At 36.9% G+C, this 68900-nt stretch overlaps 9 protein-coding genes, 1 non-coding gene and 1 pseudogene across 11 annotated transcripts; 4 read left to right on the top strand and 7 right to left on the bottom strand.

Moving 5' to 3' along the window:
- Window positions 1-254: 254 nt before the first annotated feature.
- On the bottom strand, window positions 255-5268 carry LOC103948432 (protein INVOLVED IN DE NOVO 2). The gene is made up of 8 exons (XM_009359465.3): window positions 5088-5268; window positions 3210-4156; window positions 2752-2933; window positions 2336-2425; window positions 1951-2238; window positions 1458-1667; window positions 650-891; window positions 255-548 (listed from the first exon to the last, which is right to left on the bottom strand). The coding sequence occupies exons 2-7, from the start codon at window positions 4126-4128 to the stop codon at window positions 652-654; spliced, it is 1929 nt and encodes a 642-aa protein (XP_009357740.2). The 5' UTR covers window positions 4129-4156; window positions 5088-5268; the 3' UTR covers window positions 255-548; window positions 650-651.
- Window positions 5269-7722: 2454 nt separating this feature from the next.
- On the top strand, window positions 7723-13452 carry LOC103948470 (annotated as a pseudogene).
- LOC125468740 lies at window positions 9810-11393 on the bottom strand. Its single transcript, XM_048565066.1, has 3 exons — window positions 10769-11393; window positions 10537-10653; window positions 9810-10415 (listed from the first exon to the last, which is right to left on the bottom strand). The coding sequence occupies exons 1-3, from the start codon at window positions 10835-10837 to the stop codon at window positions 10089-10091; spliced, it is 513 nt and encodes a 170-aa protein (XP_048421023.1). The 5' UTR covers window positions 10838-11393; the 3' UTR covers window positions 9810-10088.
- Window positions 13453-13814: 362 nt separating the features above from the next.
- Window positions 13815-16224, bottom strand: LOC103948427 (16 kDa phloem protein 1). Its single transcript, XM_048565573.1, has 5 exons — window positions 15962-16224; window positions 15273-15338; window positions 14754-14892; window positions 14332-14467; window positions 13815-14219 (listed from the first exon to the last, which is right to left on the bottom strand). Exons 1-5 carry the CDS (start codon window positions 16026-16028, stop codon window positions 14157-14159), a joined length of 471 nt encoding a protein of 156 aa, XP_048421530.1. The 5' UTR covers window positions 16029-16224; the 3' UTR covers window positions 13815-14156.
- Window positions 16225-17104: 880 nt separating this feature from the next.
- LOC103948428 (serine/arginine-rich SC35-like splicing factor SCL30) lies at window positions 17105-19971 on the bottom strand. The gene is made up of 8 exons (XM_009359459.3): window positions 19815-19971; window positions 19515-19686; window positions 19310-19387; window positions 18222-18386; window positions 18096-18136; window positions 17847-17913; window positions 17572-17748; window positions 17105-17403 (listed from the first exon to the last, which is right to left on the bottom strand). Exons 2-8 carry the CDS (start codon window positions 19676-19678, stop codon window positions 17283-17285), a joined length of 813 nt encoding a protein of 270 aa, XP_009357734.2. The 5' UTR covers window positions 19679-19686; window positions 19815-19971; the 3' UTR covers window positions 17105-17282.
- Window positions 19972-20335: 364 nt separating this feature from the next.
- LOC103948429 (probable dual-specificity RNA methyltransferase RlmN) lies at window positions 20336-23437 on the bottom strand. Of its 2 annotated transcripts, none has more exons than XM_048565094.1 (10): window positions 23154-23437; window positions 22996-23071; window positions 22784-22881; window positions 22484-22585; window positions 22269-22355; window positions 21962-22078; window positions 21694-21797; window positions 21412-21551; window positions 21182-21312; window positions 20336-21061 (listed from the first exon to the last, which is right to left on the bottom strand). In XM_048565094.1, exons 1-10 carry the CDS (start codon window positions 23361-23363, stop codon window positions 20879-20881), a joined length of 1248 nt encoding a protein of 415 aa, XP_048421051.1. In that variant the 5' UTR covers window positions 23364-23437; the 3' UTR covers window positions 20336-20878. The 2 variants fall into 2 exon arrangements, with proteins under 2 accessions (XP_048421051.1, XP_009357736.2); XM_009359461.2 differs by having other exon boundaries at window positions 21182-21318; window positions 23154-23436.
- A 1041-nt stretch (window positions 23438-24478) lies between these two features.
- Window positions 24479-24595, top strand: LOC125469010. The gene has a single exon (XR_007251336.1). It is a non-coding gene; the product is annotated as a U5 spliceosomal RNA (small nuclear RNA).
- A 657-nt stretch (window positions 24596-25252) lies between these two features.
- Window positions 25253-29104, bottom strand: LOC103948430 (receptor-like cytoplasmic kinase 176). The gene is made up of 6 exons (XM_048565095.1): window positions 28616-29104; window positions 27548-27834; window positions 27175-27310; window positions 26900-27042; window positions 26683-26806; window positions 25253-26049 (listed from the first exon to the last, which is right to left on the bottom strand). The coding sequence occupies exons 1-6, from the start codon at window positions 28665-28667 to the stop codon at window positions 25583-25585; spliced, it is 1209 nt and encodes a 402-aa protein (XP_048421052.1). The 5' UTR covers window positions 28668-29104; the 3' UTR covers window positions 25253-25582.
- Window positions 29105-36914: 7810 nt separating this feature from the next.
- On the bottom strand, window positions 36915-39723 carry LOC103948425 (triosephosphate isomerase, cytosolic-like). Its single transcript, XM_018647765.2, has 9 exons — window positions 39564-39723; window positions 39234-39309; window positions 38970-39093; window positions 38671-38755; window positions 38457-38589; window positions 38236-38330; window positions 37779-37857; window positions 37293-37375; window positions 36915-37168 (listed from the first exon to the last, which is right to left on the bottom strand). The coding sequence occupies exons 1-9, from the start codon at window positions 39699-39701 to the stop codon at window positions 37100-37102; spliced, it is 882 nt and encodes a 293-aa protein (XP_018503281.2). The 5' UTR covers window positions 39702-39723; the 3' UTR covers window positions 36915-37099.
- Window positions 39724-52214: 12491 nt separating this feature from the next.
- On the top strand, window positions 52215-55113 carry LOC103948426 (DNA replication complex GINS protein PSF2-like). The gene is made up of 8 exons (XM_009359455.3): window positions 52215-52526; window positions 52637-52711; window positions 52796-52910; window positions 53416-53515; window positions 53595-53625; window positions 53704-53799; window positions 53957-54109; window positions 54298-55113. The coding sequence occupies exons 1-8, from the start codon at window positions 52479-52481 to the stop codon at window positions 54316-54318; spliced, it is 639 nt and encodes a 212-aa protein (XP_009357730.2). The 5' UTR covers window positions 52215-52478; the 3' UTR covers window positions 54319-55113.
- Window positions 55114-60332: 5219 nt separating this feature from the next.
- LOC103948423 lies at window positions 60333-62662 on the top strand. The gene is made up of 3 exons (XM_009359453.2): window positions 60333-60865; window positions 61068-61284; window positions 61606-62662. The coding sequence occupies exons 1-3, from the start codon at window positions 60659-60661 to the stop codon at window positions 62094-62096; spliced, it is 915 nt and encodes a 304-aa protein (XP_009357728.2). The 5' UTR covers window positions 60333-60658; the 3' UTR covers window positions 62097-62662.
- Window positions 62663-68900: the final 6238 nt, after the last annotated feature.

Raw genomic sequence — 68900 nt, forward strand, 5'->3', positions numbered from 1 at the left:
ACGACTGGCTGATAAATTTTTATCGGCTCGTACCCTTTTGCTATTTTCAGCTAGTCATTAACCAAGAAAGAAAACTGATTCAAGTACAATCAGATGGAGAAAACCTTGTCTTGTAAGGTGTATACACTTCTCCGCAAGAAGAGCGAAAAACAAGGTGTATACACCCCATTACAGGCTAGTTTTTCTCGACCCGAAGACTTGAAGTCCATGGGACTAGCATCAAGATTCAGGTAGCAATTGATAGACAAAGGAACTGAAAAGCTTGCAGTACTATTGTACATTGTCAAATACTGATACATCCAAAGTCAGATACCGACAGTTCACTCTCAGCAACAAATTTTTATGGAGGTGAAGTGATGAAATGGTTCTGTTCCCTGAGAGTTTGAATAATAAGTTGGGTACTGTCCACATACAGACCTTTATTTGAAGTGCAAAGTTCACGAACAACGAAAACAAATACATCTAAAGGCAGAGTCCTCCTTCAGGTTAACCACTTATTCAGCAAATCTGTGTTAGGGAGGATGATCCATTAAGCTGGCCAGAGGGAACTGCAGAAACAGAAATGGAAAATACGCAAATCAGTCATCAATTAGACTAATAAATTTATGTCAAATCGTTAGAAAAGCTATTACAAACATCGAATACTGACCTTCAGTATTCCAGCTCCATCCGCCGCTTCTTTGTTTTCCACTGATTCAGAATAAATGTAACACCTTCCTTTAGTGAAGCCCTTCGTCCCTCCTTATAGTTCCACAATTCCGACGTTATGTACCTCCCACTAGGGTTGTATTCATTGATCTCTGTTAAAGCTGATGTTACAGCATTGTACACTTCCTCACCCAGTTCTTTCATCAAATCTTTCAATTTTTCATCCTCAACGGATATAACTTCCTGAACATAAAAACATAAACTAGTGAAAAGGAAGCAAAGGGGACAGCGAGCAAGTGCCAATGATTCACAAGGAAAAGCACTGAGATCCATTAGAATATGATTAAAAGAATTAGACGATTCAATAATAGCATAAGACCCAAATTTATGCGGACATTTTTTTTTATGTGAAATAACGCTGCAAATATCTTTGCTCTCAAGGCAGATTTTTCGACAAAAGTAATTGATATATGCTCACATTGTAATGCATAATGCGTTAAGACAGCGGAGAGTCCATTTCCAACCAGAAATTATAAATGACATCAAAACACAAACCAATTAAGCATGTGAGTGAAGATCATATTTGATGAACATCAGCTACACCACTGGGAAAGGATTTTGCCACCACAATCACAAATTTTGCACAACTAGTTTTTTAAGTAACTCACAGGGATAGCCAAACTACTTCAATCTAAGAAATATTTTAATTATGTCAACAAATTGGATACTTTTTTCGTCAGATGCTTTCTTGTGCTAAGAAAAACAGCAAAATAACCCGAACACAGAGAAATAATGATATAAGAAAGTACCTTATGTTTCCCATCAACCGTAGTAACTTTGAAAGGATGCCATTCTGGGTCCTTGAGGTATTCTTCCCACAAGGAGCACAGCTCCGTTGCTTTCTCTTCTGCTTCTTCCTCATTATACTTTCTCTTCATTGCTTCTTGGAACGGTTTACTGTCAAGCTCACCCATTCTCCTAACACCAATATGTGCACTACTTGATATTTCCTTCAATCCCTGCAGATTAAGAATATTAATAGCTTATCATAAGCATAAGAAACTAAGAACAGAACTTTAAGAAATATCTGATGCACAAAGGGTCATATTCCACATTACAGTACAAAACTGAAGATCCCAATTTCAGTCAAATATCAACCAGTTTTTGCAAACATACAAGTAAGGACACATAATTACATCCTGAATTCTTGTAAGATCATCTGAAATGTCAGACGTCTTTTTTAGTATAAAGAATAGTAACTGAGCAACATTTATATTAAAAATCAAACAGAAAAAAACTTACATTAATCAATTCCCTTCGGGCTTCCTGCAGCTCATCATTGCTCTTGCGCTCCTTTACAATTAAAGTTTGATTTAAAGCTTCTAAGTCGTCTAGTGATTCTTCCTTTTCTCTCAAGCCCTTGATCATGTTGTCCACCTTTTTCAGCACTTCAACATCACCGTCATCTCCCATGCGCCTTACAACATTTAAATTCACTCTTAGTTGCTCAATTTCCAATTCAAGAGTTTGCTTTGTATCCAGTTGCTGTTGCAGTTTAATTATTTTATTGTGGAGCTGTTCCTTTTGCCTCTGGATCAAAATGGTTGTCGCATACATCAAAGATCTTCTCTGAAATCTATAAATAACATTCAGATCATTTTTAAGCACTTAAAACTAGCCAACAAACCTTTTGATCTTCGGCCAGTTTCAATAAATTTGCATTAGCCTTCAGTTGCTCCATAGAAGCCAAGTGAAGTGAACTATTTTTAATGGAATTCTACAAGAACAAACAATATCGCTGTTATCAAGTGTTCGAAACCATCCTTCAAGGCTTCAACAACAGTGACTACAAATAAATGCAACTCATGTTGCAATCGAAACGTAACCAAGACAAAAACATCACACACTGTAAAAAAATTAAACATAAGTGCATGAAGCCCAAATTATTCATGATCCGATTTGATGACACTTGAATAGCATGCTAATTTTTAGTAACATTCAACAAACTAGTTTCCATCCCATTAATATTCATAAATTTTATATAAGAATTGAATCATGAAATCTAAGACAACATGTGCAACAATGAAGCACAAGTTAGTAAACCTTTTCAATCTCCTCAGCAAGCTTCCTACTTTCATCTTCGTTGGCAACCGCACGCTTCTCCATTTCTTCTATGCGGGACTCTAGCTCTTTCTTTTGAGTTTCGAGTTGCAACTTCAGTTTTTCATGGTCGCCAAAAATCCTCTGAAAGTGATCCCGAGCACTTGTTTGTATCTTTTTAATCTCTATCAAAACAAAATGCATGGCATGAATTAAGGTCGCTACAGCATCATACCAGTAGAAAATGATAATGAAATATAATAAACCCAAAATGGTGAAAACCAAGCCACTTTATGCAAATCATACAGCCACTGTACAGCTGCAGAAATAGAATATAAATAGATACTCGGGATTCAACTCTAATGAGGAATCAGAAATGCAAGCCAAAAAAAATATAAACTCATTCTTTCATTTGATAAGTAGCACTCTTCCATTTTTGAATAAATAAAACTAAATCTTACCTTCATTATAAGTCTGAACGATCTTTTCTTTCTCTGTGATTACGCTCTTAATGGAATTTGTAGTTTCACTACATTTCAGCTCCATCTCTTCCAAGTCTTTGTACTTGACCTCAATGATGTTGTTAAGATTAGTTACCAGTCTATCCTGCTTCCTGGCTTCTTCCTCCGTAATTTCAGAAATTGATTTGAGGTCTCCAATCTTGCGGAGGTGTTCTCCGACAATGTTGGAAGCTTTATAGTCATCTGAACGAGCAACCCAGGCATAAAGTCCAGATTTTTGGTCACTATTAGCCTCCCAGTCCTTTTTTCCATGATGGTCTACATCATAAGCCTTCTCAAATGACATGGCATTAACATAACCAGGCCAATCTTTCCTAAACTCTACAACGGCACTTCCTGAGTGACCCCGATAATTCCATAAAGGGTGCACCCTTAAGGGATTGAATCCCCTCCTTTTTAGCTCATCTCTCAGTTTCGATCCACTTTCTCCGACGTATCGCCCATCATTGGCCCGTCTGGTTGGAATATTAACCACAACCCCTGTCCAAGGCCACACCAACTTTTCATCCTGGTCACAATCAATTGGTGGTTCTTCAGCCACAGGTTTAGATGGACCACCTTCAGCTGCTAGATCTTTTTCCAAATATTTCACCACAGCTAAGTGTTTAGCCTTTTCTTCTGTGCTTCTCTTATCTGAAGTACTCTTTCCCACCCCAGAAGCATGTTGGAGAAGTTCCTTGAGAACAAAATCCCGCTTTTTCTTACTCGGGCAGAAAGGGCAAGTGTATCTCCCATCTGAGCTTCTCACACTGTATTTTCCATTCTTCAGCTCTTCATAATATTCTTCTACCTCCTCATCCAGTTCTGTTTCGCTCATATCCGTATCATCTTCAGAGCTATGATCTGCCACGCTCCCCATTTGAACGGTACTTAAAGAGCACTAAACCCTGAAAACGGAAAATACGAAATATCAATGTCACTAGTCATTATTATGTGAATTCGATGATTTTGAATAGTTCATTTTCTGGCAAGATGAACATGTGCAGCCGCGGTTAAAGTGAAAAAGCAAGTGTTTAGTTGCCGCTGTTCAGTTTGGAGAGTTCAGGATACTGTTAATCTAATTTCTTTCGAACTTAACAATATTTGCACTAAAAAACCCAACATAAATGTCCCCAAAACAGTTCATGGAAAAGAAAGGCATATGGGTAAATTTGTTGTTCCCTGAAGCAGAGAATTAAGGGGTTTCAAAATTAACAGCAACTTACAAGTTACAGGTTACAAGCTGAAAGATCGAACCCATAAAAAGAAAGGACATGCATAACCAACATTCAAGATACATGAAGAAATCCCACAAATTAAGGCTTAGGGTTTCACAAGTTTGGCCCTTGTACAGTAGTGAAAGCTCTATATATAGAATTCGGGTTCGGTCTCCGCATCATTCCTCATTTCTCTACTGTAAAATCACTCATAAGACAATTTCCAAAATAAAATCCATTTTTACCTTAAAAGAAACATCTTGCTATATGAAACCGCAATGTACACAAAATTCACACAAAGCCCAAAAAATCATAAAAACTCGAAAAGAAAAATCGTCAAAAATTGAAAGAAAACAGTACATAAATAGTGTCCTAATTGTTATTCCTGCAACCAAACACACACACACACACACAAATTATACAAGCAGATGCCGCAGATCAGTGAAAACACAGAACAAAACGGAGACTGAAGCTCCAAAACTCGAACCCAAACAACCCAGAAACCCAAAATTAACAATGCATGCTGTAAATTCAACATTTCAACCAAACAAGCACGTGCATGTAGCGGAACAAGCAAACCCAACGGCGATCAGCTAAATTGTAGAGAGAGAGAGAGATTGACCTGCGGAAATCGGAGCTCCTGAGCTCCAAAATTAGGGTTTGCAGGGGAAGAAGAATTGGGGGCAGGGCCCTGAGAGATTCGCAGCAGCTCAGTGGTCAGAAGAGGCCATAAAACTTAAAAGCGAAAGAGGACATTGGTAATTGGAGCACTGTGGTGTGCGTGACAAGTGAGAACATCGAGAAGGCGACAAATGTATGAAGTTGGAGACGTCAACGACCCTTTGACTGAATCGGGAGTGATGAGATGAGTTGGTAAAAGTTATGAAAGTTGGCGAAAATTTATGGATTTCCGAGTTAAAATTTATGGATTCGGGGTAAATTTTGATGGGGTCCCGTGGGGACATGTCTTTTCCAATCTGTTAATTTTCCTGACATGTTTAATTAGCTAGCTCAGGTGGATTTCTCTTTAATGTATGTCATCAGAAATGCAATGCTCTCAAAATGGGATTTTTTTATAAATTTTATGTATAATGTTTTATAATATTTGTTTAAAAATTATCGTTAAACTTTAAGGTGTCAGATAGTTTATAACATGTCTCATCTTTTTTTTCATTTCTTTTTTTGGGAACAAAATGAGAGTTCCATTTTAGGCCTTAGCATTTCTCTCTATGGCATTTCATCGTTGTTGTTTTACACAATTTTAGAAATAATTTATTTTGATAAAATTTTAGAAATAATTTAATAAAATTATTTAACCGTCAAATCTAATTTACACAGGTAATCATTCCGAACAGTTCGGTTTTGAAGGTTAAATTTTGGATGTTTCACGGTTATGAATAACCGTTGTGTAAATTTTTCGATTTCAAGTTCGATTATAGTTATTGAGGTATCCATCCCAAACTCATACCTGAAACTGAATCGTTTTCATCTTTTAATAAAAATTTATAAATATTTATTATATGGGGAAGCGAATTATCAGTAATCATATTTTTATTATTATTCATTATGATTTATATGATGCTTATTAATTATTAAATGTATAAATATTTTTATGATAAAGAAGATATTTAATATTATTCATGCATTATATCAGTTGTATTAACATCAGTAGTCTATTTTATTTTATTTTTATCTAAAATCCTCTATTTAATTATATAAATAGATATACAATATATAATTATTGTAAATTTGTAAGTAAAGAATAATATCAATAGACCGTAATACTAAGTGGCGGGAATTCTATGACTTCGGATTTGGATAAACGAGTTTAGATGCAGGGTGGAACGTCCGAGCCCAACCCGCTCTATTGCCATCCATACGTGTATCAGCAATGGAAATGGTGTGGGAAGGATTAAGTGAGCCCCTAATTAGAGCATTGCTAATAGGGGATGCAAAGCCTCTTTCGCATCCCATTTTCATGTCGAATTGAAGTAAATAGTTTTGTTCTAATGACAAAGATGTATGTATAATAAATTGGATTCAAAGTTGATTTACTCATTGTTTGTATATAATTATGATGTGTGTAATTTTATTTTCCGATCAAATGTGATCGTTGCTGTAAAAAAGAGTTCAAGTCATTTATTTTTTTCACAGTGGATGAGAGAGAGCAAGTACTATAGTAAAAAAGATACGTTATGTGCGTTCTAGGTTTGTTGTTTTCTAACTTTGTCAGATACAAGTAACTCGTGATTGACTCACGCGTTTGACATCTTTAGCTGCGTTTCACTTGCAACACATTTTTTCTCTCCTTAATCAATTTATTAAACCATGCACGTGCGAATTTAACGTCTAGTAGTCAATGTTTGGTTTTTTTACATCGACACACGAGATGTGACCTTTACATACTTAAATTTTTGTGTATTGAAACACTTACGTTGTGGGTGGGTGGAGTGCAAATGTTGCTTATAGGTTATTGCTTCTCATATTGGAAGAGTAAATTGTAGCAATGATCCCTGAACTTTAACAAATTGGAGCAATGGTCTCTCAACTAAAAATCTATAACCATTGGTTCCTAAACTCATCAAAACATGTTACTATGGTTATTTTCGTCAACTTCGTCAGAATTCTGTAAATATGAGTTATGTTGGTAGGACCATTGTTACAATTGGGTTAAAGTTGGGGGACCATTGCTCCAATTGGATTAAAGTTGAGAGACCGTTTCTCCAATTGGATTATAGTTGATGGACCATTGATACACATGTGACTCATTTTGACGGAAGTTCTAACAGAGTTGACGAAAAGAATCATAGCTGCACGTTTTGATGAGTTGATAGACCAATGGTAATTGATTTTTAGTTGAGGAACTATTGCTACAATTTACTCCATATTGGAAATATAGAGTGAGTGAGAAATATAACATATGAATGACATAGTAACACATAATATTTATTATAAATGGCGTTTAATTGCAGTTGCGAAAAACAATCATGATGTGGATTCGATTGTCACAAATTCCTCCTAACAACTGAGTATTTAACCTAATAACCCTATCACTCTACTAAAAATATAATATAGAATTAGTCCTTGAATTTACACTTTAGGTTTCGTCCCTCAAATAAAATTCATTAATTAATATCGGTGAATTTAACAAAATGTGCAACATTAGTCCGTTAGTAAAACTTTTAGCTAACGAAAAAGACTAATACTACACATTTTATTAAATTTGATCTCAATTAATGAATTTTTAGTTGAGAGACATGGAAATCAAACTAGAGTGCAAGTCAAGAACCAGTTCTAATGTTCACTAAAAAAATTCAATATTTACTGTTTCAGCTGATCGGTTAGGCGCGCATCAACCCGCTAATAAAATTTAACGCGCCGGATCCGACCCGTTTGCCAGGTCGCCTTCGCATCCCCACCTCTCTCTAGATCTCGTATACTCAGACACGCTCACAGAGACGAGTGAGCTTTCAGGAGCACCAGAAAACCGTGGAGGATCAATTCGGAGCAACGGCGGAGTCTCTAAGCAAGGCGTCGACAATGGTGTTCCGGATCGGCACCGACGCCCACCTCTACGACGATCCCGACGACGTCAGCATTGCTCCTCTTCTCGACAGCAGGTTCGACTCCGAGAAGTGCGAGGCTCTCAAGCGATTGCTCGCTCTCATCGCCCAGGGATTCGAAGTCTCCAATTTCTTCCCTCAGGTCCCTCTCCAACTTCATCACTGTCGAATTCGAATCCGAAAAATTGATATATAATTTGAAAAATCGGAGCAATCAATTTTGTAATTTGAATTTCGTTTCGGTTAAATTGGAATCGCAGGTTGTGAAGAACGTAGCGTCGCAGTCGTTGGAAGTGAAGAAGCTCGTTTAATTGTATTTGTTGCATTATGCTCAAAAGTAAGCTGAATTCAATACTCTTTGAATTCATTTGAATCTTTACTCAAATTTTGAGCTAATTTTTTTGCTGTTGCTTTCGAAATTTTGATGTCTACTTGAATTCAGGCGTCCGAACGAAGCATTGCTATCGATTAATTATTTCCAGAAGGATTTAGGGGATCCAAATCCGTTGGTGAGGGCGTGGGCACTGAGAACAATGGCGGGAATCCGGCTACACGTCATTGCACCTTTGGTTCTTGTTGCGGCAGGAAAATGTGCTAGAGATCCGTCTGTGTATGTTAGAAAATGTGCGGCCAGTGCGCTTCCTAAGCTGCACGATTTGCGCCTGGAAGAGAATACTGTGGGGATTGAAGAGGTTTGATTTTGGTGTTGTATTTGTAGTTCATATCATTAAGATGTTGATGTTCATTTGATTCAATCATATGATCTGCTGGCTATTCTCTTATATAATGGTCTTCTCTTTTCAGATTATTGGAATATTGTTGAATGACTCTTCCCCTTGTGTCGTTGGAGCTGCTGCTGCTGCTTTCTCTTCTGTTTGTCCGAATAATTTGTCACTGATTGGAAGGAATTATAAAAGGTTACGTGAGGTTCTTCCCGATGTGGAAGAATGGGGTAAAATAGTCTTAATTGGAATCCTTTTGCGATATGTAGTTGCAAGACATGGGCTTGTAAAGGAATCCATTATGTTTTCTTTGCATGGAACTTGGAATCATCGATCTGAAAAGGATTGCTCAGATACCAACTCTGCGTTGGATGACAATGGCAACAGTAATGATCTTTATGAGTCTGAATTAACAAATGCTGTATCCCGTTGTTATATTGAAGGACCAGCTGAATATTTATCGCGATTAGTTTGACATCTGGAAAGAATAATGATGATGTGAAGATCCTGCTGCAATGTACATTGCCATTGTTGTGGAGTAATAATAGTGCAGTTGTACTAGCAGCTGCTGGTGTACATTGGATTATGGCGCCGGTGGAGGATTTGAAAAGAATCGTTAAGCCGCTATTGTTCGTCCTAAGATCTTCTAATGCCTCAAAATACGTGGTAGCTAACATTTCCTTACAATTTAATTGGTTTGTATGTAACATTGAAGTACTCTTTCATTTATTGATGCATGCACGTGACTGCTTGAACTCATATATTGTTGAGATTTCATAAAAATTCTTTTGTTTACAGTTGGTAAGATGGTGAGGATTGTTTTATTGATTGACCAGTGTAGGTTAACATTCAAGTGTTGGCCAAAGCAATTCCTTCACTCTTCTCTCCATACTTTGAAGATTTCTTTATATGCTCTTCGGATTCATATCAAATTAAAGCTTTGAAACTGGATATACTGGCTTACATCGCTACAGAGTCATCAATTTCATTTATACTCAAAGAATTTCAGGTTTTTTTTTTTTTCCTGAAGAAATTATATTTTGCCTTTCCTCTTATGACAGAGACTCATGTCTACTAGATTTTTCATACTTTAAGTGCATGTGTGTGGATGGTGTATTTTAAGTTTTTTCAGTCAAATCGTTCATCCTTTAAGAAAGAATAGACGTCTTGCATACATGATTTTGATGGGGTTGGCCTCTAGTAAAATTGGACTATTGGTACAATCCAGCCCCAATCAGATTTGTTGGTTAATATATAGTCTCACATCGAAAATCTTACAAAATAAAATACAACGTAAATTAAGTGGTTCGATTACTAATATCACTGAGGCCTTTTCTGTTAAACAAGCAGTTTACCATCGGACTCTCTGAAATTCCACCTTGGGATATCTGCTGCAGAACCCACATATGCTCTTCTATCCTTCAACCTTCTTTCTTTTCCCAAATTTCTCAAAGCTTCCGATCTGCATCTCTCTTCATTTACCACTGACTGGTTTCCCACTCTACACAACAACTGCTTCTGTTGCCCTAATTGCCACATATGCACTTTCCATTCTCTTGTTTGTTCCCTTTCTTTGTACAACCTCAGTTTCAGCTCTTCGACTTTTCTGTCAAGTTGACCTATCTCTTCCTCTACCATTGCAAGCTCCGAAAACAGCTCCTGAACCTGCCATGAAAAATGTGTTGATACCAACCTGCCATTGTCAGACTGAATTTAGACCGGCATGTTCATGCAAGAATCAACTTGACCGAACCGGCAGATTCACAGTTTGACAACAGAAGAGTACCTGAGCTGGAAGCAAGGACAAAAGACGTGGATGGGACTGAACAGGTCCATGAAGTGCACAATGCAGAAACCTGCCGAGTGTTTGTTCTCCTTCCAACTTCGCCTGCAATTTCTTAACCTGTATAAACGCACAAGAATTTGACTGTGTCAAGCTAATTATGTAACAAATTCCTAACATGTTACACAAAATTCTACGTCGGAAAAGGGCAAAAAACTTATATAACCATCATCACCTCTTCCTCAAGATCAAGTCTTCTCTGCTCCTCCTCGTTTCGTTGCATTAGAAAGTCTTCTAATTTCATTGTTTCCAGAAGCAAAGATCACTACTACTAACAGTTTGGAAGTAAGATTTGAGGGCTGCACGCTGCAGGAATATTGGAAGTTATACTGTTACTGAGGCGCGGAGAGGTGCTTAAAAAGAGAGAGTGAGGTGACGTCGTGGGTGCCATTAATGGTAGGTAGCAAAGCAAGAGGGGGAGGTTGAGATTTGAGAAGATTGAGAGGGAAGGAGGAGGGAAAATCGGGAAATTGAAATTCATGAGAAATGAGAATGTGGTGGTGTAAGAATTTTTTTTCCGCTGACATAATTAGGTATCGAACTTATCACAAATATATAGTGTGTACTGTTTTCGTGATGTATATAAGTCGAGACTTATTTTAGCTTAAAGGAGGCAAATATTACTTGACCGAAAGCTAATTGACAGGGGTGGAATAATCTTTTAAGATTGTGAATCAGTGATTGTATACAGTTGGAATTATTTATCATTATTGTTGTTGTTAGGGAAGTGCATGGCAATCCCATGCTCTCTTTTTTCTACAAATTGAATTTTCATTTAATTTCAACTGCAGGAGGAGGCTGGTGGGGGCGTGAAGTCCATGACAAGAAAAAAAAAATACCAAATTTGGAAAAGCAAAAAAAATCTGCAGAGAATATATTTAACTAGGGCTGGAAAAAAATACCGAAAATTCGAACATAAACCCCCGAAACTGAAGCATACTAAAAATAGAAAAACATCGAAAGTTTTAGTAAGCATACCAAAAATAGAAAAACATCAAAAAATTTAGTATGGTATTCGGTTTCTTTTGACCCCACTTAGTGGAAAAATATTTTGTTGTTGTTATTCAATTTCTTTTGACTGTTTGTTTGGTAATCCCAAACCGAACTAATAATGTTTTTAATATAATTTTATATTTAAAAAATTAATAGTGGCCGTTGGATTCGGATGAGATTGGATCTCAATTGTTCGTCTCTCGACCTCACCCTTTGACGAGTCTGACCTCACTATTTCTCTCTCGACTCCGACGCCATCTCTCTCTCGACCTCACCACTGCAACTTCTCCGGCTATCAAAACGCCGGCGACACCAGACCATTGACCACAACACCACAACTCAGTTCCAATCGCATCGCCAAAATCTTCTACAGTTGGACCGCTGACGAGTGAAGAACTGATGTGCTGCAAATTGATCTGCTTGATATATTGAGGTTAGGTTTCTATGATTTGATGATTTGATTGTTGAATGGTTGCTGCCAAGATTATGGTTGTTGAATTGTTGTTGCTTACTTGCTGCCAACTGTTTTAAATTATGGTCGTTGAATTGTTGTTGCTTGGCGCCAGGATTAGACATCTTGTTTGATTGTGCCATTATGCTTGCCATTGGATTTGCTGCCATTAAACTTCTGGTTGCTTGCTTGCTGACATTAGATTGAAAAACTGAACTTCCTGTTGCTTCTTGTCATTAGCTAGCTGTTGCTTCTTGTTCCAAATTGAAAATTATGCTTGGTGCCAAAAATACAAGATTAGTGAAACATTATGCTTGCCGCAAAAATTATAGTTATTATTAACTTTAATTAATAATATGATATTTATATATGCTAAACTAATGAAAAGAGCTTGAAAACTTTGAGTTTTAATGATAAGGACAAAATAAATGATAAAGTGAATAGTACTTGCATTGATTTTTTAGTGTAAAAATGTGATTTTTCGTTAAAGTTCTCTATTTATATATGTTAAACTGATTGTTCTGATATATCATCATGCATTTTTCGAATGAAAGGGTCTAGTAGCCAATCTAGTATATCCAAGTTCTTAGGTAACCGAAAACAAACAAGCCAAATACCTACACTCCCTCAAGCAGAAGGTTGCAAACTTGCAAAGGATGTTGTGGAAAGGAAATTATGGTACAAATCCAACTCCTAATAAGGTTGCTAAAGATGTTTTTGCTCTTCCTAGTAGGACCGTTGTTAGAGAGAATGCCTTTAGTCTTGGTGGGAGGGTTGTCAATCCTTTTAGAGTTTCCTTAACATCTACAATGATTGAGACTTTAGTGTGTATTAATAATTCACTTAGGGGAATGAATTTTGTTTCTACAAGGAGCCTACAATTGACAATTTCATATTATACAAGAAACTTAAAGGGTTAGAGAAAAGTAAGTAAAGTATTTAATTTCATGTTTTTATTTTTTATTCAATAGATTGAATTTGCTATATAATAATAATAATAATAATAACAACAACAATATACTAATTTGAAATAATATGCGATTTGTTGTTATATGTAGGGGCGTCTAATTTTGAAGGTGAGTATCTGAATCAAAAGAGAAATGGTAGCTCCTCCATCGCCTCCACCACCTCAAATTCAATGACGCCATTCACTACCTCCACGACCAGCCATTTCAAAATCAAGTGGTAGGGGTCAATCATCTAAATGAGTCAAGCTTATACAAGGAGAAGGGGTCGACCATGTACAAGGGAAAGAGGCCTAAAGGGCCAATACTCATCAACTGCTTGAACTTTGAACCAAGAGTTGTCATGACTAAGTTAGTAAATTGATTTCATAACGAACTCTAAGTTGTGCCAATGTTTTGAAGCAAAGTGGCAAAATCTATAAGAAATTACTAAAAAAAAAAGTTGTAGAATTTCGTATGTGAATTGGCAAAAAAAATAAAAAAGAAAAAAATTCAGAAGCCAAGCAAAATTAGGCTGAAAAGCAACTTAAAATTGGGCTGAAGAACTTTTACCGAATTTCTTTAACCCGAAATAATCAGGTCCGATTTTGGTTTTTCCCCTTCCTAAACCATTCGGTTCAATTTTCGGTAAAGCCCATTTAAGTTCGGTTTCCGAACCAAAACCACCTTTCTTATGATTTATATTTTTTTCATTGTGGCCGACACAGTCATTACGTAAGTGGAGAGAAGTTTTATAATTTAAGTTGTAAATTATTTAACACAAGTATCGCACCACTTGCTATGCCTAGGCCGGAGGAGATGCGACAAAGGACTAGGGTCATCGAAAATTTAATTTCAAACATAATTCTATTCATCTACAAACAGATTACAGAGTACAACCAACCAAAAAAAGAGAAATGACATAATACTCGATAAGTTCTGCTTCCAAACCTATGAATTTGAGAGATCACAAGGAGGCTCAAGACCCCACAACAAACAAATACTAAAGTGGAAATAAGCCTAGGCATAGCAACACCAGCCCTTGCTATGCCCCAAAATCCTCTCTAAAGGAGCTTAACTACGGTCATCGTGAGTCCCACGGATCGGGAGTCAGCCCAGATTCAAGCTGAAACTCTACCTTGCTATGCAATCCCATCGGCGGAAGTATTGTTTCTCTATTGATGTGCAGCACTATGCTTCCATCCTCCAAACGTTTGTCCCCCATAATCCTGTTCTACCTGTAAAATGCAGCAAAAAAACCACACACACATCAATCAAACAAGAATTGGTTATGTTGAAAATGTTGTACTAGACTTAAAAGGGAAAAAAAATGAAGCGAAAAGAAGTTACCCTCCGAGTGAAAGTTAGACCAACTTTAATCTCCCCACGATAAGTATTATCAGCGCGAACAACGCTATATTTAAGAGGATGTAACTCTGCAGTTCCATTCTGCACTCCCTGTGCCAATAAATCCTTCACATATATCCTGCAAATTAAGACCAAAATTGATCTTCCATATATATCAGTCATAACGAATTAAGGAGAACATATCTATTTTCGGTAGTAGATAGGTCTTTGTACCACGTTTCATCCATTCATATTATAACACGTGGATTAGTAACATCACGTGACTTAAAAGAATTCGTGTTTAGGCTGAGATTCATTAATATAAAAACAAAAACATACTTGTGTATTGATCACAGTAATCTATTGTAATTAAGAATCTGAGCTCTAAATCAAATTATATCTGAAATAATAATATTTTGACTTACGTTGCTTGGCCGATGTAGTCATCAGAAGTGAAGGTGTCTTTGTCCATGATTTTGAGGGTGATCTTATACTGCTCCCCCGACCCTGGATATTCTGCCCTGAATGTAAATTTCTCGTTCCACTCCGGATTACTTCCTTGTTCTGCATCACCATTCCAAATCAGTACATCTACTCTTTGTTGTTTACGCACAATAGAACACGAAAGTTGAAGTTGCCACAATGATTATCAGATCAAACAGCGTAGAGTATAGGGGAGATTTGCCATCTAATAGTAATCTATCTGCTCTGGTTGTGCCAGAAAAAGTCTACTGTTGGTTAAGTTCGATGCATTACGCAACAAAGCATAGAATGTATTTGCAAATGAGATTTGAATTTGTTGTTACAAGATTATACCAATAATTGTTCTTATTTAGTTGGCTTGCCTTGTTCGTCCAAAAACTCAAGAAACCAGATTTACGAAAAGCACTTTGTTCAAAGATGTTCGGTGCAAGTGGAGGTGAATTAGAAACTTTAGAAGTTACCTCTCGCGACGCTGCTCTTTTTCTCTTGGCCTTTGTATTGCATCACAACATACGGATCCATGCGAGCTGCGAAATCATACTTTGTGTTAGAATACAATCATTCCAGACTCAGAACAACAACAGCAACAACAACCAACAAAAAGAGAAGTAATTTTTCATGCAGAAATTGATGCACATGTCTAGCAGAGCCAAAAAGCACTTCTGTAAGCCACCGGCGTTAGCTTAGTGGTGCGGGCGGGTAGGGTGGCGGGTTGGAGTAGGCCAGATCTCGTAGCAATAACATAAAAAACAACCACTTCTCCTGGTAAATATGTGTACATTTTAACAGTTGCTACCGAAATTTTTGAAGCAATCCGGAAAATTTCGGGTTTCTTGAAACATGTACAAGTTGATTTTAAATTGTTTGAAGTTTTGAACGTTTCACGAATGAGCTGGAGATGAAAATGCAAATTGTGGAGAGCAAAATGGTTGACTAAATTAAAATAAATAAATAAAATAAAAAACAGCATTAAGTATTTGAGCATATTGGGAAGAAAACACAAGAAATCAAAATTTTGAAGAACCCCATCAAGGTTTATGAATGCTTTCAACTAATTACGATCTCAAACAAATGAACAAATCATTGAGGTTTAATTTGAACAACATATTGCTAATAAAAGAAAGAAAAGAAAGAGGAGAGAAAATTATACTGAATAAATCGGTGTCTCCGAGGCCCTTTGCGCTCACAAGATTCACCTCCAGTAACCCAACTGCCATCTTTCTCTCTCTAACTCTCTCTCTCTCTCTCACTTCTGAGAAATGGGAATTTCAATTTCAATGGAATTCTTGTACTAAAGATGAATGCTTTGACGTATTTGTAACGAAGGATTCCAAGTTATATATAATACTAAAAAGAGGGCAGTGGATTCTTGCACGACGGGCGGTCAACTCAAGGCACCTATTAACTCAAACCTCAAGTGGATTATGGATACACATTTGAATTTATGGGGAGAAAACAAATAACATACGCTATGGATTTGGCAAAGCGGGTGCACTTTTTGACTCGGACAACCTTGACATTAAAATAAGGGCTTGGTCTCTCCAACCCAAAACATCGCAAAGAATACAACTACACCATAGTATACTTGATTTTCTCGTTTATACGTAGGTTTAGGGTTATGTTCATGATGCATTTGCTTATGGACATAATTAGTTAAAAGTGGTGGATCTATAAAATATTATTGAAGGAGTCAGTAAGATAGTGCAATTTTTTTTTAACGTAATGTTCAGAGTCTATAGAGGCAATTTGTCGAGCAGTTAGAGGGCATATTTCAATGGCATCTCAAATTTCAAATGGAAGCACCAACGGTCCCAAATCTTCCATTGAGGATTTCTAAGCTCAGGGGTCATATGACCCACCTTGTCTCAAAGTAGATCCGCCCCTAGTCAAAGTGACTTACCGAAATTGTGTTTTGCGCTGAAGATTAAACTGCTAACAATAATTTTACTAAAACTATGAAAGTACAATCAGGTTTCTGCCAAATCAGTAGTCACACAACCATGTGTCTATATCTCTGATGGAGTTGACATGATTCTATACAAGCATGTGTCTGTATCTCTCGTGACGCAACCATGATTCTGTACAACCAGTGCTCGAACAGATATTCTACTTGATAGAACCAACATTGCCATTTTCAGTTTCGCATTCTTCAAATTTCTTGATTACATAAGCATGCTTCTATAAATTGAGCAGCGGATTTGACCAGCATACAAATTAATATTAGGAAACTTTAACGAAAAGCTCACTGTACCATTCACTTTAACGAAAAACCACATTTTTAAGACGCATCAAATGAAACCATAGAACTTTCGCGGTCCAAAGAAACCAAACCGAGGTTTTAATTGTTCCAAATGTTCGCACACAAGTCTACTACTCAAGCACGTCATACTGATCTTACAAACCCGAAAAATTCAAAAATCTTCCAAACATCATTGAACGAAGTTGATGCAGTCACATGACAGCCTTTTTCCTCATCTGCTGCGCGCAGGTGATAACTCAGCAGATCTGGACCTAGATCCAGATGGCGATCTTGATGCTCTATCAGGAGACCTCCAGTGATCTCTTCCGTCCTTGTCTTCGCGCATAGGTTTCCTACAACAGCATAACAAGAACATACGGCCAACATAAAAGATCAGCATTACGTTCGGGTACATGCTAAAAAAAAATCAACCACTTCATAATAACGGCATCATCCAAAAGATAATGCATATTGAGAGACCTGCAGTATAAGCTAGAAAAGTGAAGCAATTGGAAACTCACTTGTCATACCCATCACCGTTTTCATTTGGTCCAGCAACATTGTCATAACCTGGAGAATAGGGTCTGCGATCACCATCTCGCACCGGTGGAAGATCTCGGGGTGATCTTGGGTTGTCTCGCCGCCTTCTGCTTGGTGAAATAGAGTCGCCTCGGCGTCTTGGAGCAGGAGAATAGGACCTGAGAAAGTTATTTGCCAATGTATCCACCTGCATCAGTGGGTGTCCCAAAACTAATATAAAATGAAATCAGGGAAATTCGTCACCTTCAAAGCTTACCTTGAGCGGTACCGACTTCTAGAACCTGATGGATAGCGTGGAGAGCGTGAACGAGAACGTGAACCTCCTGTGACATATCAGATACAGAATGGTGATTAGTGTTTAACAGAAATGGCATCGCATATTTAACAAAACATTTCTCAGCTGATTTGATTATTCACTTCAGCAATGAATAGGAACCCCAGATTTCCTATGGTCAGAAACAGCAAACCGTAATGAATATAACTTGTACTGTCAGAAGAAACATACCATAATAAGATGATCGTCTTCCACCATGATCTGATGGCTCTCTGAAAAAAAGTAAAACAGGCAATTGGTATTCCAAACATACAGAACCAATTTAATAAGAGAGAGAGAGAGAATAGCAGAAACTACCTAACCCTAGTCCTTTGGCGCATCTCCTCCGGCCTTTTCCTTGTCTCTGCAGCAACAACCACAGATATCTCCCTCCCAGCAAAAATCTTCCCATTCATATGATACTGAGCCTCTGCGGCCTCATAAGAATCCACAAACTGAATAAATGCAAATCCTCGAGGTTCCCTACATAGAAGTTCAAAAAAGCTTAGTACAGTACATAGCAGCAGAAATCAAGAGTGAGCAAAGACGGAAGTATAAAGCAGTGACTTTTCAAATTCAGCATAGTACATTACCACCACAATGTCATTACTCAATATACCTTTCTTCACATATCTTACATCAGCTCTGAAGCACTTCCACCTAAGTGGATGCTGATTTTACGTAAAGCAGGTTAAATCGAAGCTTAGTGGCTGACCTTTTCTTTATAGTCAAGTATGAAAGGCAACTTCAAAACATGCAAGTAACTTGGAAATTCTTCTCATTCTTTAAGAAGCACTTGAAATCAACGTTGGCCACAAATTCTTCACATTCTTGTGATTATAAGAAGCACTTGAAATCAACGTTGTCCTCACCAAACTTCTATTGGATTGTTGTAATTATATAATTTCGCTTCATAAAAAAGAAGATTCTTCATTTGAACATTACTCCTAACTCGCTTGGAGTACCACTATGTTAGGCAACGATAAACAGTAGGCCTTCATCAAATGTGAGGCTTGGACTTGTTTTAACTTCAAAGTTCAAACTTCAAACCAACACAACCCCTGACAAACCAGTTCAAAAATTCACTATGAAAGTGGAAAATAAATATTTAAAAAAAATAGTTTACGAAATTCCACATACATTGCACATTCTAAGGAAGGATGCCAACAACGTAGGAAGTACAGAATCTGAAAGAACTAAAATTTCAAATAGCGTGCTTATCAACCAAGTTTCACTTGCATGAACTATAAGCACAAAAAGTAAATTCATCCATTTGAAGCTTTTATATGATATAGGCAGTGCTCATTCACTTGTCAAACATAGCAAGCTCAGGTTTATTTTCCAAGATTATCACCTACGAAACCATTATCGACACACGAACAAGCATTGACAAAACTAAAGCTCACCCAGTGTAGTAGTCCTTGGGAATGTAGACATCCCGAACTTCCCCATATCTTTCAAAGGGAGCTCTCAGCTCTTCAGCTCTGCAAAATTAAACAAAACCCCAATTTCAGAAAACAGAACAGTGAAAACCACCAAAAATATATATATATATATATATATATATATATATATCAAACACAAAAAATCCAAACTTTTCGTTCACAGGACCTGCAATCCAGAGGAATGTTCCGGACCAAAAGACTTCCATTATTCTGCTCCTTGCGCCTTCTTGGGGGGCTCCTTCCTCGCCCACCTCCTCCTCCTCCTCCTCCTCCGCCACCGCCGTAGCTCCTCCTCGGAGGACTATAGTACTGCGGGCTGTACCTTCTCATATCCAACACTACAAAAGTACCCAACTCGATTGGTTTCAAGATCACATAGCACGAAGAAGAAACAACCGTTGGAATTAGGGTTTTGTCAATTTTTCTGATCGGGTGAAGACTTTGAAGATTCAAGAGAAGAAATTACCTGTAAGTTTCCTAAAGACGGTGAATCGTACGAACAACGAGAGAGCTTCGAAGAAATTGTACTTTTTGGATCTGAAATTTCTGAAGAGAGAGACTGTTTCAAACAATCGAATCGCAACCCTGATTTTAAGAGCCGGCTCGCAGCTTCCACTCTTTGGTTCGGACACTCCATCTGATGACGTACTTTGATGGGCCGTTGGGCCGGGTTTTCCCTGACCAGTTTTTTCGGGCCTTTGTTTCCTTTCGTATAATCACTTACATTCACATATTAAATTTTAAGATAGTGATATTCATATACTTATTTTTACATTTCACACATCCTTTTAAATTTTTCACCGTCGGATTAAATGAATTGAAGAAGAACAATAGACATATATTACTATGCGAAGGCAAGTGATTGTTTATTTCTTCACAAATCGTAAGATGTAGTTCACGGGGTATACTTGAAACTGTTCTATTTTTTTTTCGCTTTCTAGTGTTCTACACTCATTTTCCACTCGTAAATCTTCACTAAGTTTTCAATTATTTGAAGATGTCTTTGATGGTATTTAACTGGAATGGTTCGTCCATCGTCAATGCATGTTCAATTTACATAGGCGCTCCTCAACATCACAAGAGTAAAGATTTTTAATCCTTTGGCGCTCCTCCTACTTCTCAAAAAGTGGCCCTTCAAGGTTCTAGATTTCTTTCTCAAATGAAAAAAAAAAAATCACCAAATTATGCAATTTTATGATGAGCAATGAAAAACCATTAAAGCCATGAGAAGGAGGAGGAAGTGCTATAATTTTGTGCCTTCGCGAGCCGTAGATAACCAGCATCACTGCGTTATCAGAGACGCGGAACATTTCTCCCCAACCCTCCGAATCTGTACAGGAGAAAGTTGGTTTCCGCACCAACACACTCTATAGGGAAAATATCGCTCTACCAGTAGCAAAAGTAGATGATGCAGACCACCTCCAACTTCGAACAACACTTTTAACAAGTTTCTTAGAGATGAAGGGACAAGAACACGCACTGTGTGGCGTACAGCCCACCGCACAGAGGAGCAAACAGTTGACAACGACGTCAACATGCAACTGCAACTGGAGCATCTTCATCAGTTTGTAAGTTATCAGAGTCAACGGGCAAAGGACTCTTCTGGAACTTGTTTCTTAGCTGACCACAAGCTGCATCTGCATCCAAGCCCCTTGTTTGACGTGTGCTGACCGTTACTTTATTGTTCTCCAGAGCAGCTGCAAATGCTTGTACCTGCCAAATGAAATTGTCAGAAACCACAACAAATCAGGTGAATCAAAAACCGATTTAAACTAACAAAAAAGCAAATATTGGAGTAAAGAGGTGTTTATGTTTAAAAACAAAATTACATACCGCTTTCTTGGATGGACGTTTATACTCAGAGCCTTCTATTGGATTAAATGGTATCAGGTTCACATGAGAACCTCGTCCCCACTCATGGAGTAGCTCTGCAAGTTCTACTGCATGGTCTACCGCATCATTGACTCCAGCTACTCAAAATAAAAATCATTGTCAGGTTGTTAAAGTAGGCACACTGGGATCAAAACAGACAAACATAAATTTCCTAAATCTTATTCCAGTACCTAAGAGTGCATACTCAAAGGAAACCCGTCTACCGGTTTCAGTGAAATAGTCCCTGCAATCCCTCATCAGTGCACTCAGAGGGTATGCTTTTGCACTTGGCACAATTGTTTCCCTCAGCTTCTGGTTAGGAGCATGCAGGCTGATGCACAATAGTATGAGAAAAGTTTAGCACTGGTTTAACTTCAGAACTCTACCCTTTCTTTTTCTTTTTCTGAACAAGCAGTTCAACCAAAATGCCCCAATAAATACGAATAAGTCATTCCCGTTTAAAAATAATATACCTGACAGCCAATGTCGACTGAAGTTTGTGGGATGCCAGCTTTTTAATTGTATTTGGAACCCCCACTGTAGAAATTGTGATCATTCTTTGCCCAATTTGAATATCCTGTAGAAAATAAAGTACCACATAAATAAGCTTTCACTTAGATCATAATGTTAACAATTTTTGCATATTTATAATCATGTCACAAAGTCAAGTTCTTGATTCTATATATAAAACATGGAAATGAAGCCGCTACAAAAAATCACAAGATACAGTTGAAAAGGCACCTTGTTTAAACACTGATGCGCTTCAAGAACCGCCTTCAGGTTCATCATCGGTTCACCCATTCCCATGAACACCACATTAGTCACCCTATGGTTGAAGATTTCCTCAACAGCCAAAACCTGGACAATAGAAGGTATCCTGAATTACAATGCATATTGAGTTTACTTATGTATTAGCATACAACAATGGTAACCCTTACATAAAATTTCAATTATGCCTTTGCACAAATGAGATAAACAAGCGAGCATGCAAACAGCCCTTACTCATAACGGATTTTGAAAATAAGAGCATGGAAAAGACAGTTGATACCTGCTCAATAATTTCATGCCTCTTGAGGTTTCTTGAAAATCCTCCTTTTCCCGTGGCACAAAAAGAGCAACGAAGAGGGCATCCCACCTGTTTCACCCAAATTAATAAGAAATTCTATACGAACTGCACTGCAGTGAACCATGCACAAAACCAATACTCAAACATAACTGCAGGGAAATTTTATTTCAATGGCTAAATCTCATCTCAGAAATCACCTGTGATGAGACACACGCTGTAAGGCGCATCACACCTTTCTCATCTTTAACTGGTATGCCAACAGTTTCAATCAATCTGTTATCCTCCAACTTTATCAACAACTGCAAGAATCAAGGGCACAACTTTTAACCGCTAACCCACAAATTATCTACTGGCAATCAAACGGCCCCCTTTTAAAAACAATCATGATCCATGGGAACCATTCAACTTCGAATCGAGTTATAAAAAGATATCCCAACAAAAAATATTCCATAAAAAAAGTCTCAGAATTATCCAGTAACCATCTTCCAAGAAATTACCTTGACAGTGCCATCAGCAGCAGTGACGCTCTGGTAAATGGGTGACCTCCCAACTTTCCATCCAGCTTCCTCAAGCTCATTTCTGAATGCCAGAGGCACTGCAACACAAAACCCCACAGTAATTTAGCATTGCCCCCACAAAACACAAAAAACCCAGAAAAGAAAAAAAAAAATCTTTTTTTAGAGAGAGAGAGATGGAGAGAGAAAGTTACCCTGATTGAAATCCTGAATATCTTTAATCTTTCTTTTGTAAATAAGATGATGGAGCTGCTTCCCTCTGTAGCCTTGCTGTAGATAAATTTTCAGAAACAGAAATTCTGTAACTTTCAATTCTGCGCAAACAAACTGGGAGCATTTTGTGCTTGTTTACCTGACTGAAGTCGATTGCGAGCTGCTGGAGCTCCGGTTCCGACAAGCCTAGGAGGACTTGGGGGTCGGCCCGTTTCGCTAGGGAGGGAGCGGTGGTGGTGGTGGTGGACAGGTTCATGCTCGCCGCTGCCATGGCACGAGTGCGGGCCGCGCGTGCGAGAGGAACGGCGCAGACGCGCTGAATTAGCGATGTTGATGAGGCTGTCATCATTGTGCTGTATTGGGTTTTTGGCTTCGCGCGAGATGAAGAAGATGAAGCAGAGGAAGAAAGAGCGTGGTGTGGCTAAAACCTCAGCGGTTTACTGATATTGGACTTGATATGGGCTTTAGGCCCAACTTGGATCAAGCCCATAAATTGGGGCTCGACCCCCAACCATGGTAAGAGAAATATTAAAGGTACTCACTTAAAAGTGGAACAATGTCACTTCATGTTTTTTGCATAGTATTTTATAATGTTGACAAAAGAGTTGATGTTAAATTATGAGGTGGTAGAGAAGAGTCTCACTCTAAGAGAATCCTCTTAGCATTTCTTAACATGGTAGAGGGTGGCAACGGATCATGATCGAGTTTACGTATTTATGTTTCATGTCAATTGATTAATACGTGAATGATATAAGAATTAATAAAATAATATACTATTATTCATCATATGTAAGAAAATTTGTTTTTTTAGTATCATAATATTAGTTGAAGAATGTTAGTCGTGTTTTAATTATGTATTGTATACACTATACACCTTGATTCTTGAACATAACTATGAGAATGATTGTTGAGATCTTAAGAAATTGACAATCACAAGCGATTAGTCTCAGTATTTATATTGTTTCTAACTTAACCACCTATACTTATCATTTATATAAGTATCTTCAATTTCTTTACTTTATTTTATAAGTGATACTGAGAGACGGAGAATTGAATTTGAGACTTTAGGTGCATTAGTAAAAGCCCTTAGCCAACAGAGCTACAAGTCCTTTGCAATTGTGGAGCTTCAATTAGTAAGTCAAAGTAAAAGGAACAAATGGAGAGCAACATTTTGAAGTGTAGATGTAAAGAATGGCAAATCCTATACCATATGGAAGCTTGGTTAGGTGCTCAAGTTGGATTGAGTCCTTCATGATCGATGCTGAAAAATCCACAATAAAGTTGTGGAGGAATGGCACAAAATAAAGGGCAAGCTACCTATTGTGGGTTTTTTATGCCGACTGCTGAAAAACTGAAATTGTTGAGTCATAAGCGGTAGGCGAGTCCCACATCGACTAGACCAAAAAGAGCGAGCTAGCGTTGGCACTATAAAGCAAGGCAACCTAGACCAATGAAAAAGCATGGAGCCATGCGTTGAGCAAAAAATGAATTATTCTATCGCCTTTTACTAAAGAATATCGTATGCTTGTCGTTTTAAGTGGCATGCGTTTATTTTTGGAGGGCGCACCTTTGTGGGTGCCCCTAACAATTCCAGTTCATAATGTGTTACCCTGCAGTGTATGCTAAACTATATGAAGTTTGAATCCTATGAAGAGAGTACAGAGGTTCAGAGTGTTCCATGAAACAATTTAATGGTTATGTTGGGTTAAAACCTCGATGTTCCTCATATTCCAGGCAGACACAAAAAATGCTTGAGAGAAAAGGAGCCAAGAAGAGGGCCATCTCTGAGATTTTGGGGGTCCTGTACAAAATTTATAAAAGCGCCCCTCCTTAAGATAATCTTAAAAAATGTAAGACAATGTATTGACGTTAAAAAACAATCACTTAAATCAAAACAAAGTTTATCATTCATTCATTGCAAGTTTAAAATGTCATTAATAATGAGTAAAAAGAGCTACAAACATAACGTTCACTAAATAATCAAGAGCATTTCAATCTTAAACAACCAAACAAGAAAACCAACTTCAAAAACTCTTTAACTTTAAAGTTTCACTTGAATATGTAACATTATTATATAATAATATTGAAAAAAAATACCATCTTCTAATGGTGTATTATTGGCACTCAAAATATCTTATTGTACTCTAAATTTTTATATTGAGAAAAAAAAATTACGCTTATAAAGAATATAATATTATTACATATAAATATAGAATATATAATTTTTTGAATATATAATTTATTTCGTAACAAAAACAATTTTAAATATAGAATATTATTACATATAAATATTAGATGACAAATTTTAGGAGCCCCTTCAAATTTGGGATCCTATGCAACTGCACCTTTCGCACCCCGTCAACGCCCCCTCTGACCAAGAAGACATTCACAAAACAAAACTGTACAACAATCAACTGTCCGTCAGCAGTTACGTACAATTTTCAATATACACCATCTGCCGCCGCCTTGTTCCTATTTCTTTTCCCTTCCCTTTCCTTTCAGACTGAATCCCCCTCTTCCTTTGAACCAATAAAACTAATGATAAAGCATGCATGAATGATGAATGTCTCATGTAGGGGTGCGGGAAGCGGATGCCCTGGGATGATGGGGAGTTGATGCTCTGTTGACTCCGTTGATACTGCGCCTGCGATGTCTGGGAGCGTGGTTTGAATTTGCATGAGGGTTTGGGCGATGTTGGTTTGGAGAGATACCTGCACCCTCCGAGTCAATGGGTTCCTGAAGTTGCTCCAACGCTTTTACCACGTCATTCATGTTTGGCCTAGACTTGGGTTCAAAAGCTAAGCATCGAATTGCAAGGCTAACTGCTCTGAGGGCTTCATCCAAAGAGTACTGGCCTTCAATACGGAGGTCAAATATTTGGATAAATTTGCGTTTACTTGCAAGGTAAGGTTTGGCCCATTCAACTAAATTGTGTTCTCCCGTTGGCCGGTTCTTGTCCACAGCTCGTCTGCCAGACAATAGTTCGAGCATAACAACCCCAAAGCTATACACGTCACTTTTCGCAGTTAAATGACCTAATAAAAAGTAAAATAAGGATCAGCAGGGAGCAATCATGCATTCTTGACCATATTTAAGATGAAAATAAAGCATTATGGTAGCTGCAGCACCGATTAAGACGATGAAACATAGGAACGTAGCTCTTATAAAGCAGAAGTGTGACAGGAAAACAAAGTAATCTAAGGAGAACAAATTGTTTCAACACAGCGAAGTGAGGAGTAAGTCAATCATGTATCCAGAAAGTACAGCGAAACTTTCTGCAACTACATGGAGGTGAAACAAATGAACAAGAAAATTAAAACCAAATGCTGGTCATTCATTAGGGGACTGCTGAAGGGAAATCTTCCAGCGAGGCCAGGGTAATATGTAGCAGAGGTTTCAGATGCAACATAGGTACTGAGTAGAAATGAAGTAAATGGGAAATAGACTGGTGTACTACCTACAAAGACTGGATAATCTCATGATCATCGTCTATGAAGGAATTAGCCTTTTTTTCTTTCTAATATTGATCGGAGCCTGGCTGTGGTTAGAGCCTAGAACTATTTGGTTAGTATTATTAAATGGTCACAATTAGACTGAATTGGTGAATGGTAGATACAAATATTAGGTTGCTTTTGTAATGTGAACTCAATCCTGTTAACTAAACGTACCTGTGGCCATATACTCAGGCGCTGCGTACCCATATGTCCCCATGACTCTTGTTGAGACATGGCTTGTATCATCGGCTGGGCCATCCTTGGCTAGTCCAAAATCAGAAAGCTTGGCATTGTACGTCTGTTGTTTTTCAATTAAAATTTTGTGTCAGAAAGTCTTATACCAGAATTCATCTAGAAGCAATGAAACTCAACAATTAAAAGTCTCACTTACCGAATCAAGCAGGATATTAGCAGTTTTAAAGTCCCGATATATCACTTTTGCCTCGTCACTGTGAAGAAATGCTAGACCCTTAGCAGCGCCAAAAGCAATCTTCATACGAAGGTTCCAGGAAAGTGGTTGAAAGTAAGACGCCCCTGTTCCAACAATAACATTTTAATCAATAAGTTATGCTTACATAGTTCATATTGAAATATTTGATTTCCTTAGCAATGGCACTGCTTACTCTAAAAGAAAAGGCTAAAAAGTGAAGGAAGTTCATAACTCACTTCTAAATAGATGATTATCCAAGCTTCCACGAGGCATAAATTCATACACCAAAATACGGTGGTCATCCTCTAAGCAGTAACCAACCAACCTTACAAGATTTTCGTGATGCAGCTGCCCAAGGTAGTTGATTTCCGTCTATAGTTCAAGAGGCTCCACAAAGTTAATAAATTATTCTCTGAAAATATTACATATAACGTTATATACATGCAAAAACTATTATGGAGGAAGATTCATTCAGGTTGGTTCAATATATTAGCCTTTTGAACTAAAAACATCCGTTTAGATTTTCAAATATTTGATTGCACCGAAAAAAGATCAATCAAATATTCGTAAAGTGCATGTAAGCTAAAGAAGGATAGAAGTAATACTCACCAACCATTCCTTGTGACCCTGGATACCTTCTTGGTTTAGCCTTTTCGCAGCAATAACCAAGCCAGTACCAGGCTTGGCAGCTGTTAATGAATTCTCATCAACCCACCCCTTAAAGACACAACCGAAACCCCCTTCACCCACCACACTATCAGGACGGAAGTTCCTGGTGGCATTTTTCAGTTCGTTAAAGCAGAAGTTCTTCAAATTGGAGGACTGCAGGATCTCACCCTCTGTCCGAGGAGTTGAAGGCACTGAGACAGACGATACCCTGCTATTTGAATGTAAACCTACACATTTCAAATACCATATAACTTATAAATAATGCTCAACATTCAGTCATCATATAAAAGTTCTAAAAATAATCTATAACATCACAATGAAAAAGAGTAGGGCCAAGTTAGTTGCTTCTGTATACAGTACAGAAACTAAAATCTCAATTTTGGCATCGATTGACTTTCAACAACAAAATGGTTAGCTTTTGATGATGCCACAGCTTATGAAGTACAATGGTAATCTAACATGGTGTTCGAGGTTCGGTTCCAAGAGGTCTTGCTTTGAAACCTCTAGTCCCCCACTCCCCAATTGATGGGGAAAACATATAAGCTCCATTAAATCCTAGAAAATAATCCAAAACATAACAACAGAAGGGTGTAATAAAAACCAGCAAGTCCATGCAAATCTGAGTTAAACTCGATCGTAACGAGCTTAAAAGGTTGTGGTTTAAAAAGCTCTAGCCTTTGATATGCCTCTATATAGCAAAAGAAATGGAAGCCAATAAAATTCAAGTTTCTTATTAACTTTGAATAACTTTCTTATTTGGGAGAATCAGAGCAGTAACAATCACAATATCACATAACCCCTGAAGTAGAACCCAACACAGAATTGCTGAAACAAAAATTCCAAACAAAATCAACTCTTTCAGCAAAAACAAAACATAAAACAGCTAGCTGAGCTGCTATAAGCTCCAGAACTGCATGTTTCATTAATCAAATCCGACCAACTTCAATCAAAGTTCAAAACTTTTAATTAACAGAGTTAATCAGAAACTAATTGATTAAACTTAATTACCATTGTGGAGGGGGCTGTCAGCTTTGATTCTAGAACTTAAGCAAGAACCCATCACTAGAAGACGCCTGAAAAAGAGGTCTTTCCGGACCCAACTGCCAGAAAAGGAGGAAGAAATAGAAACCCAAGTTTGCAAACAAGTTGAAAAGCGCAAGCAAAAGCAGAAGCCCGCGAATCAAAGATGATGTTCTCACCAATCGGTGTGAAAGCTCTCTCAGCTAGGCTTTTTCACAAACACCTAGCTGTCACGAGCACGCAGTAACCCACTAATCGAAAGGCGGAAAAAAATTGACGGAATCAAAGAAAGCCCCTCGTTTTGAACATGGAAGATTTTGGAGGTATATGGGGGTGTTTGGTTGCTGGGAAGGTTCTTTTATTAGACCTTCGGGAAGGAGAAAAGTGGGTTGACATTTCTTTGTCTGCAACTTGGAGAGAGAGAGAGAAGGAGAGAGAGAGATGCCTAATTTGGATAAGCTCCAACACACTTTTCTTTGCCATTTTCCAAATCCAAACCCCCCCCCCCCCCCTCCTCCCTCTTTCCTCTCTCTCTCTCTCTCTCTCTCACATCGTGCGTTAGGCAGCTTTTGCATGGCTGCACCCACTGCTGTGCGTTTTTAAAAAAAAAAACTAATGAAAATAGTTTGAAAATTTTGAGTTTAAACGATAAGAATAAAATAAAATAAAATGAATGGTATCAGGATTGACTTTTTAATATAAAAATATTGTTTTTCGTTAAAATAAACAGTACCGTCGATTTTTCGTTGAAACTTCATATTTAAAAGGAAAAATGAAAGCCAACTCTCTCACTTAGGTTACAGGTTTAATGTTGGTTTAATCATGCTGATGATAATGATTTAACCATGAGAATTATTTTGATCGACGGATCATCAGCTGACTAATAATTACTCTAATATTAATTTTAGGAGAAATTAGGTTCTCATCCTTCATTTTGCTACTTCATTGATTAAAATCATTTTCCTTTTTAATTTTTGATCAAAGTCCTTGGGTATTAATAACATCATTAATTATTTCAATAATAAAATATTTTTTTATTTCTAAATATATTCATTTAATGTTAAAAATATTACAATCAGTATATTTATATTTATGACTAAATATCATATATTTTTAGTTTTAGTTTGTACCCAGTTTTAATTTGTAATTCTTTTTTAACTTGTACCAATTTTCTTTTAAGTTTTAATTTGTACCTATATATTAATTTCTTTTTGTGCCCATATTTTTTAAAGTTTATTTGTATTTGTACCCATATATTTTTTTATTATTATTTTGCTAAATGGACCCATGCTAATTATATGTACCCATTCATGTAAAAAAAATTAATCTTAAAATGTACTCATTCTTAAATATACCAATTTGTTATATGTAAAATGTACCTTTTTTTTTTAATATATAAAATCTATTCTATTTTTTTCTAATCCATTTTTAAACTTATATGAGTACATTCTTTTTTCTTTGATTTTAAAATGTATCCATGTCAATTTTAATCGAAGAAATTTACTAATGTTATTAAGCCTAATATCTTCTTCTTTTTTATGATTTTAAAGAATGTACCCATGTTTTGATACAATAAATTTTTTGGCTAATTTTGATGAATGTACCCATGTTTATATATATACTGTCACATCCCGGCCCGGGGCCGGACCACTTCCCGGGCCCGCTCCACCACCGTAGCACGATATTGTCCGCTTTGGGCTTACCATTCCCTCACGGTTTTGTTTTTGGGAACTCACGAGCAACTTCCTAGTGGGTCACCCATCATGAGATTGCTCTAGCCCCTTTCTCACTTAACTTCGGAGTTCCTACGGAACCTGAAGCCAGTGAGCTCCCAAAAGGCCTCGTGTTAAGTAGGGATGGGATATACATATAAGGATCACTCCCCTGAGCGATGTGGGATGTCACAATCCACCCCCCTTAGGGGCCCGACGTCCTCGTCGGCACACATGCGACCAGGGTTAGGCTCTGATACCAAATTGACACATCCCGGCCCGGGCGGGACCACTTCCCTGGCCCGCTCCACCACCGTAGCACGATATTGTCCGCTTTGGGCTTACCATTCCCTCACGGTTTTGTTTTTGGGAACTCACGAGCAACTTCTCAGTGCGTCACCCATCATGGGATTGCTCAAGCCCCCTTTTCGCTTAACTTCTGAGTTCCTACGGAACCCGAAGCCAGTGAGCTCCCAAAAGGCCTCATGCTAAGTAAAGATGTGAATATACATATAAGGATCACTCCCCTGGGCGATGTGGGATGTCACAATCCACCCCCCTTAGGGACCCGACGTCCTCGTCGGCACACACGCGGCCAGGGTTAGGCTCTGATACCAAATTGTCACATCCCCGCCCGGGGCGGATCACTTCCCGGGCCCGCTCCACCACCGTAGCACGATATTGTCCGCTTTGGGCTTACCATTCCTTCACGGTTTTGTTTTTGGAAACTCACGAGCAACTTCCCAGTGGGTCACCCATCATGGGATTGCTCTAGCCCCCTTCTCGCTTAACTTCGGAGTTCCTACGGAACCCGAAGCCAGTGAGCTCCCAAAAAGCCTCGTGCTAGGTAGAGATAGGATATACATATAAGGATCACTCCCCTGGACGATGTGGGATGTCACATATACACACACAAAATAGTATATTTATATTTTAATATTTTTAATCCCACATATTATGATTTTTTTAATTTAAAATCTCATTTATATAAACAACTAAAATTTCTCATTTTTAATTTAAAAAATATAGTAACGTACATAGAAATAAATTATCACATTAATTTCAGGGACCTCGAATAAAAATTAAAACCAACAAAATTTCAATCAAGGAATATTCATAACTAAGAACCGAATCCAAAGTTTCCCTTATTTTTAACTTACATATTATCACATATAACGCGATAAATGTGAGTTTATTATATACAATATCAATATCTAAAGTAATAAAACTACTATTATAAAGTGAAATTTCAACTTTCCCACGTCAGTTTCTTGAAAGCAATTCCAAGCACAATGTTCTAACGACAATTATTTGGATTTTATATAAAAGAAATAATTTCTTCTTAAATATCAATCGCAATGCTATATACATAAAAACTTCTCTATGTTGAAAAATAAAAGTTTTTTTTTATGCATTTGACTGTGATTTAAAATAAATACGAATGACTTCTTATATAATATATGCGAAATGAGAAATGTTGAAGAGAATCTCTCAAAGTGAGACTTTTATTAGATTCTTTGTCAGCTCACAGTTTAACATTAATTCTAATGCCAACATTATAAAATATTATGCCGAAAACATAAAGTGACAAAAGAATTTATAAAAAATCCACTTTTGAAAATATTCTTAGCATTTCTCATATGAAAGAGTTCTTTGTTGACATCATGGTTTTTGCCTTAAAATGTGCTGTCGCTTGTAGCTGATTAATCATTATAACACAATGAATAAGAAATAAGGAATTTTAACAAAAAGCTCCCGATACTATTTACTTTAACAAAAAACTACATTTTTACACTAAAAAATCAATCATGATATTATTCATTTTACCCTTTATTTTATATTTATCGTTAAAACTCAAAGTTTTCAAACCATTTTCATTAGTTTTCCTTAAGAAATACTACATGTCTTGCTTTTTTGGTTAGAAAATACAAATTTCTTGCTTTTGAGAGGGTTGAGTGCAATTATCTTGATTAACTAATAATTTAAGTGCGCTTGTCTGATCAGCCGATGTGTCACAGTGGGCCCTCCTTTGAAATAGATATTGTATTTGTACCTTAATTGCTGCGAGGCTTCTTCTATTGGGAATGAGGATCCTAATCTTCTTTCCAAAGATCTTGAGGATTCTTAAATCGTATTCGTTTATTGTATATTGTGCGATTAATTTTTGTCATATACTATTCATATTTAATTTTAAATAAAAGTATTTGAAATAATTTTTGATCGCATGATGTACGATGAATGGACACGATTTGAGGATTTCTAGGATTCTCACAAAGAGGATCTCATTGTTCTATTGGCACCCCGACTCTTAAACAATTCTTAAAACAAAATCTACCCAAAGTAAATGCATGAAAATGACCTTTTTATTAAAATTATTAAAAAAAAAATTGAATTTTATTTAGATTTAATTTGTCTACACTCTATAAGTTAAAGAAATGATGAACAAACATATAAAAGTCCCCATTTCGTACGGTCAGAACAAGTGGGTGGAAATTAGAAAATTAGAAATAAACAGTCAAATATTTGTTTCAATTTTTCTATGGGGTCAATTTATTAGGTTGTCCTAATGTTTAGTAAATTAACCATTCAGCAATATAATATTTTTCAATAAAAAGCTGGCAACTGAAATCTAAATAAACAGCGGCCGTAACTATAACGTTTCTAATGTAACGAAAAAATAAAAGTTGAGACCATTATATAATGAGAGTGGATGAATTTGACGTAGGAAAAAAAAGGCAAGAAAATTAGTGATTATTTGATTTTTTTGATCTTTGGCCTTAGCTTAAAGTTTTGTCTTTCCAAAAGGGTGCAAAAGACATGTTAAATATTGTGATTCAATTTTATATGTACATAATTGTGATTAAAGATTGATTAAAGTCTGTTAATGTTTGGTAATCCTTGACCCCATGCTAATATTATAATTTTTTTTTTTTAGTCTTGTACTCACCCAACTACCCTAATCAGATTCTGATCAATATTATCCAAAAGTATATTTTTTTTGTTGTTGAAAACTTACTGAAAAATTATGATTGGAAAGGTCATAAGCACACAAAATAGGGGTCACATATAGAATATGAGCAACGACATCAACTCACGAGAGATGTGGCTCACGGGCGACTGTCATGCTTTTCCGGACAGAGGCGGTACAACCAGTACCACCGGCCTCATCTATCCATCGTAAGCGAGATTCTTACATACAGTCGAAGATATGCCGTTCTGGCTCTATAACATTCATCATATGATCGTAAAGGAGGGAGTTATATCTTTGAGCACAGCCAAGAATCTTTCCAATTGCAAGAAATGCACTAGGCTTAGTCCCCGTGCATAATTCAGTTCTGCAATGCGTGTAAATCAGTCATAACTATGAGTTGTCGATGTATAGTGATGTTCATTTGCATTAACGACTCACAATCACCTTTTAAACATGATCGACTGAGCCTAGCAATTCCTATTTTGTTTCATTGTAATCACAACATTCATGAATTGTATGAATAATATCTTTGCAAGACTTTGGATCTTGTGAAAGCTCCCTTTTTTGCATTTTTATTGAGTTGTTTACGCCAGTTACATCAACCGACTCTTTTGATAGCATTTATCACGTGACCATAGAGAGAGACATATCCTTAAATACATCGAGAATCTTCCTATTTTAAGATTCTAGGCTCAATCCTCACACATAAATTAGTTCGACAATACCAATGAACCACTGTGAGCATTTGATTTAGACATACATACTCACGAGTTATGTTAGCACTCCCCTTTCATTGTAATTGCAACGTTCGTGCATGCATGCATGAATTTCTTTGGAACCAGTTGGATCACGTGAAAGCCCGTTTCAAAAGTCAAAGCAAAGAGACATAAAAAGAACAAATGTTTCCGTGTCACGTCCCATAATTCAACTCCAAAATTTGCATAAAGATATTTTTGTTTTGGGTTTGGGGGGGGGGGGGGGGGGGGGGGTGTGGTTTATAAAGATATTTTTGTGGGTGGGGAGAGTAGATTCTCTCCCTTTATTTTTATTTTTTATTTTTTTATTTTTCCTCTTCTATTTGAATGGTGTTAGTATCGTATATTAATTTTTTATACAAAAAGAAAGACAAAATAGAGAATGTGAGAAGAGGGTAGGGATGGGCAAAATACACATGGATTTGGATGAGTGTGGGTAATGTTCGGCCCAGAGCTTTTCCAAATATACTACTGGCTGCCTGGTGATACTGGGCCGTTCAGTAAGGATGGTCGAGTTCTGTCGCAAAAACGAATAGTTTGGATGAGCAAAGAGGTCAAAGAAGTCCTAATATAAGGGGTCCTAGTTTAATTTGGATTCTCGACTAGCAATGAATATGGCCTCAAAAAAGGGTAAGTTCAAAGTCCTAATAGGAGTAGAATTGGTCGAAGTGGAGTTAGAAAGGAACAAGAAGTTCCAATCCAGATAGGATCTTGACTCGATCTTAAGGAGGATTTGGTGCTATAAATACAAGACATCATGCAACAATCAAGCCTTCTTGAATTCAACACACAACTGCCATACGCAAGTCTCTCAAGCAACTTGAGATTTTTCATTTTCTTTTTCCGTCAACACACATTCAGTTTGGATAAACAGCATTGTTGCCGTAGAATCAGCCGTTCCCGAAGCATCTTCAGTTTGGATAAACAGCACTGCGTCGAGGCCGACTGGTTACCTATCCAAGTCTCGGTTGAGAAGGGTTTCCGAATCCTTATTGGCAGAGGTCATCTTATTAGCCTTCACGGGGAAATAAGGTATTACGAGTTACGACATTCGGCGTATTGAACGCCGAGTGATTTTATGATTGGATACTCACAAGTGAGTTTCAGAGTTCGGCATTCTGACGGCTGAACCATATTTACCATCGAGACATACATCACCTTTGAATATTTGTGTCTATATAGTCTAGTGTCGATTCGACGTGCTTATACTCTCATGAATATAAACAGTTGCAATTACCCAACAGGTAAACGGTTATACGGGTATGAACATAAACAGTTATAAGTAAATAACCACGGTTACCCGCCAGCCATAACCGCTGCCCATCCCTTTAGGAGGAGAAAGAATCATAATCTATTTGGGGGCACCACACGGGATAAAATCCTCTCATGGAAAGTGACCTTTTCGGACTCGCAACACAAATGATATCACTAAACTAAAGCAAAGATACACGAAATGATACGAAAATAATATGAGGATCACTAAAATATGAAGTAATTCAAGGACGTGACTGCAAAGGCAAAACGTCATAGTGGAAGCTATCATTCTTACTTAACCGCCAATTACAGTTTGAAACGTATAAGCAAAAGTTCATGTTTGCATTTTTAATGAGTTATTTCAACACGTGTTAAACTGTTATCGGCCACGAGCCAATCAACAATCCAACATGATCGATATGTAGCCTAAGCCTTATGGCCATAAGCATGGAATCATGAAAGCTTTACTCACTCCCTGTTCGTTGGTGGTGCTATTTTTTAGCCCACTCATACTTGGTGCGTTATATAATTTGAGTGAAATAATTTCCGCCGCTCACTCTCCTTTTGCATACTTCTTTTTAGAGGTATTTATCAATTTCCCTCCTGAACTTGTGACCATTGGCTAATTTTCCCCTTTAACTTTAATTTTGGCCAATTTCCCCCTTCAACTCTCAAAATTAGTCAATTTGCACCCTACTGTTAATTTTTTTTTTTTAATTTTCCATCTATTATTTTTTTAATTTTCAATCTTTCTAATAACTTCCAACAAAGTACTAAAATTAACATAAACTCACCTGCATAATATAGGGTAAAATGTACAAAAACATAATACAATTAGTATGTGATGTGGGTTGATTATAAGAAAAAGTTATGAATCGGGTTTAAAGCATGTAGAAGAAGAAATAATAACAAAAAGAAATAATAATCCTAAACTCATGGATCAGACCTATTTCAATAAAATGGGTTATTCTGAATAAGGAGTCGAAAATTATGAATAGACTAGCCATTTTTTTCACTAAAGCTCGATTCTCCGCAATTTACTTGAACTTAGCTTTCACTTTTATAAAGAAAATTGTATTCACATACAAAAAATTTACACATCAATCATTTTCATTATCAATTTTGTATAGTCAAAAATCAAATAAAATTACTCCATATTGATTTATCATGACTAATAATACTATCTATGATAAATTCAAAAATTCTAAATTTTAATCTATTTGTAATAGGATAAATATATAGGAACATGATTAACATACATCTTATTTAGTTTCTTACACACACTTGTTTAATTATGATAAATTAAAAAATTAACAGTAGGTGCAAATTGACTAATTATAAGAGTTAAGGAGGGAAATTGACTAATTATGAGAGTTGAGGGGGGGAATTGGCCTAAATTAAAGTTGAGGGGGGGGAAATTGGCTAATGGTTACAAGTTCAGGGGGGAATTGATGAATACCTCCTTCTCTTTATTGTGAATAGAAGAAAATGAGCGTCCGGAAATCATCACTTTAACTATATGAGGTGTTACCGCAATTACTCAAGCTTCAATAATTTCATTTTTCTTTCATCAAATAAACTCGAAAATTTGGATCTCGAGAGCGAAAAAAGCAATAACACTTGAGAACATTTATTAATACAGAGAAACCCATATCCAGGTGCTGAACCAAAAAACAAAGACGCATAATTATTTCCTCAAAAGAAGTAGGCGTAAAATTGAACGGAAAATATTCGCTACCTCACAGATAAGAGATGTAAAAGTGACACCAGGTCCAACTCTTCAGATAAGAGATGGAAAAGTGGCACTCTTCTTCACCTCCGCAGACTTGATGATGTCAATAAACTCAGGCTGGAGAGAGACAAATGTAAGAATCCAAGGATAAGCAAACTTTTTTTGACTAGGGATAAGCAAACTTTTTTTGACTAACGAAACTGGGTGAACGCAATAAGTATGCATAACCTACGATCATTACCTTTAGAGAAGCTCCACCAACCAAAAATCCGTCGATATCAGGCTGACCTGCGAGTTCTTTGCTGTTTGCACCGTTCACAGACCCTGAAAAAATTATTCGATTCAGCCAATTGTTGTGAAAGTGAACAGAGAAAGATAAGTTCACTTATCTTTCCCATATGTACAAACACTAGACATGAAAACTGAGTGGACTCCTTAATTCAAATTTCAAACACAAGACATAAAAGAATTCTTGGCAAGAGAACAGAGATATTTATAACTCAAAATGATTTTGGCACATGATAGCCTCCATCCATACAATAGATTAATCCTATCCTCTAGCACCTTTCGAGTTTCGATCTTTCACCCAAGTCAGTCAAGGTAAATTGTGTTTTAAATTAATAAGCATCCATTCTTGCACTATAAGCAGAAAGTTATAATAGAGAAAAGGACGGGACGTACAAGCAGATAAACAACAAAATGATGCGGTAATGGTGTAAAAAGATACCTCCATAAATAATCCGGGTTGATGCAGCAACTTCAGAACTGACGTTTGCTTGAAGCCATTTCCTTAATTCAGAATGCACCTGTTGTATGGAGAAACATTTGTGTGAAACAGACAGGGAGAAATATGTATATATACACACGCGCGCGCGCACACACACGCATATGCATACATGCATATAATGCATGCATAAAATCAGTATATGACCCAGGAAATCCCAGCCAAAAAAGTGGGTTGCTGACAGTTTAGAAAGAACTGCACATTCAAGCAGCGTTTAGTTCAGTTTTATCAGACCTTAAAGACAAAGAAGCTTAAACAATCTCCTCCATTGTGCCCATTTTATTTTTATCTTTTTACAAATAACACTTTTGCCTTGCTCTAACATACACAAACAACATCAATTTCAAACTGAAGCTAGTAACAAAACCACATCCAGATATCAGATAAAGGCATTACTCACTTCCTGAGCCTGAGCTGGAGATGCAACTTTCCCAGTTCCAATGGCCCACACAGGCTCATATGCCAAAACGATATTGGTCCAATCTTTCACTTTCTCTGCAATAGAAAGCATCACTTAAATGAGTACACAAAGAAAATAAAGCAGTCTCACATCAACACACAACAAATATTCTTCACACACACAGTAGGCCAAGAAATTGGAGTTCTGCTTGCATTATGCACCTGCAATTGCCTTGGTTTGTGCGGCTACAACCTCCACAGTAGTGCCAGCTTCTCGCTGCTCAAGGGTCTCACCAACACAAGCTATTACCTTCAAACCTTGAGAAAGTGCATATGCAACCTTGTCCGCAACAAACTGAAATGAAGTGTGTGATATGAGAAACTATCACGCAATTGTTAATGACAAACAGATTAGAATTACAGGCGCGGAGAATACCTCATTGGATTCACCCAAAATAAGTCTTCTTTCGGAATGACCAAGAATGACCCAAGGAACCTCGAGATTGACTAGCATCTCAGCACTGAACAACGTACACAAAAAATCAACTTTTAAGCTTACGTTCCAGTTGTATTCAAATTTTCTTCTATCTAAAGTATCAACATCTTAACACATCATTAAATCATTAAAACCACACAATCAGCAACATACATTCTCAATTTTCAAAATTCACCAAGTTAAAACCAGAAGCCAACGCCGCATTGAAACGAAAGCTAGTAAATCATAAACATACACACCTAACTTCACCAGTGAAGGCACCACCCTTCTTGACCCAGCAGTTTTGTGCCGCGACATGGAAATCGGGCCTCAACAAACTCTTCACCACTGGAATAAAAACATACGGTGGGCTAACCACAACCTCTGCGATCATAAAAACCACAGAACAGATTAACACTTTGATAACCCGAACAGATCACAAAATCTCATGAACTGATTAAAGCATAAAAAGGCTAACAAATCAAATCCAAATCATAAGTAAATAATCGGAGCAATCAACTCACCCACAACATCTTGCGACGGAACCTGTCCCTCATTCAGTATGTTGACGATCTTCTTCACCTCATCGAAGGTTCCGTTCTACACACAGATTCACATTTCAGCTCAGATTAACTAAATCATCACTCGCTTCGATCGAAATCACAGCATAAAACAGATCGGAATTGAAAATTCAAGCTTCTGTTTGGCTGATGAGAAAGTATCGGAAAATCGATCGATGGAGACTACGATAAATATTAGGAATCTGACTATTTTCCGTGACTTTCATTGATTTTCTCAGCAACCAAACAGATTGAAAGAAAAGAACACAGGAGATAACGAATCGCAGAACTCACGCATTTCCAGTTGCCGCCGACGAAGAACTTCCTGCCCATCTTTTCTCGATAATCTCGAAATCGCACAGCGGATAGTGTGTCTGAGCCTTTCGGATTTTTGGGGTATATGTGGATTCCAGTTGCACGGGCCCACGTCATAGAGCGAAATTACGGTTTTGGTATAGGAATTTGGAATATGCTTTGGCGCATTGATTGGCATATGGGGAAGTGTAAGGGGTATTTTCGTCTATCTACTGTGGTATTAAAAGCGATTGTTATGGCCCACGGGTTTTCTTTCCTGTGTGTCACAAGAAGTGGGTGGGTATTCAGAGCAATCCCAGCGTTGGGTTTTGCTCGGGGGAAGGGGTCCAAAACAATGGCCCGAGGGCCGGTCATGTTGCTCCAGCGTGGGGGAGCCCGATGGAAGGGGGAGGCCCGAGCTCCGGGCCCGTGAGGGATTGCCAGCCCGAGAGCCCGAGGTGGGCGTGACGTCAGGTTGACACCAGGGTGACGTCAGTGCAATATTTTATTTTTTTTGTGTCAAGCGCGTGCACCCCACCCGCGCGTGAGTCCATGGGATTAGGTGGAGCCAAGGCGAGCTGAGTCCATGGGGTTCGGTGTGTGCCACATTCAGATGGAATATGATCATTTCCTGATTCTCTTTGTGAAATCTACATAATCAATCGTATTCGATTATCGTATATCATATGGTTAGTTTTCATTAAGTAGCCTAAAAGGATAAGAAGGGCAATTGTGACATAGACTGATACTCAATTTGACAATTAGCAATTCAATTGTTATTTTCCTGTGAAAGAGGTTAGATAATAAATTTTATACCGGTTATATCATAAAGGAAAAAATCGAATGCTTAAATAAAGAAATTTTATCGAGACAATATTAATATAGTAGACCAACGAAAACGTTGAATATAGAAGCGTGGTGGAACTTTCGAATTCAATTGTCTCTAAAAATAGCATAATTTTAGGGGTTTTAGATTTCTTTGGCACACTTACCTTACAAATCGATTTTGGTAGTTGACACAAATTCATGAAATTTCTAATGTTGTCCTGACGCCAATCTGCATGCGGGGTATTTTCTTTTAGGGCATGCCAATTGCGGCAATGCGGCGTATGTAGTTACACTTAACACTCGTTACGTGTCATGCCTACTAGTGTTATATGCATGCGTGGTGTTTTATATTCCTTTGTTTTTATTTGACCATATGTTGATGTTAGATTAGATATCGATGGAATTTGAACCTACGCTGTCATGCAATGTTCAACATCTTTCCACCACTATAATAAAAAGTCACTTGTTGTAACACGGCTCCTAATCGTTTTGTTTGAAATAAGATATACTCTGTGAACTTTGAGATATACTCCTAGTTGGATATATTTATCAATATATTAAGTGTGAGTGAGTTAAGTAATATCTATTAGTTTGGTGTTGGATTGTATACCCTATGCCAAAGACACAAGCTCCGAGACTCCGAGCATGTGACTATATAAGTAAAAGCTCCTAGTCCAACGGTCTAGGCCATGAGTTTGAAACTTCGGAGTTTTTGTTTTCTGTAAGTCGCGTGTTGTGTTTTTTATGCAAGGTATAAAATAAGAGTTGAAGTATACCACGTTGTAATAGAATTCTAAAATTTCGCATATTTGCCATTTCGTACTACGGTCTGGTGGTATTCCTCTTCACTTGAAATTGAAAGGTCTTAAGTTCAAATCTCGTGGATGGCGAATTCGATACCAAATAAAGTCACCCATTGTGTGGCTTAGCTGAACTCCTCCTCCCTTTAATGTAAAAATATCGATGAAGTAAAAAAAAAAAAATACACATATTTAAGTGAAACCCGTTAAACCCGTTTTTATATTTTTGAACTCGTTTATGAAATTGTTCAAGAAAATGTACCAAATATTATCTTTAATTCTGAAATGAGCAATTTCGTAATGGATTTGGGCCTCCACACCCATCCTTGATCAAAAGGACTTGGGCCTAACTCTTCTAAATCCAAAATTTTAAGTTAGGCCTGATTTAAAGTGATTTAGGCCTGCGAAATCTGCTAATTTAATATCTTCAAATTTTGTTATTTACAATTGTTTTAGGGAATTGTTATTAGCACTCCAAAAATCTCATTTGGCACTCCTAACTTTCTATAATTAGAAAGAAAAATACACGAGGAGTGTAGAATGAGATTTTTGGAGTGCTAATAACAATTCCCTTGTTTTATTGTAAACTATATCTTACATAAAAGACTTGTTTGGAAGTGCTTTAATAATAATTAGCTGTATTAAAGAAAATACTTTTGGATTTCAAAAGCATTTGAAGTGCTTCCTGCAAGAAGCATATAACTTATGTTTCTTGCAAAAAACACTTCAAGTTCTTTTCTAAAATTTACTTACATTTTTGCTAAAAATTAGTACAAAAAAAATATTAAACAAAAATTCTTTTAATCATTTTAAAAATATTTGCAAACGATCTTAAAGAATGAGGAATAAATGAACCCACGATGCAGTGCGTTGATGAGAAAGAGTGTGATCGTCCATCCGCCGCTTTTGGATTGGTTATTTACATATATACATAAACTTTGCAGCAAAAAAATAACAATTTAAAGGAAAATAACGATTTATCACTCTACCAGCAATGAGATATGAGGAATTAGCTCAAACATTTCAAAAAAATATACAACGTGACTATGAAAGTAAACAAAATTTAAATATTATCTCATTAAGATCATTTCCAACTTTTGACTTAAAATCTAAAATTCTTAGCTCATAAAATTTAGGTTTTAACCTATAAACAATTTTTTTGTTTCAACCTTTCAAGCCTAAAATTTTAGCCCCATATTATTAAAGAATGAATTTATGATACACCCTGACCAAAATCAAGGCGTGTTGGCCGTCACGTGAGAGTGACGTAACCATGTGCACAATGCAGAAGCTAAGAATAAAAATAAAAGTACGAACAAATAAAATCCAAACTACACACAGAGTAATTAACAAACATGTGCGAGCGTAAGTGTGGAAAACAATATTCAGAGCATAGAAAACCTAGTGCAATCCAGAGGGGGGTCCTACACTGATTATAATCTGTCAGATATGCCGAGAATTCCTCGTGAGCCACCAAAAGAGCAATCCAAACTAGAACCTGGAGGGGCGCAAAACAGAAAGTGTGAGTGGGCAAAAACAAAGCTTTTCAAAATCATTTCATTATCAAAAGTTTTAACCCCTCGCCGTAAAACCTGTATAGTTTCCCAGAAAGTAGAATATACACATATATAGAAAACATGCTAAGAAATATGCCATGTCGAATGCCTCTACATAAAATGTAAGTAAACCAGGTAATGCCAATCAATGCAGGTAATATGTCAACCGAAGTCACCTAACGTGACCTATACGGCTGAATCTAGAGCTCAAATCTCCAACTCACTAACTATACCTGCACATGAGTCGGAACCACCTAAAGTGGTCTATACGACATGACTAGATGTAAATAAATACGCTCAAGTGCTACGATCACGTGAAGACTGAGCGAATAATCGCGGGTCACCTACGAGTCGGAACCACCTATAGTGGTCTATACGATAGGACTATGCACCTAACTTGGATCCAAGATGAGCGTGTGGTGCGGAAGGTGAACATCACGTGAATGACAGTGTCTTACCCTGGGTGGGAGCACTAACACCGGGGGTGCATGTTATGAGTTATCTAGGCATCATACATCATTACTAATCACAAACATAAACCATAACTTACCTGACACTTACTTGTGCGTTCGCAGCACCAAACATACATATATGTAACCACTAATGCATAAATAAATAGGCAAACACAATGCATGGCATTTAAAACATATAAACATTCCATTTCATTTTCTGGGAAAAACCACAGTATATAGGTATATACATAAAACCAAAAGCCTAGTCACTGGTATGTAGAAGAGTCGTAACCTCTTTGCCTCAAGTGACTGTGCTCGTCCTCGGGATAGGTCTCACCTATATGCGAAACAACTATAAAAACGTTAATTTAAAGCACATAACCAAAACTAGGTAATAACTTCTCATACAATGCTCAAATGAGATGTATGAATACACCAACGTGATCTACTTAACCTCACGAACATCCCTATATTTTTAAAATAATTTTTCGACGTCTCACGCGCCCTCACACGCCGACCAAGGCATGGCTACACGCGCGCCTGGCACGCTGATGGAATCCCTAACGGCATTAGGGAATATTCTGTCCAACAATAAGCATATTTCGTTAAAACTAACTTGACACCGTTAAGAATATTTCGTTAACTTAACGGAATATTCCCCTGTTTTCTCCGGTGAGTCTCGCCGAAGCCGCTGCCATCAGCGCCGCCGAAATTTGGGAAAATTTTCAAAACTTCATATCTTCTTCATTTCTCAACCAAATTCCACAAAATTGGTACCAAAATGAAGCTTACAACAAGTAGAACAAAACCTTACCACTTTGGAGCCCTAAAACCAATGGAATCTCGTTGGAAAAACCCACGATATTCCGGCCAAACCTGCAACTCACGATCCCGATGTCCAAAACCTTCCAACGAACCACCCCAAGCTTCCTAAGGACCTCACTAAGCTTCCTACAAGCTTCAACTTCCCTGAAAAATAACATTTCACATATGCATGAACAGTGACCAAAATCGGGGTTCTCTGGTTCGACGTGAAATCGAAGAATTTCCTACCTGAAATGCATATGGTTGAACTTGTATGAACCTCACGAACACAAAGGTATAGTTCTCTACGTCGATCCGTAACGTTTTTGAGTGCCTTGGTTTTTGTCCGTACGAAAAACGTAAAAGAGAATGAGTGAGAGAGACATGGGACAGGGAAGGAGATGAGGATGCGAGTGTGGGTGTGTGTGTGGTCCAAATGCAGCCAACCAAAACCCCAAAACAACCACACAACAAAACATAACCACTAGGGGCAAAATTGTCATTTCACACCTACAAGGCGAATAATCTGGGACGGGCTGTCACAATTTAGGCTTTTTTTCCTTTTTAGATTAACTTTAAAAAAAAATTATGCAAACTATCCTAAATTAATTTTATGAACATTTTAACCTAAACATATTTAAATTCCGATAAATATTGAAAAATCACTAAATCGATACATGAAACTCATGAAACACTATGGAAGAATATAAAAATCATAATAGAGATGTATAAGCACAAAATACATGAAACACACAAGGCGTATAAAACATATGAAGCACATACAAAACACATGATAGAGATGTATAACACACTAAACATGTGAAACACATGACACATATGAAACAATACCAAATACATACAAAACTCATGAAACGCATGAAACGCAAACCTACATACATGAAATGCGAACCTTCAATCATCCTCTATATAAGCATATGTTGAATATATACATGAAATGCGAACCTTCAATCATCCTCTATATAAGCATATGTTGAATATCTAACCATCACACAATATTCACCAATCTTCCTAACTTTCAAAGTGTTTTTGTTTCCTCAAAATCATCAATATCTCATCAATGTTGTTATTTTATGTAATAATTTTAAGTGTACTATTTTGGTGTTTTCTAGTAATAAATTGAAGTGCCTTATTGTGACAAGTCTTTTGTCAAAATTGTTGAAGGCATCTATTGTACATCAAAGTGTGCAACAATAAGTACAATAATTATTGAAGGCATCTAGATTAATAGAAACAATAATTAATAAGCCATAAATTCAATACACACAATAATTAATAAGTCATAAACTTAATACAAATGACAATTAATAAACAACATAAACTTAATACAATCGATAATTCATAAACTACATAAACTTAATAATGATATCCACTATCTTGACTTGGTGATGGACTTGGGATATAGCTTTGAGATGAATCATCATCTTGAAATATACTCATTGTGGCATGCCTTCACAAAATTTCCTTTTGCTTATCACGTATGAACTTATTCCTCTCTGGAGTGTATTTGTTGAGGTCCTTCATCAAGAAATTGCTTTCGAACCTTAGTTGCTCCCTATCCCCTTCGTGCATAATGGCCAAATGCATTCGGACCACTTCTTCTTCCCAAGAGCTACGACTTTTGGTCAATCTTGCAAATTCGGTAGCAATTTGTGCACTAATCAGATCTTGGGACTTCCCTTTTCTCTTTGCTTCCTTTTGCTTATCTCTTCCCGGGAGGCTTGCAAAACAAGATGTTAGGGTCAATTCATTGACATCATTTGTTTGTGGGGCTTCACTATGAAATAATCTTCCCCATTTTTGGTCTGCATCGGTTCCCCACCTTGGACAATTCTTGAGGACGTTCCAAGTAGGGCTGGGTTCGGTTCTCATCGGTTCGGTTTTTTCTCAAAACCGAAACCGAACCAAAATTTCGGTTCGGTTCAATTTTATTTCGGTTTTTCTCGGTTCGGTTTTTTTTTGGGTTCGATTTTTCTCGGTTCGGTTTTGGTTTTTTTTTTTTTTTTTCCTCCAAAATTTAAAAAAAAAAAAAAAATGGAAATATGAAAGTTCACATTCAAAGTCACTTCTTCAGAGTCATCCACATGAAAACCTACAAGTATGAAATCAATTTTACACATCTACATTTGACATAAAAGGAAAGATATGCCATTTGAGAAGTGGTACTACTATCATAACCTTAGAGACCATATTCAACAACAAAACCACAATGAGAATCCAAAGTTTAAGTCTTCTAAGTTCCAACTAGAATCATCAATCAAGTCTTCCAATTTCCAAAGTCCAAACTTCAATAAACATCAAAGTTTAAGTCCAAATTTAAAATAAACATCACACAAGTCAAATAAACCTTCAAGGTTTCATCATTTCATGTGTTGGCACAAATAAAATCTTCCAAGTCCTCAAGCTCAACACTTAGGCGGCCTAGGCGGCAACATAACACCTTTGTTTGAGTTTCCACTTGCCATTTCTACATACAAATAAAAAATGAAACAACATGTCAACATGATGTAAAGCAAGCATGAGACTTAGCATGTAATTAAAATAGTCTAACAAAACCAAATGCAATAAGTAAAATTACCTTTCTCAACTTCTTCACAAAATTCAATCTCCTCAATGGTTGGCTCATGATGTAATGCTACATGAATTGACCTAAGCCAATTTTGTGTACAAATCAAAGCTTCCACCATTTTTGGACTCAAAGAACTACGATATGGATCAATTATTCGTCCACTTGTGCTAAAGGAGGATTCCGAAGCAATAGTTGATACAGGAATAGCTAAAATTTCTTTTGCAACTCGTGCCAAAATAGGATACTTAGAAAGCCCATTCACTCTCCACCAATTCAAGATATCAAAGTTTGCCTCTTCTTCCCCTTCATTAGGATCCGAAAGATACCCATCCAAATCATTGTGCACAATACGGGCTCTCTTTGCTTTTCTCATTTCACTTTTCTCTTTCAACTTTCTTTCAATCTCTGTCATGCTTGATAAAGGATCTCCACTTGTAGTTGCCGATTGAGAACTACCAACACTACTTGTGCTTTGTTGTGTATCAAAAGACAACTCTTCGTGAATCTTGTAAAGATCAAACAACAAATTTTTCACCGCATTGGTTGCAATTTCAACTTTTTCCTCATCCTCGCCATATAGTATCTCATAATAATCAACCACCTTCTCCAATTTATGACGAGGATCAAGCACAAGTGCAATAAAAACATATTGATTCATATCATCAATTGAACCCCAATATTTGTCATATTTTTCTTGCATCAACTTGGAGATCATAGACAAGAATTCATTATCTTTGTTTTCAAGGAGGAGACTTTTGATCTTAAACAAATCACCAAAAGTAGTATGAATTGTTGGAGTATTAGAACAACACACTTTTAAAGTGACTTCATAGAAAGGTCTAAAAAATGATGCAAATATTCCCGCCTCACTCCAATCATGAGTCGAAGGTGGCCCCTCCCTTATATTATCATGATTTTCTTTAGTAAAGTAAGGAAGGTAATGACCATCATCTACTTTCAACTATCAAAAGCCATCTTGAACTTCAAAGCCGATTCTAACATTAAAAATGTGGAATTCCACCTAGTAAGCACATCTAAAATCACAAGCCCTTTGCTTTCTATTCTCACCTTCTCAACACACCTTTTAAAGCTTTCCAACATTTGAGGGGAAGATCTTACATACCTAACCGCATTACGAATGCTTTGTATGGTGGTATTCAACATCTTTATCCCATCATTCACCACCAAATTAAGGATATGAGCAACACACCTCATGTGCAAATACTTTCCATCATGCAAAAGTGCATTAGGAATCCCCCACCCACTTATTCGGTGCACCAAATCCCTTAAGTCGGAATCATTTGCCGAAGCATTGTCAACCGTAATAGTTAACACCTTCTCTATGCCCCACTCCACCAAACACTCCTCCAAAAGTTGAGCAATGAATTCTCCTTTATGATTTGGAATGACACAAAAGTTCAAAATCTTTTTATGTAACATCCAATCATCATCAATAAAATGAGCGGTGAGAACCATGTAATTTATTTGTTGAATAGAAGTCCATGTATCCGTTGTTAAACACACCCTAAATGTTTTCAACTGACTTTTCAATTTCTCTTTTTCGGAGTAAAACAAGCCAAGTACATCTTTAGCTATTGTCTTACGACTAGGTACTCTCCACAAAGGACATGCATACATGCAAAAATGACGAAAACCATCTCCCTCAACGAAAGAAAAAGGTAACTCGTCTATAATTATCATCTCAACACAAGCCTTAGTAACTTATCTTTTGTGCCGGCAAAGGTTAAGATCTTTTGCCTATTTGCGGCAAATATTTCCTTATTAGGACCATAGCTCCTACATCTAGCTAAGTGATTTCTTATGCTAGTTGTACCATTTTTATCCGTGTCGGCCATATACGATTTGTTGCAATACTTGCACACCCCTTTAACTCTACCTCCCTCAATTATCCTATCAAAATGCTCCCAAATTGTAGATCTTGAATGACTTTTTAGTGAATCCAAGAGAGTGTCTTCTTTACTTACTTGATCACTTGAGCCACCTTGTTTTGGAGTTGCATCGAATAAATTTGTGGATCCACCATGAGTAAAAGGAGTTTGTTAAGTTGCCACCATGGGGGCTTGAGGTGGAGTTGATTCACCAACAATGTCCTTAAAAAATAAGAGTAAGAATCATTACAATTAATTATTAAATAAATTGAGACATAAGAACCATAGAGAAAATATAGAGAATTAGAGATGACAACTTACTTGCGATGGAGTAGAAGTAGATGAGTTTATTTTTTCACGGGAGCTATTTGATGATCTCATTGAGTTTGAGCTTAAGCTCGAGGCCTTTGATACACTTGACTTCATCTAATTAAGATACAAAACATATAATAAGCAAAGGTACGATGCACATGCAAAAGCTATGAATGCACATAATAAACCGAAGGTACAATGCACATGCAAATATAGAGACAACTCCCACACAAAAATGCGCCCCACCCCCCACAAAAAAATGGGGGCAAAAATTTAGAGGTATTCCTATCCAATCAAATATTTGAAATTTCTTTCTTTTGATTCAAAACAACAAACAAACTAAAAAACCATAATATTTGAAATGTTTAGAGGCGTTTTTTATTTTTGTTGGGTCAGAATGTGAATTTCAATTTTAATTGGGGTCTAGACTTCTAGTCCTGTAGTCCATGCTAATCCACCACACATGATGCTGCAAACCAACCTAAACCCCATACAATGATATAATACAAGTCTGCAATTCAGTATATAGCTTGTTACATATCACTATCAAGTTTTCAATTTATAGGCAAAAGAAACTGCATGCATGTGTGGACATGTTGTGAGAATTTTGTATCCAACACAGATTATTGTTTTGTTTCCATTTCAAGAATTCACCAACAAATAACACATATACATTTTCAAGTACTCCATCATGAATATCAATCAATAAGAAACCCACTTAGTTTTATGGCTTTTCTTCCCTTTATGGTAAATATGGAATTAAATTGAAAAATTCTTAATTATATACTAATCATTTACCTATGATGTTGATGTTTAAAACACTGTCTTTTCTTCTTCTTTTTTTCCTTTTTTTTTTTTTTTGTTGAATTGTAGAGGCTATTTCTATGAAAAATATTTACTTAACATCTTCATTTAATTACCTATAAGATAGCTAGGTAGCTATCGATCTATCTTCAATGAAGATACCAAGACAATTATATACCTAAAGCAAAGATATAAACACGATTTTGAGTTATCACCATAACAAGTTCTAAAACATGTAGAAGCAAAAAGAATATATACTACATGTAGCACATCCCAAGAGAGCCAATCCGAAGTCGTTCAACCCCAGCAATTTCTTTAATTCTCCCCCCTTTTTTTATATATATGAATCCTGTGAGTTTTAACTGCTTTTTATCTTCTATTACGTTCTGAAATTTTACCTAACAGACATTATACTCATCTACTTTCACATTGAAATATAGGTGCGGGAAACAACCAAGAATTTGATTAGATTTCAGATGTGGGCTGAAGGAGTAAGAGATTGTCTATCTAAACTTGAAACTTGGTCATCTTGTATTGGTAACAATATCGAGAAAGTTCACTTGGATTATATCAAATTATCAATGAGTTGCTGAGTTTTGATGTGGTGCCCTGTTACGAGACTGGGCATCATAATTTGAAGGTTACAATTTTCTGAGTGGTTGTAAATTACAACTTTGTGCTTATCCTTGGCTTGCCAACTAAGAATCTTACCAGCTGTGTGATTATGTGATGCAGGGTTATGCAAAAAAGGCAAAAATGTTGATACAGGCGAAAATGTTGATGCATGATTATGCAGAAAATGTGTGATTAATGATTATGTGATGCAGGATTATGCAGAAAATGCAGAAAAGGCAAAAATGTTGATGCAGGATTATGCATATAAACATCTGCTATGTCTCATGAGTTTATTTAATCAGAAGATTCAGAACCAATGTTTATAACCAAAATTACAAATGTCTGAATAAGGTTACACAATGTCTGAATAATGTTTATAAACCAAAATTAAAACAATGGTTATAGCAATATAGCACCCAATAGAAATGTCTACAGATTATAACCAATGAAATCGAGAAAAAAAAATCTGCACACAGCAGGGTGACTGGGTGAGAGACTAACCTTGCAAATGAGGGAATTTGTGGGTCAGGACTGGAGACTAGAAACGGCGAGAGGAAGTCGTGGGTCGCGCGCGGGTTACTGATCACAGGTCGTGGGGGTGAGAGACTGAGAGAGAGTAAGACGGCGTCGATGTGTGAGGCAGGTCGTAGCACTGCAGCAGGTCGTAGGGAAGGAAGAAGACGAAGCGGAAGAGCGGCGGAGCTGGGAAGAAGATGGTCCAGAGTGAAAGTGCTGCAGAGGAGGATAAGGGAAAGGGAAGGCCGGCGGAGTGTTTAGGGTTTCACTTTCAGACTGAACTAAAGATTGAAGACGAGAGTGAGTGAAAAAACGACGCCGTTCAAGATAAAAAAATTTATTAATTTATAATTAAATATAAAACGACGTCCTTTTGCCTTACTTCGGTTCGGTTCGGTCCGGTTTTACACTTTCGGTTCAGTTTTTTTTTTCGGTTCGGTTTTTTCGTCCTCGGTTCGGTTTTCGGTACGGTTTTTTTAGGTTTTCGGTTTTTCGAACCCACCCCTAGTTCCAAGCATGATGCAACTTAAAAGATTGATTTTTTGGTGTAGTGCTTGTCTTGTAAATTGCCATTGCTTTGTCACCCTATGCAAGAAATACAAAAAAATAATTAGTTGCAAAATAATATTGTGTACATGACAAATAAAATATCAACAAAGAAACTCACAACTTTTGCGGCGCTCCTTCCATTAGCCATGTCAACAATGACTCTCTCCAAGCTTCCCTTCCATAAAGTGCATGCTTTGTTGTAAACACCACCACTTTCCCTTCGCCCGGCGTTGGAGTTTTCATTGAACTTATCAACGATTTTACCCCACAAAACCTTTTTATTTTGATTCGTGCTAACGACACCATCTTCGCTAATAGAAACCCATGCCAAACATAAAACAACATCTTCCTCAAAGATCCAATTACGACCTTTAATATGCTATTTTGCCATATTGAAAAATTTGGAAATGGGAAGAAATGATAGAAAGAAAAATTGGAAGAATTGTAGGAGAAAAGTGAGTTTTGTGTGGATGTTTGAACAAATATATAGGTATTTAGAGTTTTTGGGTGAATTTTGAGTTAAATATATATTTTTAATTATTTTAGCCGCTGGATTTAAATTTGAGCCGTTAGATCTTTTTTTTTCTTAACCTTTAGATTTAATTATGTTCGATTTCAGCCGTTTGATTCAATAAATATATAAATATAAAAATAAAAAAATAAATTTGAATGTAGGCAGTTGGATCAACCAACAACCTGTTTATCTCAGCTGTTGGATTAAAAAGAGCTGTTAGATCTTTGGCGCAAGTGGCCGATATGTCCACGTGGGTGGGGCCATGCCTGTCTCAACCTTAATGCGTTGCCCACGTCTCCTGGGGGTGGGTTTGGCACTCAAAACTTGTGTTGGTTGGGCCTACACTATTTTCTAGGCTAAATCTGGGCCGGTTTCTGGTTTTTTTTATTTTTTATTTTTTTAAAGTTACAGGTCCAAATTAGAATTGAGTTGGAATGGATTAAGGGAGAGTAGAAGGGAAATTATTGCTTTTAGGCGACGGGTTCGAGTTGGCCTAAGCAATGAAATCCAATTTTCCCGCCACCAAAGTTAGGGTTTACAAATCCCCCAATTGTGCAGCGCCAATTATGATACACGCGTCCACGCCAGTCCATTCCGCATCCCCAAATATTTGACCCCAATTGACTTAACTCGGTTCAAATTGCAACGCTATCACTCTCAATTCTTCACCGGTGTCGATACTTCAAGGGATGGCCGGCCAAACCGATCCCAGCCTGTCTGTCTTTTCCGGCGAAGAGGTTCAGCTCTCTCCCACTGCGTATTCATCTGTTTTATTAGCTTAATGTGGTTGTTTTGTTTTTAATTTCGATCATTTTTGTGAATTTAATTTAAAATTTCGAAATCGCAGGTCGAGTTTATGGCCGAAGATGAAATGGTGGAGATTGTCCCCAATATGCGAATGGACCCTCTCAACATGCTTTGTGTATGTTCTTCGCTCTGTTCATGTTATTTATGGTAGATTGAGCTGGTTTATTGCAGGTGGGTAACTTGTATCATGGATTTACAGGGAGATTTCGGTCCATTCTACCCGCAAATGGCGGCCCAAGTACCATTGTGGCTGGCGATTGCTATGAAGAAGAGAGGGAAATGTACAATTCGGCCACCAGAGTGGATGTCTATCGGTGAGTCCTGCTTTGGTGTTAGTTTGATTAATGGTTCTCTATTTGTGACATGTTTATCTAAGAATGTCAAAGAAATGTGCTGAAATGGATTGATTTCTAGTAGATTTTTATGCTTTGATGATGGATGGATTTGGGTGGTTACCATGCTGCCTTTTTCATTGCAAATAGTTCAAAATTTGTCTTGCTTCTTTTGGCTGCCGTTGTGGGGTATTTTGTTGGAAATGCTTGCACATCAGCAGTTAATATGTGAGTTTTTAGGTTAACGTGTGTTTTTTTTTCAATGTGTTAATGCAATAGTGAAATAATACGTATTTAATTGTCTTCGGTCTTTACCAAAAAAAAAAAATCGTATTAATTGGAACCTGTTCATTTGTTAAATTTTGTAGTACTTATTACTTAACATGGGATTGGAACTCAAACGAATTTTCATTGTGTTGAACTCTCTAGCCATATGCTACAAGTAATCTAATGCGTTCTATTCATTTAACTTATGTCCTGGGAATAGAAAACTTGACTCGGATTTTGGAAGCAGAGCGTGATTCGCAGGCAGCATTTCAAGTTCTACCTTTCCATTATGTTGAAATCTCTAGCCTTCTTTTTGAATAGTAAGTTGTGAAACATTGTACATATTTTATATTTCATTGTAAAATATGTTGATGGCATCTCTAACTTTTTTGATGATAGTGCACCTGGTGACATTCCTGACATGTATATGGTGAGTTCAGGACTCTTGCAACCTGTATTTAACCATCAACCCTATTTGCAATGATCTCACTGTAGTTATTTCTAATAGGTGAGGTCTCTTATTAACGACATAAAGGATGTAAGGTTTCATAAGGTTGAGAGTAGCTTAGAATCATTCGAGGAAGCTCACTCTTCTGCAGTGATGGTATGTGCATTTATTTTATGGTGCAATTGGATGAGCTGATTCGGAACTACTTCGAATGAATTGTTATATAATATGGAATTCATGTATGTTGGTAATATATCCATCTGCACATCCCTTTTGAGTGGTGCTCTTGAGCAAATTTGATTTGTACTTGCAGGTGAAGGATCTATCTGCCATGGAAGTGAATTTAGTTCGCCCATTTGTTGGAAGAGCCTTACAGGCATTTTATAAGCATGGCAGTCCAGAGCTGGTTCCAAATCCAGATGGAATGTCCACCAGACGGCCACAAGCAACTGACAATATACCAAGAGTATGTGGCTATGTGATCCATACTTCTCTTTTCTTTGTTTAGTAGAATTGCGAAGGTGAAGCGATTATTTGTGTTATTTGTTGGGAGAGACAATTTGTCTCATTAACAACTGTGACTGGTTGTATTTGATTTTTGTATCCAAGACACATATTGTTTCTAAAAGGTTAACTCTATTTTCTTTTTTTCAGCGCCCTCTGCGGAGACGGTAAAAGCTTTCGTAGAGGCAACAAGTACCTTTCAATTCAGCGAACCACTAATTTCAGTATGCTCGCAAGGAAAGTACTTCTTTCACCGAAAGCCATTTTTAGTAATAACCCTGAGATTGTACACATAGGTGCATGTTTCCTGGTCTTCTTTTGCCTATTTCATCCTGTTACCTAGGGTCTAGCTTTTTGGATCGCTTTGTTTATGTAATATTGGCCTGTGATAGGTTGATTGCTTGGTGTTCGATCCATAGACCACTAATCCCTTTAGGGCCCTCCTCCTTTTCTAGTTCATTGGTGTTTGATAACTAAACAGCACTTTGGAAGCTTTTAACCAGTCTATCCTAATCAAAATTTTAACATTGCAAAAACCATAACTGGGTGATTGTAAATCATGATGCAAGCTTATTTTGTTGAAATTATACTTCTCTCTCTCTCTCTCTCTCTCTCTCTCTCTCATGGTACTCATGTATTCAGAAACATATAAGAGCAGATATTAGCTTGATGCATAAACTATTGGATCAGGACTCTCTGCCTGTTTCTATTGTTGATGCTTTTCTTGTGTACCTAGATAGGTGGGAATAAGTTTTATATAGCATTATAGGTTGCTTTCTCATGCACTTTGGAGAGAATCACTACTCCAAATCTATAATTTTGAAATTTCTTTAGGACAGAACAATTTGTTGCATCAATATTTTTCTAAAAAGTAGTTTTGAGAATAATTAGCTGTAATAATTGTGGTGGCCTCAAATCAACAAGAATTAAACATAGAAAACTGTAAATAATTGTGTCTGCTACTTTTTATTTTTTATTTTATTTTAAATGAATTATTTGCTTCATGTTTATCTTTATTTCCAGAATCATAAAAAGGGAATCTAAATGACTGGATTGACATTTGGATATTCCTCAGTGGTCCAAGTTGATTGGGTCATAACATGCCTCCTGTTCCCTCAGGCCCTACTCTATATTATAGGGGTAATTGATAAGAGTGTCTGTTTGCCACATGCATTTTGGTTGTCCAGTTTTGTGTTCAATGTTAGGCCAAAATACAACCCATAAACAGAGGGGAACTGATGGATTTTGGATGTCTAATACTCAAGTTCTAGGAAAAGAAAATTAAATTGAATGACATATTGGGACTTAGAAAGTGCTTTTTCGATAGCTAAAAACGCTTTTAGATAATCAAGAAAATGTTGATAGTGTGTATATTGTAAATGCGTTTAGAAGTGCTTCGTATTAATGCTTCTCTAGGAACTACTTAAATTTTTATTAAAAATTTGGCGTCTTTAATAAAAGTGCCTCTAGCAAAGGTGCTTACGAGAAAAACTTTAAAGAATCTTCATAGATTAACGTATGCTTAGGATATATGCCTAGTTGTTTTTCATAAATAATTTCAAGGTCTTATTTTATTGGTAATTATTATATTCCCCCTTTTGAGGTCCCAATTTTGCAATCATTATCTTTCTCTTTGACAGAAGAATGTTATTATATTGCTCATAAGCTTATCCGAAGGGGAAAAACTTTGAGATTTTCAGATTGATAGGTGAGTATTTAAATTATGTTTAGTTCCAGTGAGCCGTTGCATATGCTTAGCTACCAAGGCTTCCAGCCTGGCAAATGGCCACTGGGTTAATTTGTTGGTTTGTAAATTGCAACATGGTCTTTCCTAGCGTGCTGTGTATTAAGGATGTTGCGTGGTGATTTGTTTAGAGAGATTTGGTCAAAATCTACCTTCTGCATTCCTATTCGACGGAAAATACTTTTTAATTTCTGCTTTGGTGTCCCTCTCACGATATCTCCTCTCACGTGAGGAGAGGAGAGAAATGGAGAGGGGCACATTGAAATGGAGATACGAATTCCTCAATTCATCCAACATGATCACGAAGCTGTTAGCCTTTATTTATTGAAAATTTGATTTTTTTTGAATAATTGATCCTGAAGAAAATGTGTGGTATGCTTTGTTGGTTTTTTTATTTTTTATTTTTTGTTGGATGCTGACCTTTTCTTTTAGTTGAACTGACCAAGAATTAAGTATTTGAATTGGAAAGGAAAAATACAAGTTTGGCATGCGGTTGACCTTTATTTATTTCAGAGTTGATTCTTTAACCAAACAAAGGGGGGGAATAAATAACTATGTACAGTGATGATGACGTTTTCTTTATTCATATTTGGTTCTTAGTTGTTTTTTAACGTGTATATTCACATCGCACAATTTTGTTCATTGGATTTATTATAGATGCTAGCCTGTTCTAGTTGTTTTTACATTAGGACTCGTTTATGACACGGTTAGCGTCAGTTTTATGTGCATGTAGTACTTGAGTGTAGATTAATACACCTAGTTTGTTCATATAATTGCTTTCTGTATAGACTCGAGTGTGTCTCTCTAATTTTGATGAGCATAGTGTTATTGTTGAGATATTTGTGATTTACTGCTTTTATTCATTTTGCTTTGATTTTTCTAACTTATTTGTGGCATGCTTTTTTCCACATCATTAGCATGTTATGCAGTTATGACTTTTGTCACTCTCGAGTGTTAGTCAACATGCTTTCATTTTGGTATCCATTTCGATATTCGGATCAAGGTGTGCCAATTTAATGAGAGAAAACATGTGTTGAAATATATCATGTTTATAATAATTTGGTTGATCATATAATGCACCGTGTGTCTCAATAGTTTCTATTTTTCCATGTTTTTCAGATTGCGGAGACTCTCAAAAGTAGGATTTTTTTTATAGATTTTTCATCATCTCATGTTTTTGGTACAATTTTCGTGACAATATTATAAAATATTGTGCCAAAAGCATGAGATTTCAAAGAATTCATAAAGAGTTCCACTTGAGAGAGTCTTCTTAGAATTTCTCAATTAACAAATGCCATTCATCAAGTTTGAACTTGCAACTTGTCATCAATGTTAAAGTTGGATGCTACTAACCAAACAATCATGGACACTTACGTTAGATTTGGGTTTAATCGAGTTGGCCGACCATATGCTCCTCTCTTTGTATTCAAAATCAAATCCCTCTTTCCAACGTAGATAAATATAAGACTAGTTTGATATTCTTTGATGCTTCATGTTTTATAATAAGTTAATTATATTTTTTTCAAAGCATTATCATTTCAAACCAACGCTTTGTATAAATGATCTCATTTATTGTCTTAAGAACGGCTATGGACAATGAAAAAGTTGAGGGTATAGCTGCTAGCGCGTGAGCCGCGTGAGCCACGTGAGCGTAGCTGAAAGTGGGGCTGGATCTGGGCAGAGGGAAGGAAAGCTAGGGGATCCTTCTTGGTGGTCCAAAACTGACGAGAAATTTTTGGGTGTGCCGGGAACACCATGGACACGTGGTGTTCCCTCACTCATAAAAATTTGATTTTATTTATTTATTTATTCAAATTTTTATGAGTGAGGGAACACCATGTGTCCATGGTGTTCCCGGCACACCCAAAAATTTTTCAAAACTGACCGACCATTCAATACGTAAGTCATGAGTATTTGCACACTTGCCCCGGTCGCAATTGTACTCATCATCTTCTTTCAAACCTAGATAAGGCGAGAAAGTGAAAGATACTGTCTCGCAGCCGCGTGTGGTCCCACACTGGCGCGTCTGCTCTTATCAGCGTCAAAATTCATTTGTTTTTGTGTTTCTCTTTTACAAATCGTTATTTTAAACAGAAATAGTTTTGCTCACTACTTATACAGTGATGGCTATTCTTGTTATTTATTTATTATCGTTGGATGAGTTTAAATTTTGATATCTGTGCAGTAGATAAACATAAGGCCAAATTAGATAAATGATCCTTGTAGTCATATGATATTCGGAAGATAACCCTTGTGGTAAAAAAATATAGATTTATATCCTTGTGGTGAAGTCTATTAGGATTTATGCCCAAAACTTGGACACGTGTCCACCTGAGATTGGGTGTAAGCAGGACCTCTTGCTGAAATGTTCAGTAGCCAAGTCTTATTCCTCCAACATACTCTAAAGGAACGTCCTGAATCTTAAAAAATCAAAACTTGGACACGTGTCCACTTGAGATTGAGTGTAAGCAGCTCTTGCTGAAATATTCAACAGCCAAGTCTTATTCCTCCAACATACTCTAAAGGAACGTTCTGAATCTTAAAAAATCAAAACTTGGACACGTGTCCATCTGAAATTGGGTGTAAACAAGACCTCCTGCTGAAATGTTCAGCAGCCAAGTCTTATTCCTCCAAACTCTAAAGGAATGTCTTGAACCTTAACAAGATCAAGAGCCACTTCACACATAAAAAAAGTGACTGCATACGGAATTACTCACATGGTACGTATACTCTGCAACACTATATGCACTTTGTGCTAATGACACAATAAAATTCCCAAGATTCTTACACATAGCAACATATGATCGATACAAGAAATCATAATGATAATAATACATTCGTGTTATATAAGTTATTTCTCACTCGACAAATTAAGCATACTAACCTAATCAAGTGCTGCCGGTTTGTAGCTAGCACTACGTCGATAACAAACGCATCATCCATTGTTTCTGAATCGCCATCGTTTTTGCCACAAGTTTTTTTTCTTCTAATAATTACATATTTTTCAAATAATAAATGCATCGCTGTCCCGAAAAGGATATACCCCTAATAATATGAATAGATATCTTAAAAAAAGAAATAAATAAATACAAGTGCAATTTGAGAAAGGGATTATCTCCGGATCATTTTCTCTTAATCCATCAAGTTTGAGAATTCGAATCGTTGAAATTTGATCAAATGACTATAAACAAGAGTCTACTTTAAAAGTTATAATAACTTTAACCGTTAGAGCAATTTTCAATAGCCCGAATCTTCAAACTTAATGAATTAGAAAGAAAAGATCCGAAGATAATTCATTTCCAAATACTTGAAGTTGAACCTGTAAAAAGGTGTAAAAAAAAATACAAGACACCTGTTCAATTTAATTAATTAATAGCTGTCAACAAAAGGAGCGATCTCCGTGTAACTTGCGGCTCACGTCATCTTCACATTCAGGCGGCGACCGTGCCCTACGTTTTTCTTCTTTCGTTTTCTCCCCTTGTTTGGTCCCCGTGCCCAAGGGGATATAATGTATTACCGAATTCCCATTTTGCCCATGTCCTTATCAATATAATTGTCACAATAAAAAGTGTATATGTTTTATATTTCAATTCTAGCAAGAGCGATTGGTCGATGAAAAGGTTAGGCCAAAATCAAGCATTTTTTATGTTTAGAAGGAGATTCGATAGCATCATGAAATACCCACAATATTAAGTTGGAAGGATTTACGTGTAACAACTAATATAAGAATTAAAAGCTCGCGGACCAGTGATAACTGTTAATAATTCTATCCGTTTAGCACCACATATTATTTGATATGAATTTTGAATTTAGCATAATCCTAACTTAACTACAAACGCATGTGTTATAAAACTATAATTCTTTATTTTTAGAGTTCCATTAGCATTTGAATTGGAGATGTTAGAATATTCTTAGCACCTAACAAATACATCATTTTTTTTTTGAACAAATGATAATATCTACACTAAGGGGAATGAGTGAGATTAGTCTTACAATAGGCTAGCAATAATGTAGTTTAAATTTTCCTTTGACGAGAAAATCGAACCTAAGACCTTTCACTTGCAAGCGAAGAATAATATCACTAGATCGTAGTACTAAGTGACACAAATACACAATTTAGACAAAAAACAAAACAAATACACCAATTAGGAACCAAATTGTTACTAATGACAAATTTTTACGTTAATTAAGTAACAAAATCCAGCAGCCAACCAAACACCATAAACGAGTTAAGAACTCACACCTAGTTACAGTCCAAGTACAGTTTCCGCCTTATCCATTTTGCCTCGATTATTTCGGTGGGAGCGCCCGAGGATTACTTGGTCCCAAAGCAACTCCCCAGGGCACTTCCGTCATTTCCCACATCCCTCCTCCCCCGCTTTATATGTGAGCTCTTGCTTCCTATCCCATAGCTTTCGTTCCGGCTTCTTTCTCTCTCCCTCTGAAAAAAATCAAATCAAATTTTACCAAAAAATCACGTTTCTGAAAACCAAACCAAAATTTGGAAACAAACCAACAATTCGGAACAGTTTAATTTTAATTTTATGAATTTGTGGAATTTTATTCGGCTTTTTTTGAGAAATTAGGAGGCTTTGTTGTTAAAATTCCAGCTGGGGATTGAGCTAGGTAGGGCTTTTGGGGGGAGGAATATAATCGGGTGAGGTGAGCTCTAACATTGGATTTAGGAGATGATTGCTACCCGCGAGGAAGAGGAAGGGTCGTGGTGATCGTTGTTAGAGAAGAAACGAAGGCGTTTTGGGGGTTGGAATGGACTGCCGGGTAGTGTGCATGGCAGGCGGCGACGTGTGGATGAGGGGTAATATCGGAGGGGCTTTCAGCCACGAGAGCGAGCACGACCTCGCTCTCATGGTCACTGATTTTTTGGAAAACGGTAGCGTTGGAGCTGAGTCGTGGTGTAGCAGCGACAGCGATTCTGCTCTCTCCGATCTCGGTCATCTCGCCGATAAAATTCCGGTAAGAATTCGATTGTTTGGTCGTTTATTTTGTTTTGTAAAATTATAAACTTTAAAAGTACTTGGTAATTTCAGAGCGTTGAATTCAGCTTTTCGAATGCGAAAGCAATAATTTTTACTCCCAATGTGCTGAGTTGTTCAGCCTCATATTTTGCCTCTAATTTATGCAGAATTTTGAATGGTGGTTTTGGGTTGTTTTGCAGTTTTTCAAGCGTTCGATGGCTCGGTACGAAAGCGATTTGACTTCAGTGGTTCATTCTTTGATACTGTCCATCAGCGAAAACGATCTTAATTTTGATAAGTCAGGTCAATGCAGTTCCAGCTGCCTCAAGTTTGCTCTGGTTAAGCTTCTGAGGCTTTCAGGTTATGACGCTGCCGTGTGCGCGGCTCGGTGGCAGGGCAGTAGCAAGGTCCCCGGAGGTATGCCATTTATCTCAATTCTGCAAAAACCTTATTTTGTGGAATTTTTAGGTGGTTCTTTCCTGAGTTGTTCTTTTGTTGGGTGCGTTAAACACATTCTGTTTATATCTGTAATATTTGTAAACTGAACCCTGAGCTTACCCATATACCGATTCTATGATCCCACGAACTTTGTCCAGCAATCAGTAGAAAATGTATCACAAAATGTCTCATAGGCTTGCCTATTTAACTGGGTCCGATAGGTTTCTGATTGCAATTGAGGTGTAGGAATTTTCGAGTTCAATCATTTTGAGAGTTTGTTTTCGTATCATCTTTGTGCAGGGGATCATGAATATATTGATGTGGTGAACTACAACAATTTGGGGAGCTCTGAGCGTCTCATCATTGATCTTGATTTCCGGAGCCACTTTGAAATAGCTAGAGCTGTCCAATCGTATGATAGAATATTGAATTCACTACCAGTTGTTTATGTGGGATCCTTGACTAGGCTGAAACAGTACCTTAAAGTTATGGCTGAAGCTGCTAGATCTTCCCTAAAGCAGAACTCGATGCCTCTTCCTCCATGGAGATCGCTTGCATATCTGCAAGCGAAATGGCAGTCACCATACCAGAGACAGTTTAATCTAGAAGAACAGAATGTTAATGGTTCCTACAATTTTGACCACAAGAAATGCAGTGCACATTTGAAGGTGCTGCAGTCTCTGCTTCAGTCTGAAATTGAAGCAGAAAGACTGTTGAGGCCCGTAAATAACGATCATGTTAGGAGGCACAAGCCCGATAGGCGGAGGCACTCTTTGCTCAGGATTCACTAAGAATGTAAAATTTTCGGCTCTTGAAGCGAGAGATCTTGAAGAGACTTAATTGTATTGCGGCTTTTCAGAATTTTGTTTTCCCAGACCTTAAATAAACGTTAATCGGAGATTCAGAAAGATGGCCAGGTTCATAAGGCCAACATGAATAGCAATAAGGCATACTATAGTTGATAACTTTTCACTGTTCGTTCTTGCTGGGGAGCCCTTTCATTTTCGTTTACTTTGCACTCGCGTCAAGCAGCACCATCGGGTTTTTGGAACTTCTGCAGGTTAAGTCCGAGAGCATCAATGGCCGATCAAGGTGGTAACAGTTCTTGCTTGACTACGGTGCATCAAATTTCAGTTGTATCTGTTTTTTGTTCTTTGATATCCTCTTGAATGTATCCCTTTTCCCTAATTTTTCTGGGCCAAGGAAGTTTTGTCACTGTATCTTTCGTATTTTTGTTTTCCTTTTCTGCAATGTAGAGTTGCATAACTTCCCCAGCAGGACAATTAGAATATTTACTTAAATTATGAAATTTGTTTTTACCCCAATAATTATGATGATGTGTTGTTTTATGCTATTATTTCTGGCCTTACCATGTGAGAGAATCAGCTATTTAGCACAAGCATGCAGATTTTGTTTCTTGAAATTGTATTGGATCTTGAAGTTCTTATTATTCTGTAGAAATGCTAAGGGCACCTCTTAAAAGTGGAACTCTTCATAGACTCTCTGCTTCCTCATTCTTTTTGCACGGAAATTGATGTTAAACTTTAAGGTGGCAGAGAGTCCATGGAGAGCCTCGCGTTTGACAGAACCCCCTTATCGTTTCTCATCATTCTACTTTCTAAACTATTTTAAGAGAAGGAAATTGAGTGAGGAGGCGGGTTTTGTTTACTTTCTTTGATTAGATGAATGAGATCGGGGTAATTTATTGTTGAACTATCGAAAGGGAAGAGCGCATCCAGTGTTTTCTCAATGCATGAGGACCTAACAATGTCATTTGGGGATCTGGTACGCGACCTTAGCTTCTTGTTCAAACCATCACGGCAGGCATGCACTCCGCCTAGCGAAGTCCACGGGGAAGTCGTGGAGCAACGTTTGGCACTTGGTGCAGCATCTAGAAGTCTCTATCTTCACCACTCTACTTTCCTTGTATTTATAGGCTTTTGCTCTGGTAATGAATTTCCAGTTTCGACAAAAAAAAGAAAAAAAAAAAGAAAAAAAAAAACCCATGAGGAATGAAAATCTTAGTCTCGTCCACGATATTCTTAAACGCGAAGGTTCTGCGAATGGCAAATAAGACTGATCAAGCAAAGATATTCGAACGTCACGATAGTCGTGATAACAAACCGTGTTCAGCCGTGCTCGTGCCGAACTTGAACAAGCTAAGAACACCAACTTGCATTTGAAGGCAAGCGAGCGACCCCTCTAGCATGTTTATTTGATAAAGAATAGGTTCTCGATGTAAATAATCAAGTAGAAAAAAAATAGAGAAAATTTATAAATAATAAAAAACGTAATGGGGTGCTTGTACAAAGGTTATAGTTGGAATCTGGTTTAAACGAACATGGTAGAGTTATGTATATACGTTGTGGGGTTAGTGAAGTTCGTGGACAGCAGCCTGACCACCATTAGAGAAACTGCCGACAGTACTTTGCCAGTAAGTGGCAGTGGATGTTCTATCTCTCCACCTCCTAGCATTTCAGGCTCATCACATTTGCAAGATCCAGCTCTGAAAGCGAGTAAAAGTCCTCGAATGTCTCAGCGTCCATATCCTTTAGGTACTGGAGCAGATCCTGGGTTCCAATGGCATGTTTTGCTCTGTACAGGGCCTACTTGCATTAGAGGGTGTGTAAGCAGGCGTGTGAACAAGTGGATAAGGTTCATAAATCGATGAAACCTGAAAAATAAACGTAAATAGATAAAAAATGAAAACTGAATAAAAGAGCTATAAAAGTTAATGTGCTTGTGGTCAATTATGTATACAATTTTTGAGAATTCCACATGGTTTAAGCTCTTGAGATCTATCATCATATTCCGCTTTGTCTTGGTTATTACTTTTATCAAGACTTTGTATCATTTTCTCTATGTAATTTAAAATATGGAGCAATTATTGATCAAGATACATCTTATTTGTAATCACGTATAAAATAACTCAGTCCTGGATGAAAAGGAAAGATCTAGAATAATGTTTAAAAAATATAATGGGCATAATTCTGTGTGCGGTTTAAGTTACATCTTATCAGATTTGATTCCTTCAGAACTATTTGTAATGACACATCCTTATATTTATATTAATTATTGTATATTTTATGTAATGGATTCCATGTACGAAAAAATAAGACAAATATAAACAAATGAAATGTAACGTAATTATAATTAACATAATATACCTAAATGAGATAAGAGTAAGAGACAAATATTTTTACACTTTATTGTAGCATGTGAATCTTATAACATCCAACGATCATAACTAAATGTAAATACACACCTAAATTTTTATGGGTCCTTGTTTTATCTACTTTTTTTTCTTGAATATTTCTCGAACAATTCTTAAATACACCTCATCGGCCATCCAGTAATGATCAACGAATTTGTATACGTGAAGAAGTTGATCAATAGCCACTTGGCAAAATAAAACACACACATGCATGAAGAACCTGGTTACTTTTCTCAATAATCCATTGAGTTAAAAGACAACGACATAATAAATTCAACAATCTCATAACAAAGAAAAAAGGCTTATAATACCAATGAATATATACGAGTACTATCTGCTTATATTTTTTCTTCTTGTTCTTTTTTTTGTTTACAGAGGTGATCAAATTTCAGAAAGTTGAATCCAAACAAAATTTAGTAGTAAGATGTTATAGGTTCGATTCTCACCAAAATGCGAATTTGAACAAAATTATTATGGCTAGCTAATTGTGAGGGTTAACATGCTCCCTCACTCCTTTATGTAGATAATATCGTATGTTTTGAAAAAATTATCTTTATCAACTGAAATGTGAACCATGAAAAAAAATTTGTTATTAGCATTCTATAAAATTCATCATGTGCTCATCCCTTTGAGGAAGAATTGGTCGAATTACATTAATTGAAGATGAGTACAAGATTCCCCACTGGCAACAGTTCTTGTAAGTGCGTAATCTGTAAATTCCTATGTAAATCTATGCCGGTAGCAGCTGGAAGTTAGGTGCTACGCGTAAGTAAAAAAAAAAAGGAAAATTCAACGTATTGATCTACTATTGAACTTGTGATGAAGTGCCTATTATGATTTGTCTGAGTGACCATGCTCTTATTAAATTTGAAGTCTTCAACCAAATGAAGGATAATGGCGGTGAAGAAATTCACTTTGAATATGAGAATCATTGCTTGTCGCCAATGTTGACAACTGCACGAAAAGTTGAACCAAAGTTACGCCGTAGGGCGAGGAGGCACAGGGCAATGCCCTTTATATCCATCCTCTATGACCACATCATTCATAAACACAACTGACTATTTTCCAGCTGGATTATAGAGAAAAGGGTAATGATGTGAAGTCCTTTACATTCATCGTCCATATTACCTGTAGAGCCTGCCGGCTTGCATCATTATCCTCTTCTCTACAATCTAGCTGAAAAGCAGACAACTATATTTATGAGAGGTGTGGTCTTTAAGGGTGGATGTAAAGGGCTTCGCCTCTTTCTTCCTTTTTTCCTAGAGTACCTTTGGTTCCACTTTGCCTGCAGCCGCCAATGATACTAGCTACAAACAATGACTTTCAAATTCAAAATTGAACTTTTTGACCACCATTATTTGCCATTGGTGACTCCCTTGAGAGAGGAAACTAAACTTTGTCAAGAGAAGACCACATAATATCTGTGCATTTATATGATGAAGAAGAAAGGCGAATGATGTGAATCGGCATGCTTTACATGGTAAATATATGAGAGGAAAAATCTAGAATGATAATTTTGAAAGTATTGTGGGCATAAATCTGTGTGACATATTTTTTTTGTCAAAATTATGTTTGGTCTTATCTAGTTTTGTTTCTTCATACTTATTTGACAATGGCTCATCCTTATCTTTACATTGATTACTTGACGTTGAAAGAAATCTTTACTGTTTCTTCACACTTATTTGACAATGGCTCATCCTTATCTTTACATTGATTACTTGACGTTGAAAGAAATCTTTACGAATTCATTGAAACAATGTTACTTTTTTTGTTTTTTTTTTTATAGAGAAATTCATTGTACGAAGAAATAAGAAATAGGAAAGAATAAAACTTAGCGTAATTTATAATTAACATACCATTCGTAAATATAGTAAAATATCTTTAAAGAGAAAAATGTAAATTTTTATATGTCACTCCTTTTATTATGTGTTGAAGAAAAATGTGGTAATACACCAAATGAAATACTTAGTATAATGAAAAACTAATAAGTTGAAGAAAAAAAAAAGAGAAAAAGAAAAGAAAAACTAATAATAAAAAGATGAGTTCAAAATGATAAGATTTATATTTTCCTTTTTCCTTATTTAAACATATTATGGCTCTATGGAGGTTTGTGCCTGGGAAGTAATGGAGGGAAAGAGATCCTCTCCGGATCTCTTCCATCAAATTTCACGAATCAAGTGATCCGGACCTTTGAAATTTGATCCAACGGTTAAAATTATTATAATTTTTAAATGGAGTTTCTGTTTTTAGCCGTTAGATAAAATTTCAAGGGCTTGGATCACTTGATCCGTGAGCTTTGGTGGAAGAGATCTGGAGAGGATCTCTTTCTGTAATGGAGTGAGTGTCTGAAAATTGAAAAGTACTTGTAGGTGAAAATGATGGTGTGGACGAGTTAGAGTGAGAGGAGATAAAAAGACGAAGAAAGAAGCAAGAAAGAGGAGATAATGTTAAGGAGACCAAATTTTTAAACCAAATTACAAATTCATTCAAGCAATTTGTTGTTAAGTTTCAGATTGCAATTATATACATAAACTTGTTATATTTGAAGAAAGTATATATATCTACCATCAAATATACCTCACATCAAATATTATATTCACAAAACTATTCTTGTTTCATCATTTAAACAAAAAAACCCCTCTCTTGCCTCTCATGTATTAATATTTTTCTCTTCACTTTGCCACTTTCTATTTACTATACTGAATTTTTTTTGTGATATCATTTGAAATCATCCTCATTATCATATTGTGTATAAGTCATACTATAATAAGGTTTTGTTAGTTGTTTTTCGGGTTGTTCCCATTAGAAGAACTTTCTAGCTTCGTGATGTGAGACTCACTCTTATTAGAAAGGGTATCAAGTTTATAAATAAATAGAAATAGATAAAAATAAACATGTAGAAGAGTGACTACAGTTAGTATCTACCCCGGAAATTTTTTTTTTGAGAACTGCGTGCTCTATAGAAATATCACCACATTTTGCATTATCTTTGTCATCAGATATCTCAAAACTTTGCATCATTTTGTCTACGTAAATCAAAATCTAAAACAATTATAGATCTAGGATTTGTCTTGTTTTTAATCATGTACAAAACAAACTGGCTTTGGGTCCCTTTTATAAATGAACAGGAAAGATCTAGAATAACATTTTCTGAAAACACAATGGGCATAAATTTGTCTGCGTTATTGAGTTTGATACGCATTATCCGATTTTCTTTTTGGAGAATTAAGGGAGCTCCTATTAAAGCCACAAGCTTTACAGTGATTGCTGGTTTTTCACAAAGATTAATCCAGAGCGAGAAAAACGACAAGAACCAAAATATCTCAAAGCTGCGGCAGTACATAATCAGTTGATTTACATGGTATCATTCGCCGATCGAGCTATTCTTGCTTGAACGGTTATCTCGATCCTGGATCTCTTGCTTCCGCTGCTCCAGATCTTCTTCTTCTTCTCTGTTATCTTGGTTTTCTTGGTTTCAGAACTTTAAACGTTTCCCTATCTCGCGATTGTTCCTCTTTACAATCGTGTCCGCCAAGTGTTCGATATATTTCCTGTGTGAACTTTTCCTTCACAAGCTGCAATGGTGACTGCCATTCAACTACAAATTGTGCAATCGCCAATCACCTCTCTTATTTCTACTGTTCCTACGTCGGTTACTGTCAAACTTGATGAGTCCAACTATCTCACCTGGCATTTTCAGATGCAATTGCTCCTTGAAGGTCATGGAATTATAGGGTTCTTGGATGATTCTCTTCCCTATCCTGCACGGTTTATGTCTTCGGGTTCTGGGGAGTCTGATGTTGATTCTGGGGATTCATCATCAAGAACTGACACAGATGAATACAAGGTATGGAAAATGCATGATCGCGCTTTCTCATCACTATCACACTTTCCCCATCGGCTGTATCTTGTGTCATTGGCAGCACAAGTGCTCGAGAACTGTGGATTCGGCTAAAGGAACAATTCTCCATTGTTTCTCGTGCAACCATATTCCAAATGAAGTCTAAGTTACAAAATATCAAGAAAGGCTCTGATTCCATATCCCAGTACTTGCAGCGAATTAAGGAAGCTCGTGATTATTTGACTGTTGCAGGAGTGCATTTCGAAGATGATGATATTGTCATCTTAACTCTCAATGGATTATCGGGGGAATTTAATACTATTAGATATATCATTCAAGGTCGAGAAAGTGTAATCTCTCTCAAAGACTTGAGATCTCAGTTGCTTGCTGAAGAAGTAATGGTTGAGAATATTGCTGTTACACCATTTCTTTCTGCAATGGTGGCCAAGAATTCTGACTCTGGTTCCAAGAACTTGTCTTTTTCATCCAACAGGTATACTGGTGGTCCTCATCAAGGGAGTCCTGCAAACTCGAGTCAAG

This window comes from the organism of the source record quoted next, unplaced genomic scaffold (assembly GCF_019419815.1).
Source record: "Pyrus x bretschneideri cultivar Hongxiangsu unplaced genomic scaffold, Pyrus_bretschneideri_v1 Contig4, whole genome shotgun sequence".
Classification (NCBI taxonomy): domain Eukaryota; kingdom Viridiplantae; phylum Streptophyta; class Magnoliopsida; order Rosales; family Rosaceae; genus Pyrus; species Pyrus x bretschneideri.

Excerpts from the sequence above, each read along its gene's own strand:
- LOC103948432 (XM_009359465.3), bottom strand. The coding sequence starts at position 4,128 with ATGGGGAGCGTGGCAGATCATAGCTCTGAAGATGATACGGATATGAGC. Across the intron at positions 1,668-1,950 it reads CCCGAAGGGAATTGATTAAT|GGATTGAAGGAAATATCAAG; the intron begins GTAAGTTTTTTT and ends CTTAATCTGCAG. Across the intron at positions 892-1,457 it reads CGGTTGATGGGAAACATAAG|GAAGTTATATCCGTTGAGGA; the intron begins GTACTTTCTTAT and ends TTTTATGTTCAG.
- LOC125468740 (XM_048565066.1), bottom strand. The coding sequence starts at position 10,837 with ATGAAATTAGAAGACTTTCTAATGCAACGAAACGAGGAGGAGCAGAGA. Across the intron at positions 10,654-10,768 it reads GACTTGATCTTGAGGAAGAG|GTTAAGAAATTGCAGGCGAA; the intron begins GTGATGATGGTT and ends GCGTTTATACAG. Across the intron at positions 10,416-10,536 it reads TGTCCTTGCTTCCAGCTCAG|GTTCAGGAGCTGTTTTCGGA; the intron begins GTACTCTTCTGT and ends TTTTCATGGCAG.
- LOC103948427 (XM_048565573.1), bottom strand. The coding sequence starts at position 16,028 with ATGGCAGTTGGGTTACTGGAGGTGAATCTTGTGAGCGCAAAGGGCCTC. Across the intron at positions 15,339-15,961 it reads CGGAGACACCGATTTATTCA|CTCGCATGGATCCGTATGTT; the intron begins GTATAATTTTCT and ends ATGATTTCGCAG. Across the intron at positions 14,220-14,331 it reads GTCTAACTTTCACTCGGAGG|GTAGAACAGGATTATGGGGG; the intron begins GTAACTTCTTTT and ends TGCATTTTACAG.
- LOC103948428 (XM_009359459.3), bottom strand. The coding sequence starts at position 19,678 with ATGAGAAGGTACAGCCCGCAGTACTATAGTCCTCCGAGGAGGAGCTAC. Across the intron at positions 19,388-19,514 it reads AACATTCCTCTGGATTGCAG|AGCTGAAGAGCTGAGAGCTC; the intron begins GTCCTGTGAACG and ends TTAATTTTGCAG. Across the intron at positions 17,404-17,571 it reads AACGGTGATGGGTATGACAA|GAAACCTATGCGCGAAGACA; the intron begins GTGAGTTTCCAA and ends ATGCTGTTGTAG.
- LOC103948429 (XM_009359461.2), bottom strand. The coding sequence starts at position 23,363 with ATGATGACAGCCTCATCAACATCGCTAATTCAGCGCGTCTGCGCCGTT. Across the intron at positions 23,072-23,153 it reads TCGCAATCGACTTCAGTCAG|CAAGGCTACAGAGGGAAGCA; the intron begins GTAAACAAGCAC and ends ATTTATCTACAG. Across the intron at positions 21,552-21,693 it reads CAGTCGACATTGGCTGTCAG|CCTGCATGCTCCTAACCAGA; the intron begins GTATATTATTTT and ends ATTGTGCATCAG.
- LOC103948430 (XM_048565095.1), bottom strand. The coding sequence starts at position 28,667 with ATGGGTTCTTGCTTAAGTTCTAGAATCAAAGCTGACAGCCCCCTCCAC. Across the intron at positions 27,043-27,174 it reads GGATAATCATCTATTTAGAA|GGGCGTCTTACTTTCAACCA; the intron begins GTGAGTTATGAA and ends TTGTTGGAACAG. Across the intron at positions 26,050-26,682 it reads GCCTGAGTATATGGCCACAG|GTCATTTAACTGCGAAAAGT; the intron begins GTACGTTTAGTT and ends ACTTTTTATTAG.
- LOC103948425 (XM_018647765.2), bottom strand. The coding sequence starts at position 39,701 with ATGACGTGGGCCCGTGCAACTGGAATCCACATATACCCCAAAAATCCG. Across the intron at positions 38,331-38,456 it reads ACAAACCAAGGCAATTGCAG|AGAAAGTGAAAGATTGGACC; the intron begins GTGCATAATGCA and ends TTTCTATTGCAG. Across the intron at positions 37,169-37,292 it reads TTGGTGGAGCTTCTCTAAAG|CCTGAGTTTATTGACATCAT; the intron begins GTAATGATCGTA and ends GTCTCTCTCCAG.
- LOC103948426 (XM_009359455.3), top strand. The coding sequence starts at position 52,479 with ATGGCCGGCCAAACCGATCCCAGCCTGTCTGTCTTTTCCGGCGAAGAG. Across the intron at positions 52,911-53,415 it reads ACCAGAGTGGATGTCTATCG|AAAACTTGACTCGGATTTTG; the intron begins GTGAGTCCTGCT and ends TCCTGGGAATAG. Across the intron at positions 53,800-53,956 it reads CTCACTCTTCTGCAGTGATG|GTGAAGGATCTATCTGCCAT; the intron begins GTATGTGCATTT and ends TTGTACTTGCAG.
- LOC103948423 (XM_009359453.2), top strand. The coding sequence starts at position 60,659 with ATGGACTGCCGGGTAGTGTGCATGGCAGGCGGCGACGTGTGGATGAGG. Across the intron at positions 60,866-61,067 it reads ATCTCGCCGATAAAATTCCG|TTTTTCAAGCGTTCGATGGC; the intron begins GTAAGAATTCGA and ends GTTGTTTTGCAG. Across the intron at positions 61,285-61,605 it reads CAGTAGCAAGGTCCCCGGAG|GGGATCATGAATATATTGAT; the intron begins GTATGCCATTTA and ends ATCTTTGTGCAG.